The sequence below is a fragment of the Arachis hypogaea genome, chromosome 14, assembly GCF_003086295.3.
Source record: "Arachis hypogaea cultivar Tifrunner chromosome 14, arahy.Tifrunner.gnm2.J5K5, whole genome shotgun sequence".
In the NCBI taxonomy this organism is placed as follows: Eukaryota; Viridiplantae; Streptophyta; class Magnoliopsida; order Fabales; family Fabaceae; genus Arachis; species Arachis hypogaea.
Window position 1 is genome coordinate 120497942 of NC_092049.1, and position 72089 is coordinate 120570030.

Here is a 72089-nt window from a genome sequence, read left to right on the forward strand (position 1 = left end):
CCTCTCCACTCCTATATAAACCCATCTTCACTCCTTCATTTTCACACAATATACACACTAATTCTCCCCCTTGGCCGAAATACTAAGCCCCCTCCATCTCCTCTATTTCTTCTTCTTATACTCTCTTCTTTCTTCTTTTGCTCGAGGACGAGCAAACCTTCTAAGTTTGGTATGGTAAAAGCGTTGCTTTTTGTTTTTCCATAACCATTTATGGCACCTAAGGCCGGAGAAACCTCTAAAAAGAGAAAAGGGAAGGCAAAAGCTTCCACCTCCGAGTCATGGAAGATGGAAAGATTCATCTCAAGGGTGCACCAAGACCACTTCTATGAAGTTGTGGCCAAGAAGAAGGTGATCCCCGAGGTCCCTTTCAAACTCAAAAAGGGTGAATATCCAGAGATCTGACATGAGATTCGAAGAAGAGGTTAGGAAGTTCTCACCAACCCCATTCAACAAGTCGGAATCTTAATGGTTCAAGAGTTCTATGCCAATGCATGGATCACCAAGAACCATGATCAAAGTGTGAACCCAGACCCAAAGAATTGGCTTACAATGGTTCAGGGAAAATGCTTAGATTTTAGTCCAGAGAATGTAAGGTTGGCATTCAACTTGCCCATGATGCAAGGAGATGCACACCCCTATACTAGAAGGGTCAACTTTGATCAAAGGTTGGACCAAGTCCTCATAGACATCTGTGAAAAGGGCGCTCAATGGAAGAGAGATTCAAGAGGGAAGCCGGTTCAACTAAGAAGGCATGATCTCAAGCCTGTGGCTAGGGGATGGTTGGAGTTCATCCAACGCTCAATCATTCCCACTAGCAACCGGTCTGAAGTTACTATAGACCGGGCTATCATGATCCATAGCATCATGATTAGGGAGGAAGTAGAAGTTCATGAAGTTATATCCCAAGAACTCTACAAGATGGCGAACGAGTCCTCTACTTTGGCAAGGTTAGCCTTCCCTCATCTCCTTTGTCACCTCTGCAATTCAGCTGGAATTGACATAGAGGAAGACATCCTTATTGATGAGGATAAGTCCATCACTAAGAAAAGGATGGAGCAAACAAGAGATCCCACTCATGGACATGAGGAAATTCCTCACCATGAAACCCCTGAGATGCCTCAAGGGATGCATTTTCCTCCACAAAACTATTGGGAGCAAATCAACACCTCCCTAGGAGAATTAAGTTCCAACGTGGGACAACTAAGGGTGGAGCACCAAGAACATTCTATCCTCCTTCATGAAATTAGAGAAGACCAAAGAGTCATGAGAGAGGAGCACAAAGGCAAGGAAGAGACATTGAGGAGCTCAAGCACTCCATTAGATCTTCAAGAGGAAGAACAAGCCGCCATCACTAAGGTGGACCCGTTCTTTAATCTCCTTGTTCTTTATTTATTGTTTTTCGAATTTTTATGCTTTATGTTTATTTATGTGTGTGTCTTTATTACATGATCACTAGTGTCTAAGTGTCTATGCCTTAAAGCAATGAAAATGAATCCATCACCTTTCTTAAATGAAAAATGTTTTTAATTGAAAAAGAAAAAGAAGTGCATGAATTTCGAATTTTATAACAAGATTAATTATTTTGATGTGGTGGCAATACTTTTGTATTTCTGAATGAATGCTTGAACAGTGCATATTTTTGAATTTGTTGTTCATGAATGTTAAAATTGTTGGCTCTTGAAAGAATGATGGAAAAGGAAAAATGTTATTTGATAATCTGAAAAATCATAAAATTGATTCTTGAAGCAAGAAAAAGCAGTGAAAAGCTTGCAAAAAAAAAGAGAGAAAAAGAAAGAAAAGCAAGCAGAAAAAGCCAGTAACCCTTTAAACCAAAAGGCAAGGGTAAAATAAAAAGGATCCAAGGCTTTGAGCATCAGTGGATAGGAGGGCCCACAGGAATAAAATCCTGGCCTAAGCGGCTAAACCAAGCTGTCCCTAACCATGTGCTTGTGGCGTGAAGGTGTCAAGTGAAAACTTGAGACTGAGCGGTTAAAGTCGTGGTCCAAAGCAAAAAGAGTGTGCTTAAGAGCTCTGGACACCTCTAATTGGGGACTCTAGCAAAGCTGAGTCACAATCTAAAAAGGTTCACCCAGTTATGTGTCTGTAGCATTTATGTATCCGGTGGTAATACTGGAAAACAAAATGCTTTGGGTCACGGCCAAGACTCATAAAGTAGCTGTGTTCAAGAATCAACATACTTAACTAGGAGAATCAATAATACTATCTGGATTCTGAGTTCCTATAGAAGCCAATCATTCTGAACTTCAAAGGATAAAGTGAGATGCCAAAACTGTTCAGAAGCAAAAAGCTAAAAGCCCCGCTCATCTAATTAATACTGATCTTCATAGATGTTTTTGGAATTCATTTTATATTCTCTTCTTTTTATCCTATTTGATTTTCAGTTGCTTGGGGACAAGCAACAATTTAAGTTTGGTGTTGTGATGAGCGGATAATTTATACGCTTTTTGGCATTGTTTTTAATATATTTTTAGTATATTTTAGTTAGTTTTTATTATGTTTTTATTAGTTTTTAAATAAAAATCATATTTCTAGACTTTACTATAAGTTTGTGTGTTTTTCTATGATTTCAGGTATTTTTTTGCTGAAATTGAGGGACCTGAGCAAAATCTGATTCAGAGGCTGAAAAAGGACTGCAGATGCTGTTGGATTCTGACATCCCTACACTCGAAGTGGATTTTCTGGATCTACAGAAGCCCAATTGGCGCGCTCTCAACTGCGTTGGAAAGTAGACATCCTGGGCTTTCCAACAATATATAATAGTCTATACTTTGCTCAATATTTGATGGCCCAAACCGGCGTTCCAAGTCAGCTTAAGAATTTTGACGTCAAAACTCCAGAACTGGCACAAAAGTTGGAGTTAAACGCCCAAACTAGCACAAAAGCTGGCGTTTAACTCCAAGAAAAGTCTCTACACATGGAAGCTTTAATGCTCAGTCCAAGCACACACCAAGTGGGCCCGGAAGAAGATTTCTGTATTAATTACTTATTTCTATAAACCCTAGGCTACTAGTTCTCTATAAATAGGACCTTTTACTATTGTATTTTCATCTTTGATAAGTCTTATGCTATCTTAGACGCTTTTGGAGGCTGGCCTCATGGCCATGCCTAGACCTTGTTTTTATGTATTTTTAACGGTGGAGTTTCTACACACCATAGATTAAGGTGTGGAGCTCTGCTGTTCTTCATGAATTAATGCAAAGTACTATTATTTTTCTATTCAACTCAAGTCTATTTCTTCTCCAAGATATTCATTCGCACCCAAGAACATGATGAATGTGATGATTATGTGACACTCATCACCATTCTCACCTATGAACGCGTGCCTGACAACCACTTCCGTTCTACATGCAAACAAGCTTGAATGTGTATCTCTTGGGTTTCTAATCTAAGATTAGAACCTTCGTGGTATAGGCTAGAATTATTGGCGGCCATTCCTGAGATCCGAAACATCTAAACCTTGTCTGTGGTATTCTGAGTAGGATCTGGGAAGGGATGACTGTGACGAGCTTCAAACTCGGGAGTGTTGGACGTGTGACAGACGCAAAAGGATCAATGGATCCTATTCCAACATGATCGAGAACCGACAGATGATTAGCCGTGTGGTGACAGCGTGCGTAGAACATTTTCACTGAGAGGATGGGAAGTAGCCATTGACAACGGTGATGCCCAACATAAAGCTTGCCATGGAAAGGAGTATGAATGATTGGAAGAAGGCAATAGGAAAGCAGAGGTTCAGGAGGAACAAAGCATCTTCATACGCTTATCTGAAATTCCTACCAATGAATTACATAAGTATCTCTATCTCTATCTTTATTTTATGTTTTATTTATCTTTAATTATCAATCCTCCATAACCATTTAAATCTGCCTGACTGAGATTTACAAGATGACCATAGCTTGCTTCAAGCCGACAGTCTCCGTGGGATCGACCCTTACTCACGTAAGGTATTACTTGGACGACCCAGTGCACTTGCTGGTTAGTTGTGCAGAATTGTGACAAAGTGTGATTCACGTTTGAGAGCTCCAAGTCTTTGGCGCCATTGTTGATGATCACAATTTTGTGCACCAGAGACCATTAAAGAGTGGACTGAGAGCACTTTCACATGACAAGGAATTGTTAGAGATATGCTATCTTGCAAGAATGAACCAAGAAAGAGTCCACTTATATTTTGAGCATGGAGTTTCCCAACCTCATGATGATGAAGTACCTGAGTTAATAGAGTTTACTCCCATTGCTCCTGAAGAAGACAAGGATGCACCTATCACCACACCAAATCCAACAAGAAGCTCAAATGATGTCTTAACTACAAAGCCCAATGAAGAACTAGCAGTCCAAACCCAACTCGAAGCACTAGTCCATGTAACACCCTAATATTCAAATCCTTATGCTCGAGTCATAAGTCAATGATATTACGGTGGTACGACTCTCAGGTGGATTTTTAATAAATAAATATAGGTAATTTCGAAAGGAGTATTAATTGAGAAGCCTGAAAAGAGTAGAAATAAAATCGCGAAGACGTATCTCTCACGTTTCGACAACAAAAGATAAACCGTGAAGCCGAAAACGATATACGGACAAGGCGTAGAGGAGATTAAGAGATAGATAACAGATAGATATATATAACATAAGTAAATAGCTACTAGTCGCGACCCGCGAAGTTTAGGTCGGCTAGAGTACATTATGAAATTAGTTGACAACAGTATATCCTAATCTCTCCCGAAGGAAACATGAGAGCCTCTATAGGCAAATTCAAAGAGTTCAATACATAATATAAACTTTCCAAAACAAAGGTGGAGAGATTCTAATCAAAACACAAAGTAGAGGAAATAAAGATATTCGTCGTCTCTCAGACGACCCACAACTCACTTCTGAGCACCTGGACCTGTATCTGAAAAACAAGAGATATATACGGAATGAGAACCCCGGGCCCATGGGTTCCCAGTACGGTAAAAGTGCCAAATAAATTCAATGTACTGTAACAAAAACTCACTAAGCATCCTAAACTTCTTCACCAATTATTCATCCTAGGTTCTCGCTAATCAATGAATAGGCAACTGTCATAAGGGAGTGCTAAATTCAATTCATGTTTCACATGTTTCCCAACTCGCTGACTCTTCCACGAATCAGACTCAGAATCATAAGCAAAACCATCACCAGTTGTTCTGCCTCAGCAGTTCTATATCAATACATCATCATGCAATCGCATCATCAATTCATCCCATCAAGAACAGCCCTCACACCCACCGACACCAGCATGAGGGACCTCTCAGTTGTACAAACACAAGCAATACAGGCAAGTAATACACAAACATGATACAAGTAGAACAAGTAGCATATAGTCAGGTAACATGGCATATATGATGTAGAAATCCAAGTCAAATGGCAAACCCAAACAATTCAAACATATGCAAATGATGAATGCCTACCCTATGGCTGATGATATCATCTGTCGGTTATATAGCCAACCCGACATGTCCTGGTAGCTAACCATTGGACAGAAACACCCCTTGCTACTGCCCGCTCAACCCAGAGCCAGTGAAATAATCACTACTGCGGCTACTACCCAGGCGGGTGTCTAAAAGCTCAACCTAGAGCGAGTGGATTCACCACTACTGTCGCTACTACCCAGGCGTCGCAATCTCTAACCTGGAGCAAGTGGGACGAACCACAACCCTTGCTACTACCCAGGTATCTCAAGCATTAGCCCGGAGCAAGTGGGACGAACCACAACCCTTGCTACTGCCCAGGCATCTCAAACATATATTCATTCAATCTCAATTCATATTATCAACATTCATTGTTACCAAATCTCAAACATTAACTTGGAGCAAGTGGGACGAACCACAACTCTTGCTACTACCCAAGTATCACAAATAAACATTTATTCATAATCACCCTTCATTATTATCAATCCTCAGACAATGACCCGGAGCAAGCGGGACGAACCACGACCCTTGCTACTACCCAGGTATCACAAATACACATTTATTCAAAACCCCACGATTAAACTCGTTTATCATAATCCTCCTTTCCCGTCTCATACCCGGAGCAAGTGGACAACGCCACTGCCTACTACCCGGGGTCGCACATCACATTTCAATATTTTTTCATTATTATCCATTTAACATATTCATTCATTAATCATATATGCATTTATACTCAGCCATAAACAATAATGGCTTTGCCGTAACCCGGCGATAACTCAGCCATCCGGCTCATGGTCCAATCAAGAACGGGCCATTTATCAATAAATATAGCCCTCCGGCTCATGGCATACACGGTACTTCCACCGTCATCCTCCATATCTCATATAATCATCTTTGATCATCATTGATCATAAATTTTTTCCTTGCTTCACTCGCAAGTTACCACATCCCCTAGCTCATTGCTAGGCATATCAGAATGATTTAATACATAAGAGGTGAGATCGGAGGCTTAGAAGTATGAGATTTGGCTTTTAAAACTCAAAAATCAACTTTGGCATGAAAAGAGGACCACGCGTACGCGCACTCCACGCGTACGCGTGGATGGCCACAAAACTCATCGACGCGCAAGCGTCATACGCGCGGGTTGAAAAATAGCCAAACGACGCGCAAGCGTCAGCCACGCGTACGCGTGGGTGCTCTTGCGCCCCAGGCACAAAACTGGCACAACTCTAGCACAACTCTCGGAAAAATAGCTGGGCATTTGGTGCAGCGCATCGACGCGCCCGCGCACACCACGCGCACGCGTGGATAGTGCCTTCTTGAAGAACGACGCGTACGCGCCAAGTGCACCTACGCGTGAAGGGTCATTCTGCTAAAAATTTTCTAAGTTAAAAGCTGCAGAATTTACAGATTCAACCCCTAATCTTCCGACGGACATAACTTTCTCATTTTAAATCATTTTTCACCCGTTCTTCAAACGGCATGGACATCCCGGATCCAATTTCATTTCTAAATAGATTTGGCACAAAACAGAGATCCGTAGTCCAAGTTATGTCCCGTCAAAGTATGCCCAAAAACCATGTTTTCATACAAAACCACTAGGTGCCATTTTCAAAACAAGCCATTTTCAACTCTTTTCAAAATCAACCAAAACATGCCAATTTCAACCCTTTTTGAAATCAATCAAAATGTACCAAAATCCACATCAAGCCATCCTCAACTCACACATTGACACTTTACCAAAAATTCCCAAAACCACATCTAACCATTTTAACACTTCTCAATCAAATGGCTAAAGGACAAACACAATATCATGTCATACATCCTTCCTCATCCCAATTTCCAATAATACCATTTCCAATCAACCATCATTATACGTAATCAATATCATACTCACTATCACGTGATTTCACCCACAAATCAACCTTAATCATTCTCCAAGCATATATCACAACATACATATCTCTAATGCATCATCATACCATCAAGGCATCAATAATCATAATCACATATATGATCACATAATATATCTCAACCGAACCAAACATACCTCGTCTACATAATTTCACCTAAAATTAACAAATTCCACACTTCAACTTCTCAAACCTTATTATTCAATAACCAACCTAATCATTCATATATTCATTATCTGAAATTCATCCAATCACTTGTTCCATCATACAATGCACACATCGACTTACCTTTCTTACCTCTTTCCGGCCTCCGGCCCAAAATTCACGGCCTCCGGCCCAATTTTCACAATTTAAATGCATAAACCACAAATCAATACTCATTACCCAGTACATCAAATTCTCAATACGCCAAGCATACAAGGTCACACAATTCTCAACCCAATCATTAATTCACATTACATATCAACTATGCATATTAACACCAACCATTTACACAATCCAAACTTAATCCTAGGGGCATCTAGCCTAGGAATTCTCATCACAACACACGGTACTTAAATAAAACTTAAACCGTACCTCTTGTAGCCAAACCAATTGAGCCTCTTCTTTGGAATTCTTCACCAACCTTAGCTTCAAGCCTTACCAAAGCTCCTCAAGCAATACCAATCTCCCAATTGTGCACCAACATCACCAAATACACTAACATAACCAATGTCACATACATACATCAACCTAGGGCTCATAAAAATGACAAATCACAAGGGTTTGAGCACTTCTTACCTCAGCCCATATGAAGTAGGGATAGAACCCACTTAGAATCCATGTTGGAGTATCCCTAAACACCCAAAATCACAAGATTTCAACACTAACTACCCAAAAACGTGTAACAGTGGGGAATTTCGAAAACTGGGCAGAGATGAATGAAATACTCACCACCAAACTTAGATAAAATTGTAGAGGATGAGAAGAGCAACGCGTGGCCGCAAACGGCTCGTCAATCGGAGCTCCGTAGCTCAAGTTATGGTGGTTTGAAGATCAAAGAGAGTTAGGTTTTCTCTCTTCTCTTCTCTCTTCTCAAATCAGCGCCCCAACCCTTCTTTTTAGGGTAAAATGAGCTGAAATGCTCACAACTAATGTTTATATATGTTGGGTCTTGGGCCCACTTAGGCCCGGTTCACTTATTTTTGCCCATTGGCCCAATTTTGGGCCAAAACCTTTAAGATTAGCGCTCTAAATCGCACTTTAAATATTTCTACCTTCCCTAATTATAATTCCTCATTTCTTAATCTTATTTACCCATAATCAATTTCCTCAGTTGTAATACCAGACAGATCTCAGCCGGTACTGCCGGTCAAAATTCCACTGCGCACTTTTACGCAGAAAACTATATTTTCCGACTCGGAAAAATTCACTGAATCCAAATATCGTATTTAAATTATCAAATTCCAATTGCCAAATCTTCCAACCATATTCGCTCCTATTTAACTTATTATTTACTAAATTTCGGTTAGACCGGGTATTACAGTCCAGGCCCAAGGAGATCTACCAATCCAGGCCCAACCTAAATCACCAACCCAGGCCCAACCTGAATCACCAACCCAGGCCCAACCTGAATCACCAACCTAGGCCTAACCTAATCTACTAGCCAAGCACAACTTATCTAAACCCAATCCCACCTCAACCAAATCCACCACCACTAACATCAAACCCAAACCCAAGGCCGAACCTAAACCCAAACTAAAGCTCACTACATCTAACACTGCTAAGACCAACCATACATCATCTAAATCTGCAAACAAACCCAAACCCAAGAACAAATCCTCATCATCTAAAGTCACAATCAGTAAGCCTACCAATAAGCTTCAACCCAAATCCACTTCAGTGAATTCTGCCAAGACCAAACCTATTACCAAATCATCTGCTAGATCAGTAAGTAAAATAGTGGAAAGTCGGGATGGTGGAGACCAGACCAGCAGTAGTAGTGACTCATATGATTCTGTAGAGGACAGCCTATATAGGCCTAACCCATTTGAAAGCTCAAGTGACTCTGATATTGATGGTGGAATTTCTGAAGCAAGAAAGAGGGATTTAAAGTTCAAGCATGCACTAGGGTCTGCCTGGGAAAAGGGGAAAGAGAAAGTGTTAGTGGAAGATGATGGAATTGTAGTGGAGAACTCTAATGAGGAGGTGGACTGGTTACAAGTGTTAGGGAAGAACCATGGTTTACATTATGATGCTTATGATCCAATGCATGACGACTCCGATGGAAAAGACTCTTGGCAATCAGAAGAGTTAAACCACCCCCCCAGATACTGAAGATGAACTTAGTGACAAAGAAAGTGATGACATGTTTCCAATATTCTCACAAGGTACTCGGTTTGGACAGCTGATGCTCCAAGTTGGAATGAAATTTAACACTAAACAAGAATTTATGGAAGCTGTGAGAGACTTTACGATTCAAGAGGGAAGGCAAATAAAATTCAGAAGAAATGAAAGCTACAGGGTGGGGGCAGTTTGCAAGTGGAAGAATGAAGAAGTTAAATGTCCATGGGTTGCATATGCATATAAGGACCATGAGGAGACATACTGGCAGTTAAAGACGTTCAATAATGAGCATGTCCTAGAATGAACAAAAACAGGACAGCAAATAAGAAGTGGCTTGCTCAGAACTTAGTCAAGAAGTTGAGGAAATACCATAACTTGAAGTATTGTAAGGCAGTAGCTTATTTCAAGAGGAGATGTGACCTGGATTTGAACAAGTCCTCCTTGACTAGAGCTTTAACAGATGCAAGGAATGCGGTGTATGGTGATGCAGCTACACAGTATGGTAGACTTAGGCAGTGTTTGGATAGTGTCTTTGAGACACAAATACATAGACACAAATACACAGTAAGACATAGACACAGAATACACAATTTTTTTTTGCTATGTTTGGTAATGATGTACAAGACACATTGATCTCAACCAAACATCATATTTACCCCTATTACTGCAACACCACTACCAACATTGCTTTCAACCATTACTGCCATTAATTTTTCAGCCGCAGTCTAAATAACTATGAAATATCAAATCTTTAAGCCAATAATCAAATCAATAATTTTTTTATATATAAAAAATTAAAATAGAGATCCAAGAAAAAAAAAAGAAACTTGAACAAAATATATCCAATAAAAAAGAATAATGAAAAAAAATACAAGAAACAAGCACAATTTGAAAAATAGATATGAAGGCGGTGAAGACAGATCTATACACAGGGAGAGGCAACGGAGGCGTCAGCGTCGGCACGAACCAACAAAGGCAACGGAGGTGGGTGAAGGTAGATCTAGAGGCAAGGCGAGGCAATAGAGGCATCGACACAAGCGACGAAGAAGAGAGGTGAACCAAGTTAGATCTGGAGGTGGCACGACGATGGGATGACGGAAGGCGACAAGGAGGCGGCACAACGATGGTGACAACAACAACGCTGAGAGGGAGATGAGGGCAGTGGCGGAGGAAGAGAGAAAAGGCAGAAGAGAGGAAGAGAGGCAGACAAAGGAAGGAGGCGGTGGCGACGCCGGAAGTAGTGGCGGTGACAATGGTGGAAGGAGAAGGCAGGGGTAGAACAGAGGTTGGAAGGTGGAATGAATTGGAGAAGAAGAGGGAGAGTTATGATGTTAAGGTAAAGGATAAAATTGGAATTTTAAAAAATAACTAGGGATAAAATTAAAAAAATTTGTGTCTCATGGATTATGTCTCAGTGTCACAGCTTGAAGGAGATACACAAAATACATGTATTTTATGTACATTTGTGTGTAACCATGTCCATCAAAATTTTGTGTCTCAACAAACAAATAGTGTACACGTTTCACCGTGTCCATGTCTCTAGTGGACATGGACATGAACCAAACGAGGCCTTAGAGACTATGGTGAGACATTGCTTAAGAGCAATCCAGGGTCAACAGTCAAAATTGGAGTGACTCCACTGGTTGAAGGCGACCTAATATTTCAAAGAATGTATATTTGTCTGGATGGTTGCAAAAAGGGGTTTAAGGCTGGATGTCGGCCATTGATTGGTTTAGATGGAGCTTTCTTAAAGACACATTTCGAGGGACAAATACTTTCAGCTGTGGGACAGGATGCCAACAATCATATATACCCTATTGCTTGGGCGATTGTAGATGTCGAGAATAAAGAAAACTGGAGGTGGTTTCTAGAATTGCTTCTTGAAGACCTTGGTGACTATGAACAAGATAAACAGAGCTTTATATCGGATATGTAAAAGGTACTCTAAACTCGAACTTTATACAACTTGTTTACAAATTCAATTTATTTTAATTATACATTGTAGAGTACTTAAGAGTTTTAATTATATTATTATTTTTAACTTGTTTTAATTAAGAGTTTGATTTTAATATATCATATTATATTCAAAATTAAACGTGACTTATTAACATATCATAAGGACCTTCTCTCCCTCCAGGGAATACTTATACATACTTGTTTGAAAGCATATATGTCATTTAAACTATGAGTACTTGAATTAATTAGATAATTTGTTTCCTGTATATTTAAATAAGGTTTAATTACTCTGCAGGTCCCTATAGTTTCACCAAATTTTTAATTAGGTCCCTATACTTTTTTTCTTTTCAATTGGGTCCTTATACGTGAATTATTTTTTTCAATTAAGTCCCTACCATGAGAATAACGTTTAAGATAACAGAATATTCTATTTAAAAAACAAATATTCTTATGATTGGGTTAGAGTAACTGGTTAAACATACATGTATTTTTTCAAAATACCAAAAAAGCCCTTGACATTTTGTCCCAAAAAAAACCTACCCAGCCCTAAGTTGCTCTCTGGAGAGCGTCCACTGCCTTCTCCTGCGTCGGTCCGTGGTCTTCATCTATCTCCGGCGTCGTCTGCAGCGGACGATTGGTGGTCGGCCGCCCGTCGCCTCCTTCTCTCTGCACTAGTCTGTTCTGCGTTTCTCTGTTCTGCGATCTTCTGCGTTGTTTGCCCGTCCAAGCCCTCGTCGTGCTTCGCCTCGCCTAACATCGCTGCGCCGCGCCTCGCCACGCCTGGCCTCCCATCCCCGCGCCGCGCCTCTCCTTGATCTGCCTGTACTCGATCTGTCTCAAAACAGGTGACATTAAAATTGATTTTTTTCAGTTTTTAAAACTTGACGTAACATGTTTATGCATATGTTAATTTTTTTTAAATATGGCATTGGTTGAATACCTATTTTCTGAATTGATTTCTGAATTGTTTTGATATAATAGTTTAGAGTTTACAATATGGATATTTATATACAGGGGTTTTGTTAATTGGTGAATTGACATATAAATTAGTTTTGCTGATTATGAATTTTTTTTATTGTTGATTGTTGTTGCTGTGATGATGCTGCTTTATTAGGTTTCTGTTACTCTTTTGTTTAATGTAGTGATGGGATTCAGATTTTGGAGAATTCATAGAGAGAAAAATAGCACTGAATCTTGGTGCTTGCGCTATAATTCTTTATGTCTCTGATTCTCGTATGACAGTTGAAACTGTTGCAAATAAATCTAATTAGCTGATCTGAGTCATTATACTATACCTACGAAATTAGGAAAATTATAGCAGTGTGTGTTTTATAACATGAGGTAGTAACCTAATGCTAAATTTGTTGCTTTTGAAAATTGTCTTTTAATTAAACTTTGGTGTTATTCATATGATATTATTTATTGTTGTTGATTTCTGTTTTCATTGTATTTCCTGCAATATTATAACAATGTTTAATGGCTAATTAATTGCTGCAATATTTATTATTTGAGCACACTGACTGATATAGAAGATTCTTGGAAATATTATTGTTAGTTAAAATATTCTTCTTCTCCCTGAGTCCAAAGAACAAATTGTCTAGTTTCATATATTTATGTATGTTTAGCACATGCTTATGGTAAGCTATATGGACTAAATCCTATTAAAAACAAATCTAGAGGTAAGAAAATTAGGACCGAATAAAATCTCCTAACATGATTAGGTATTACATCTACCTTTCATGTTGCACATATTTTGTAAATAATGTTTTCAATGTTGTTTGCATTTGTTTATTCAGATGTGTTAGTCTTTGTTGTGTTTTATCTTTACTATTTTATTTCAACCAATTTTTAGGTGCTGCACAATGCTTGGGGAAAATTGTATAAGTATTTTGGCAGAAGAATCACTGCAGGTTTACTTGAAACAACGACCATAGCAACAAAGCTTTTAAAATTTAGTGAGGTATTTTCTTATATAGTTAATGAGTTCTTTTTTGTGTTTTTATTAAAAATCTTAGTGTGTTTTCTGATGTTAAAATTTATCATATCTTCTAAAAAAATATTTTGTTGTGGCAAAAACGGTGTGAGGATGCATTGTATTTCCTACCTACTTTTAGTTCTCAACGGCCTGAGCGTCACTTGGCATCAGTTGCAATGGCAAAGATGGAATATCAGTTTATGTTAGAGCAAGCAGCCTTTAGGGATCTCGTTCTGATGGGAAGAGGAGTGAACCTCAGAAAATTATTGGTGGGTGATTGTTGATACTGTTTGACATGGTTTAATCCAAGAATGTGCAGAAAAATTCTGGACTATTGCCTTATATGTCTTGTTTTTTGTTGATACTTGAAAAAATATGTATTACTTATTCTTGAACATAGGGAAAATCCATGCCTTCAATATACTTGCTTTTGGATTTTTGTCAGTCAAATTAGTTCTCTTGTTTGAGGAACTATATAGAAATCAGTTTTTGTAAACAATTTTAATTATTACTCTATTAATGGTTCTTGTTACCATATGTGATATGCAAGTTCTTTCATTTTATCCATTACTTTTTTTTTGTATATTCTTAAGATAAGGTATTTTGAAAGTAAAAAAAAATAACGAGAAAGTATTTTTGGTACAATTTATATATAAATAAAAAAAAGAATGGTAGTGACAAAATAAAAGGGATTATAGGAATATCATTCATGTCGTAGAATCATTAAATAGGGATTATAGAAATATCTTTCATTGAATACATATATTTCACTGAATTTTCAATTAGGTCCCTATACTTTTTTTTTTCTTTTTAATTGGGTCCCTAGGGGTATACAAGTAATTTCACAATCCACTAATATTTTTTTGACGTTTAACGTTAAAAAGGACTAAATTGAAAAAAAAAATAATGCATAGGGACCCAATTGAAAAGAAAAAAAAATATAGGGACCTAATTAAAAATTCGGTGAAACTATAGGGACCCGCAAAGTAATTAAACCTTTAAATAAACATGCTAGCAATTAGTAGAAAGTTATTAGTACTGGCACTTAGTATTAGAATTATGTACGGTAGAGTATTTATAGAGTACAAATTCAACTTGTTTCAATTTGGAATGTTTAGTTTTACTGTTAGCATTTTATTAATTACACACATTGTCATAGACTTGAAATACACAGAACATGCAATCTTTTTTTTTTCGGGGATCAATAATAGTTCATTAAAATTATTTCAAGGGTCAATTTGAGTTCATTAAAATTATTTCAAAGGTCAGTTTGAGTTCATTAAAATTATTTTAGGGGCCAATATAAGGCACGAAAGTGAAATTGTTCTTACTGTTTGGTTTAGGGGTTGATACCAACTGTCAAGGAATTATTGCCTATGGTTCCCCATAGGTTTTGCATATGGCATTTATGGAAGAATTTCAATAAACAATGGAAGGAGTTGAAGTTGAGAGGAATGTTGTGGGACTGTGCTAGGAAAACTACTCGCCACAGGTTTAAACAGAAGATGCTTAGGCTAAAAAGGAGAAATGAAGAAGCATGGACATACTTGGACAAGTGGCCTAAAGAGTCATGGACAAGAGCATTTTTCAGTCATGGACCAAAGATAGACAACATTTGTAACAATGGTTGTGAGGTATTTAACTCAAGAATCAAGGAGTTCAGAGTGAAGCCAATTATAACACTACTAGAGGAGGTTCGGATGTTTGCAATGAAGTCAATTGTCAAAATCAAAGTAAAATTGTCTCACCATATTGGCAAGCTACCCCCAATCCAACATAGTCGCCTGCAGAAGATCAGGAAAGACTCGCAAAAATGGACACCTATATGGTGTGGAGATGATGGCTACCAAAGATTTGAAATTCACAGCTGGCCTACTAACATGGCAGTTGATTTAAGCAAAAGCATCTGCACTTGTAGATTCTGACAGATAACAGGTCCAACATGATATCTTAATTAAGATTTTTATCGTATGGCATTTAAGAGTTTTAGACTATGACTAATTAAAATTTGTATCTGTAGGCATGCCGTGTGTCCATGCATGTGCAGCAATTTCAAGAATAAATAAAAATTCTGAAGACTTTTGTCATCATTGGTTTACTATGGAGGCATATAGGAGTACATATATACATTCCTTAAATCCAATATCGGGTGAGGAACTGTGGGAAAAATTTGAATACAACAAACTCCAAGTATCTAAAACTAGGAGAAGGCCAGGAAACCTTAAGAAAAAAAAGGAGAAAGGACGCTGATGAGGAACTTTCGAGCAGTAAGAAGTCTAAAACTGCAACAAAATTAAAGAAAGTCTACAAAGAATTTACTTGTACTAATTGTGGTGTTAAATGACACACTAAAAGAAGCTGTGCTCATAGAAAAGCTGATGATATTGCCTGTGCTCTTGCTGCAGCAGCAGTAGCTGTTGTAGCTAAATTCAAATCCCAAGATGGAGCTAATGCAAATGCACCCAATGATGCTGTGGCAACTATTGGTATACAAACTGTGGATACTCCACAGGCTTCAGAGATTGACATCACCCAACCTGCTGTTTCACAGCCAGAAATTATAGAGCATGTACTATTATATAACACATTAATTAATTACATTTATGAAAATATCATGTGTTTATTCATCATCTATTAAATATTTTCAATTACATGTAGGTGCCTCCACCTCCACCTCCACTCACAAGGCTAGATAAGCTGCCGCATAAGAGAAGAGCAACTTCCGGTGTAGATCCAATGCAAGGAGCTAGTTCTGGGACAGCGTCAAAGTTTACAGAATTTATGAAATTTGTCTCCATTCCGGGTTTCAAAGCACCAAGGAAGAAATAGAGATTAAATTATATTGTCTTTTGTGGATGACTTGATAAATGTAATTCGAAGTTGTGTTTTGAGGTTATTTTGTGGCTGAAATTTGTGTCAGTGGTTGTTTATGTCTTTTGTCATATCTTGTATAGGACTTTATTTTGGAACCTTTTAAATAGCCCTTTTGTTTTGTGTCTGTAATGATAATACTCTAGACATTACTCTTGATTTATCATGTGTTACAATGGTCATTGTCATGACTATGGTTGACCTATGAAATCAGCTTCAAGGTTTATTACTATAACTTATTTTGCAATTTAGAGATTTGGTATATATATGACAAGTTAGTTCATTACTGTTATTTGCAGATTTGTAATCAATCTCTTGTTTATTCTTACCATTTTACTTTTACAGCATTAGTCACAACTTTTAATTTATAGAATCATACATATTTGTAATACCCTCACTGAATTTGTAGGTTTAGTCACAACTTACAATTTACAAAACAGAATTGTATCAGATTTGTATTGTAAAAAACATAATTGTAGTGACATTAATTCAATTTTATTCATCACTTTTCTACACCCAAGACATAGCTAATGACTACAACTACAAACAAAATAAGAGAAAAACTCAAAATACTATTACATACTTTTAAAATTCTAATTTCAGCTTCTATTGCACTAATCCACCAACCCACATTCATATTCCAATGCTCAATGCTATTTTTATTTTCATGTCTGTCAGTCATGTCTTCTTCTTCTTTGCCATTTGTCCACACAAAAAGTCCACACCATCTATTCCTAGAGGTCTGTCACAAGAACCACAAAATAAATTATGCATGTATTACAAAAAGAAGATGTAAATTCAAGAAGAAAGCAATTCATGAACTTACATTATAGTTTGGACATCCAAAAAATGGTCTCTCTGGATTTGTTTCTATTCCAGACCAACGAAGAACGGGACGCATCCCACAACCACACCAGTGTACCTTTCCAGATCTAGCTCGATTTAGATTCTTTCCCAAACTTCCATGTGAATGAGACCTGTTGCAGCTTTCGAAATTTTGGCAGGTGCTCCTCATCGTCTTCTCCAACATCCAAACAACGATATTAATTTGGGAACTTGGCACTTGTTAGGGTTTTATATTCATTAAAAAGGGGTTAAATTGAGTCTAAAAAAATTTTTTTCACGTTAGCAAAGTTTTATTAAGCCACATGTCAAGCTCACGTGTTACTTAACGTTCCAAGTAAGCGCACCGTTAAATGAGATTAATAGAAAAGTTAATGTGAGTCACTTATTAAAAATTGAAGATTCAAATTGAATCAATTAAAATTTCAAAAGTTAAATTGAGTCTGTCTCCAAATTTTAAACGCTATTTTAAATATTAATTCACAAAAATCTTATCATAACCAAAAATACCCTAGCAGAGCAGGGCACTTTTTTAGTAACACAGATACTTGCAGGATAGAGATTAGAGACTAACAAACCATATCTATAATCTAACATCCTCTAGAATACGAAAAGAAAAAAATAATAATACTTAAACCATGCTCCTCCTAATTCTTGTATGTGTCCATGGTTATTTTTATATTCATTAAGGTCGTTAATTAAGTGTAAATTAAGCCTCTATATATGAGACGCTGTTTGATAGTTGAAAGTTGATCACTAAGACTATAATACCAACACAAATAATTATATCATCATAACACATAAATCAATAATAGAGTTGTATATATGTGACGTCCACATCAATATGTGCGAGCTTTGTTTTAATTTCTTGATGAACGGAGATTTTAGTGGCATTTAGTGTGTATGTGTATATATGTACGTACAAAAGTGATATTTTAATATTAAAATTAATTATTAATATATTCATGTGTAAATATATATTATTTAATTTATTTTTAATATATATTTTATATTAATAATTAATTTTAGTGGCTGATTTATTTTAGTATATATGTAGGCTTAATTTGGTAAAGCTTTTACTTTTCAAAAGTAGCTTATAAAAGCTAACTTTTAAAAGATAACTTTTTAAAAGTTGTAATATTTATGTTTGGTAAATTAAATTAAAAATTTCTTTTAATAATCACAAGCAATAATAATTGTATTTGGTAAAATAACTTTTAAAATTTAAAAATACTATAATAGACATAAATACAAGCATTAAATTTGAAAATTAGTTAACATATGGGGTTATATTAGATTTTTAAATTTTGAAAAGCACCAGTCAACTTTAAAAAGTTCTATCTTAGGTGCTTTCAAAAGTACATCGCTCTTTTAAAAGCTGCAAGCACAAGCACATGATCTTTTTTATTTACCAAACACAAAATGAAGAGCTTGAGCTTTTAAAAAGCACAAATACCTCTTCAAAAAGCTTTACCAAATCAAGCCGTAGTATGATTGATGTACATATACATGGTTCCTACAAATACGTTTCCCATACCGATTTGGCATCAAAGAAAGAAAAAAAGCATCGCTGCCTTTTTGTTCATCATCACTTTTGGATTAAATAAAAAAAACAAAAGCAAAATTAACTAATTAAGTATAACTACTACTTATATGTTTTTCTAAAAAATAAAATATCAAGTAAATTTTTGAAAAATTTTGTGATAAACTTATAATTTTTTCAAAGAATACCAAATAAATCCTTAAAAAAAAAAATTAAACAACTAGATTTTTGCAAAATTGCAATACTGGAGTTATCTATCATCAATCTTTCATACCATTCCGTAAGCTAAGACACATATAGGTCCACCATTGCAGTTTTTAGTAATTTGCTATATTTTTCTTCAAGGACCTATAAATCTATCGCAAAGTATTCTCGTGAATTTATTTAACATTTTTTTAAAACCTATATAAATTTATTACAAGGTACTACAGACTCTATATAGTGACCAGAGAGACATTCTTATACATTTCATGGAGTAAAAAAGTTCCTACTATATAGAATAATCTTGTCTATTAAATTTGAAAAACTAAGAGAGAATAAAAAAATAAGAGAGATAAAAATAAAATATGCACGAATAATATGGAAGAAGAAAAATATTTATTCCATTGCCTAAATAAAAATTTTTGAAGAAGAAAAGGATTTATTCCATTGTCTTAATAAAAATTTGTCGACGTCTAAACACTTTGGCCAATTTCAATCATTTTTTATAGAAGAAAGAACTTTCATTTATTAAAAAAGTGAAACGACAGATTATAAGAAGCATTAGTGACATAGATAATAAATTTGAGAAAATAAATTTTGATATACAATATCATCCGTAGAGAACTTTCATTCATAAAAAGTCAAACAGTACTTAAAGTTTGTTTTGGTGAATTTTTATAAAAAAAAATTTATAGATTTTTTTAAAAAATAAAAATAAATTTATATTTAAATATGTCATATAAAAATATTTTTTTAATTAATAATTATATTTAGATATAATAATATAAAATATTTTTTATTTATTATATTAAAAACATATTTTTTAAAATAACAAAAATCTTTAAAAAAAGATATAAATTATAATTTTTTAAAAATAATTTTTTTATTTTTTAAAATTCTTATTTTTACTACTAATATTTTTTTATATACACTAAAAATAAAAAAAAATATTTTTCTAAGAACTTGATGACAACTAATAAATTCCCACATATCGTAAGAAGCATTAGGGATATTATATTGAGGACAAATCTAGATATAAATATCTTCTATAGAGATATTCCATTTTTCATGTTATTATAGATCATACGTTCTCTCTCAATTTTTCATATTGTTATTAGAAATAGAGACATCTAAATTTTTACACATAAGATGCAACACATCAGAATATAATCTTTTTACAAAAAGAAAAAATATGATACACATCTCCTACACTAAAATCTAAAATCCAAATTCTCTCTTTTTTCTGAAGTTTTTCAGTCCAAATTCTTAAGCACAGGCCCAGAGGCCCCAATCCACTTCAGTCCTCCCCATTGAGAATTGATGTTATAATTTTTTTTTATTTCTTACCGTATTTCTTAATCTAATAGATCAAAAATTAATCCATCACAGTATTGAATTTTATTTAAAGGCATAAAACTGGATTTAAACTTTCCACACTTGTTTAAGCGGGTTAACTAACTAACAACTAGATCAAATCGAGATGTTATAATTTTTTTTTATATTGATTGAGAATTCGAGATGTTATAACTTTTTTTTTAGGTATTTAAATGGGGCAACGAGATGTTATAATTATTAATGATGATTAGTGTGTTGGGCTTTTTTGTATAATATTGGATGTGGTGGGTTATGAATTATTGGTATTCTTTTCTTTTCCTTTCTGGGCAGTGAATACTTGAGTTTGAATTTGGATTTGTATATGGAAAAAATATAAACCAAATTTATATATAACAATAATCATAAAATTTAATTTAATTATTCTTTTAGGATGTAGGTCTAAAGTTCAAATCATGATTTGAGATTTAAAAAAAGTATGTTGGAATTATAATTTAATTTTAATTTTAATTGATAAATATATAAGTTCTTTTTTATATCACCAGTTACGTCTTTTTCTTCATGAATATAATTAGTTGTATTATAGTGATAATTGTGTATGATAATATGGTAAAACTGTATTTTTGTTTTAAAAAATTATAGTTTAGAGATCATATAGGATATGTTTGGATTAGATTTGAAGTATCAAAAGTTTGTTTAGTTTTTTTGAAAGTTTTATTTTTTGGTACTCTAAACATAAATTTGATTCTACCCTTCAATCCACATTTACCAAAAGTTATAATTTATAGTTTTTACGTTCAACTTTTCAGGACTGAACTTTATTTCTATGTACCAATTGTATCCTTTGTTATTTATACGATAAATTTTGTTACTTTTTTTATAATATTATTTTTCTAATACTCTTTCATGCATATTTTTATTTTTTTTATAAATTTTTTATTATTTTTTATTTATATAAATTTTTTTATCGTTATTTTATTTTTTTTTGTATGGAATATTTTTTTGTTTTTAATTATGATTTTATTAATCCTATTAGAATATTAAAGAGTATTGAGAATACTAAAAAAATATTAAAATTTATTTAAATATCTAAAATAAAATGATAAAATAATTATTTAAATTCATATTTTTTTTTGTAATTTTTCATCTAAAAGTGATTTAAAATAATGTATTCCAAATAATATTTAGCTTATTATAATCCATTTTGAATAAAATTACCAAACATAAATCACGTTATAAAATAATATAGAACATTTTCTTTTTGTTTGACATTATAAAATGTATAGTACTCCCTTTAGTATTTTTATGTATTAAAATATATTTTATCAATATTTTATATGTTACTTTAATTTAGTAAGTAAATATTAATTTTATTATAAAATAAATTAATAAGATTTATTCAGATATTTAAAGTAAAATGATAGGATAATATAAAAAATTATTTAAATTGATGTCTCTTTTAGTAATTTTAATCTAAAAGTGATTTTGAATAGTATATTCCAAACAATATTTATTATACTATAATCCATTTTGATAGAAAGATTGCCAAACATAAATCACATTAACGCAAACTTACTTTTTATCCAAATTAAGTTTACAAAATCACTTTTATACAAATTACAAACTCCGGTTTACAAATTATAATCCAAACACACACATAGTAATTACGAGAACATCCGGCGAAAGAAAATGCATGGTTCTAAAAACCGAATCGGACCGGTCAGTTCAATCGGATTAATCGGAAACCGTTTATCTAACTGGTCCAGATAAGATCAGAAACCGTCTAGCAAAAAATCGGTGAAAAATCGGTCGAACCGGCGGTTAATTGGTGAACCATGAGAACCGTCCGGTTTTTTAAAGGGTTTTCGGTTCGGAAATAACCCCCTCTAAACGGCGTCGTTTTGTATATATAAAAAAAAAAAAAAACTAAACGAACGAAGCCTTAAATCTTCCCCGTTAACCCATCTTCACTCTTCACTCTTCACTCTTCACAAACTCATCTCTCCTCTCTTTCGCTGGAACCATAGAAGCCACAACAAGCAACCAATCGAGCAGCCAGCCAGCCACCGCGTTCTGCAGCGACGGGTTTGAAGGCCGCGTCCTTGTCATCGCCGAGCTTGCCTTCTCTGTGTTCGCCGGTGTCGCCTCCTCTGTCGTCGCCGTTGCTCACCTTCCTCCTCGCCGCCGGTGAGTACTGACTAGTGACTACTGAGTTCTTCTGTTCTTCAATCTTTTTTAGTTTTTGTTTTTGTTCTTCTGTTCTTCTGTGCTCTGCCCTTTTGTTTCTGTTCTTTTGTTCGTCTGTTCTTCAATTAAATTTTTTATTTTTTATTCATTGAAGAATTTAGGGCAGATTTGAAGTAGGTTGATGTTCTTCAGATGCAGAGTTCTTCTCTTGACATCTTGTTCTGTTTTTTAGTTGTTTTTATGTTGTTAATTATATGATTAATCATTCTGTTATTTTAAAAGCATTTGATGTAGGTTCAATTTTTCAATTCTGCTCTGTTGTTGTAGGTTCAAATTTTTCAATTCTGCTCTGTTGATGTAGGTTCAATTTTCTCAATCTGCGACTTTCTATCTCTGAGTCGAAGCTGAGCCTCTGTTCCATCCTCTTTTCGTAGAGTTTCTTGGTCTGCGGCGACCTCTCATTGCCGTCTCTGGTCGTGGCAGCATCATAGTACGACAGCAACTCTTTCCTCCCTTCTTCATTTCCATCTTTGACTAGTACTTCAGGTTTTTGTTCTGTTTTCTCTTGCTGTTTTGTTTAGCTTTAATTCTATAGTTTGTTCTACATTAGTTTAGTTGTATTTTTTATTTCCGTTAGTGGATTCTAGGTTGTTGGAATAAGGTAGTTCAGTTTGTAGATTCTAGGTTTGTTGCAAGTTTTGAGAATTGGAAATTTGTCGGTTGGCTGATGCTTTGCTTGCTTATATAAGCTTGATTACTTCTATTTATTATTGTGTTTGGCTGTATTAAGTGTGGAAGTTGTTGAATGGGTAAGCATTACAGCTGAAGTTTGTTTGTTTATGCTGAATTTGTACATTGCATGCTAGGTGTTCGATTAAATGCCTCTGATGCTTTGAGTTTGAATTATATGTTGTAGTTACCATATAGTTTGAACCACTCTTTGTTTAGGCAAATTGTTCAAGAATAATGCACTTTGGGTTGTCTCTTGATGCTTGTTTAAGTTATGAAACTCATGTTTATCCATTGCTCATGGTAGCTCTTCATGCTTGTGCTTGATGTTATTTCTGTCATGAAAACACCTAAATGAGTGGAATGCTCAAACTTCTTGCAATTTAGGTGATTTCATAGACAAAATGCTTTAATTTTGTGAACTGGTGGTGACTTTTAATGATAAATTATGAATAATTTATTTTGTGAAATTGTTAAATTTTGAATTTTATTAGTTTAGAAATGATTGAATTTAAATTTTTAAAATTATGTATTGAATTTTTTATAATTTTACTCTATATTTAATTAAACCGGTTCAACCACGGTTCAACTCCGATTGAACCATTGAACCAGTCACTCGACCGGTTCGATGACCGGTCCGGTTCTCGCATCCTTGAGAAAATGCGACGGCTGTGACTTGTGAGTTATTATTATTATTATTATTGTTATTATTATTATTATTAGAGTTCCTTTTCTCTACTTGGCAGTTGGCAATGGCTTCCGAGTTTGCAAGCATGTTGTGTGGTGTTTCCTCCTCGGAATGACGGCGGCAGATGCTATCAAAATACTCAAGCCCTTTGTTCCCATGCCCATGAGCTTCAATAACCTTTCTTCTCTCTCTTCCTCTATACAAAGAAGAGCCTTCAATTCATATTCCCAGGTCAAATATACCAGCATTCACAATTTCTTCTTCTTGTTTTTCCAATTGTTTTGAATATGGTAGAAATATTTTTGAATATAATGAATGGGTTGTTAGATAGGATACCGTGTTTGAATCTGTAGCTACACGGTTAGTGATGCGAGCCACATGTTTGATCAAAGTTCTTAGTGAGTACTAGAAAATATGCTGCTTTTCTATTTTATTTATTTTATTTGTTCGTATGTATATATAAAATTAGTAATTAAATAGATTTGAATTACTGTGAGCTTATTGGTTATATATATATAAGAAAATGTAGGTCTTTGATCTCTGGACTCTCTTTCATTTCATGCTCTGGCTCTGTCACCTACATGTGTTCTTTTGTATGAGGAAAAAAAAAGAGATAGAAATGGAAACGAACAAAAGAAATATGTTTTCAAGAAATGAAAAAATAAAACGATTGTTTAGAATTGAGTAGAGAGAATGGAAACAGAACATGTTTCCACAAAAAATCATACCCTTAGATTGTCCCTTTTCTTCATTTTCATTTTCTTTAACACCAAACATAGTTTATTTTGGAGAAGATCAATTTTTTCCACTTATAATATTGATATCCTAGAGATGCATCAAACATCACATGAACATTAACTTGCATATTGGACAGTGTTTTAGTAACTGAAACGTAATGTTTTTCCATCATTTGGTTATTTAGGCCCAACTTACATTCTTATGTTTGAATGCTATCTTATTTTGAAGCAAATGACTCCATGTGGTACTCTAATTTAGTTGATGAAGAAATTATTAAAATGTCATGTTAAAATTTTTGAATTCTTATAGTGGTAATTAGTTTAGTTTTGTGCATTCTTTTATTATTGAAGAATTTGAAAAATGTTCTTGAAGCTCTATTATTTTTGTATTCAGGATTTTGTAAGTTCAATGATTTCTGAATGAAGGCTCACCCCTACATGAAGAGTGATATCAAAGTGTTGGATAAGCTTTGTTTACTTAATATCCATTCAAGATGTGGGTCTAAAAATTTAATATAACCCTGAACTTTTGTTGCTCATCCTCCAACCGAATGCTTACAAGTCTTTGAAACGAGTAGCAACAAAGAGACTATCTTCCCTCTAACTTGTTTGATTTTGATAAAAAGAATGGCATCAACTTTGATTTCTCGTGCTTCACATAGGTTTCTCAAATATTCTTTCCTCTCAATACAATATCCTTCCCCTTCCATCTTCAATCCTTTAATCTCCACTAAACCATCTATAAGCATAAACCGCAACTTCTATCTTTCACTCGGTCCATTTGGGCAATACCACCATCAGGATTCTAAATTTGAAGCTTTTAAAACTGTTCGAGCTCTCTCAAATTTTCAGTTTGTTCAGCACATCTCTACATCACCTTCGAGTTTAAAAGAGGGATCAGAGGGAAATAAGAATCAAAGTGGTAATGTGAGTAAAGCAAATATCTCTTGGATTGATTTGTACTTGCCTAGGCAGGTTCAGCCCTATGCACAGCTTGCTCGCCTAGATAAGCCCATTGGGACATGGTTGCTTCTATGGCCTTGTATGTGGTAAGTGTTCTATTTACTTGGCTTATGGGCATATGCCTTGTTGTCGACAAACAAGGACAGTTCAGTAATTTTATAATATGAATTTGATTGCTAATTGGAAATATATATGTTACACTCCTTGAAATAGTAATGAATGAAGGAATTTTAAAAGAAATGATCATTCTATTGATTTGTAATTTTATTCGTACAACTTAATTTATGGTAACCTGGTTGTTGAGTCTAAATTAGTATTCTTTATCTTCTTATTTAAGTTCACAAGATTAGATAAGTTAAAGTTGTTATTTGTTTATCGTTAGTACTATAAGTAGTTAAGCACCATCCATACCATACATATCCACAAGAAAAACCTTGCCTTTGTTGTGCTTTATTTCTCTCCTAAAACCAGTTCAAGCTGCACCCTTCGAATCTTTCCTACTGCATCTGCATATATATGTATGGATGTACCCAAGAACTACGAATCTTTATGGCATGGATTGTAGAACTTTATGTATATCTTCTAACATAATACATGTTATTTTGTTTTACCTTTCCTTAGTATTTTCTGCAAAGTGCTTCCCTTACAACTTTAACAAAGCCAACTATTCATGTTGACAGAAAATAATATGAATTGAAAATATAGGTTTTTTGTGGTCCAGCGAGAGGTGTTGCCTTTTCTATATTACATCATGCCTTGAAGTTGTTTCTCTCTCTTTTGTGCACTCCACTTTCTAAATTCATTCTTCTTCTATTTATTTATTTATTTACTAACTTATTTATTTATGTTTCTAATATTCAATGCCTTAGGTCAATTACGTTGGCTGCAACTCCAGGACAGCTGCCTGATTTTAAAATGTTGGCATTGTTTGGATGTGGGGCTTTGCTTTTGAGGGGTGCTGGGTGTACTATTAATGACCTCCTTGATCGCGACATTGATACAAAGGTAAATAGAAAGCTTTTATCTTTTGTATTTTTATGTAGTGAGAGATACTAAAATCGTTATTTCATGTTGTTAAGTTTTCACAAGTGCATGTTATTAGCGTAGTGTGAATGTTTAACTTGTATATTTGAATCAAGTTAAAAAAAATAATCTGAAAGCTAAGTCATGCCAAGTCTAGTGCCTTGGTATTTCACATGGCCTGTAAGTTCATGTAATTTGCATTTGAAGGTTTTTCTTTTTACTTTTTCTGGTTCGTTTTCACTGTCCCTACCCTGTTTCAAATATGATTCAAAATATAAATCTATCAATTTACTTGCATGCAACATCCCTTCGATTTTATTGCTATGGCATCACATTTCTGATTTTGTTTTAATATGAGTATTGAACATGTGATCTTATTTGATGTCATACCTACCTTGGCCATTTTACAGAACTCATTAAGCATTTTTTATTTTTTTGGGTTCAACAAAGCTGATATTAGATTCGATATTATGAATGATACTGTACATAATTGTATGATGCAGGTAGAACGTACAAAGTCAAGACCTGTGGCAAGTGGTCTTTTAACACCATTTCAGGGACTTTGTTTTCTTGGTTTTCAGTTAACTTTGGGTCTTGGGATTCTTCTGCAATTGAATAATTATAGGTTAGTGTTAACTTTGAATAGCCAAGCCTGTGATCATTATTACATCTACATGACTACATCAAGTATGAAAATTTGAGTATTGCCAAAATATTGAATGTTTGTGGTTTGTGATCTTTTTGCAGCCGTGTTCTGGGTGCCTCATCCTTGTTGCTTGTCTTCTCTTATCCCCTTATGAAGAGGTTTACATTTTGGGTATTGAATTTCCTCAATTTTAGTTTCTTCTGACAGATTTTATTGTTATCTTTGACATACAATCTCATTATGCTTTATATGGCACTCGTAAATTTTTTGTTAGCCTCAAGCCTATCTCGGGTTGACCTTTAATTGGGGCGCTTTGTTAGGATGGGCAGCAATTAGAGGAAGTCTAGATCCAACAATAGTGCTGCCACTTTATGCCTCTGGAGTTTTTTGGACACTTGTTTATGATACAATCTATGCTCACCAGGTGAAAACAACATTACTTCCCAAAGATTTTTTTCCTCTGTCTTGCTGTTTAGTTGCTGCATGATATATCCCGGTGTGGGGTGATTATCTTGACTCCAATAGTTCAATGTGTTATGAAACAAACCATAAAATGATAGACTACTTGCTACCCTCCAATACAAAATATATGATTAAAGCATTGTAATCAAAGTTCTTGGTCTCTGCGTATATTTATAACCTTGCATTCAGGATAAAGAAGATGACCTAAAAGTGGGAGTTAAGTCAACGGCTTTGCGCTTTGGTGATTTTACAAAGGAGTGGATTACTGGGTTTGGGATTGCATGCCTTGGTGGTCTTGCTCTCAGTGGCTATAATGCTGAAATAGGTATGTCTTATGAGTTATGACCCACTTTATGTTCTCTCTGTTTCGAGTTTTTAGGACTATATTTGGATTCCAATGGTTTTCCTGTTCAACCTTCTGATTCATATTTGTGGACCAGGATGGCCATATTATGCATTTCTGGCAGCTGCCTCTGGACAACTAGGCTGGCAAATATGGATAGTTGACCTCTCATCACGTGCTGATTGCAATAGCAAGTATGTTTTGGAAGTTTTTATTTAAAGTTCACCCAGAAAAGGGATTGTTGCATAAATCCATGCATTAAATTTCATTTTCACTTTCCAAAGACTAATAATTCATATGGCTTTACTGCAAGCACTTGATGATATATTTATATGCCCTCAGACCTCAGCAGATAGAAATCCCCCAAAATTCAGTGATTATTTAATTTCTCTATTGGTTACTCTTTCAATGTTATATTGATGGTTTCAGAAACTTATGATGCATCCACCTGTTCATTAGTTTACCGTAAAACGTTTAGTTCTACACTTCTAACCTCTCAATGTTGAACTTAATGAACTGACTTTTGTACCTTTTGTTCGCATCCAGATTTAATTCAAACAAGTGGTTTGGAGCTATCATATTTGGTGGAATCCTAGCTGGAAAACTTGTATCATAGGGGTAATTTGTCTGCTTGAATAGTTATTCTTTTGTCTTGTAATAATTTATCAAATTTGCATGTATTATACCAATTGTCATGAGTCATCAGTCATCGCCTTAGGATATTGTATGATTTTACTTCCTTACCACATATAACAATTTTTGCCTACAAGAAAAAGTTAAATGTTCGTGTTATTATTTCTTTTGAACCAAGTGTTGTGATTCTGAAAAACTATCTGCAAGTGTGCCCAAGGAATGGAGCAGCTTTCCTCCAATACACTATCATCATTACTTTTCAACAAATCCAATTTTATCGAAGTAATGTTGGGATTTTTTTTTTTTTTTTTTTTGACTGAATGTTGGGAAATGGTTTAATTGGAATAGCTAACACTTATATTGGACTCGAAGGGAAATGCTTAATGACAGTTGATCAATGGTTAACTAGTTGAGCTACTTGATTGCCTTATCATTACAAGGTAGATAACTTCTACTTATGATTATTACGTTAGCAGGGCATTTTTCATGAAGGAAAAATTACTCATCGAAAAACCAAAAATTCAACTGACGAGAGACAAGGTTGAATGTCATTAGAAGGTACATGGTTTCTTGGTATTCATGTTGCAATTTTAGTAGTCTGAAATCTTAAACCAATGGTGTGTCAATCTAAGAAAGTAAGTCTATGATCCTAAGATCAGATCATTCTAAGCATCTTGCATTTTTAATTTGGTGGATTATGAAGCTTCCTCTTGGTGATTTATCTGTGTAGGACACTAGTTTAGCAGCTGAAATCATACTTAGGATATATTTGTAAAACTGGAGTAAAAATTTTCATGGATGAATTTGATATGTGAAATTGCACATGGAGTTCATCCTTGAAAATTCCACTCCATTTTTACTTACAACTAAACATACTCTTCAGGTGTGTTTGTCTGTTGAGAGAAAGGAAGGGAAGAGAACGGTTTGAAGGATAGAATGGAGTTATATCAAGTTCCTCTATCCTCTCTTTCTCTTCAAAATCTCAACTCACAAACACACTATTAGTGAGAAGAAGGAGGAGGAAGAGAAAATGTTAGGACATTCAAGTTCAACTGCCAAGACTAATTATCAAAGGCAGAGAAAAATTTGGGACCAACTTATTTACACTTTGTGATCACCTGAACTGAAAGGTTAGAGCACATGATGCTGTAAAAGGCTCAACTATGCAGAAGAAGAATATCTATGAGACAGAATATTTCCTACTCCTACCAGTTTTTCCCTCTGAAGCCCTAGACTTCCTACTTGATTTTTGGCACTTTCTGCCACCTTGACTGCTGAAAATCCCAATTCTCCCTATCCCTTTGGAGAGGGAGGTCAAGAATGTTCTTCCATTTCCTGCTTTATCAATCATGCCTTGTTTCATGAACATCTGCTCCTTCTCTAACTCACTTAGCCTCACCCTCATCCTTGAAATCTCAAGCTTCAGCTCCCGGTTCTCTCTTCGCAGAGAAGCATAATTATCTCTTGGGGACATAGCAGCACTTGGAATGCCACTGCTTATTCTCTGTGACAATAGACCATCTCCTGAACTCCCTGACACTGCATTCTTCAACCGTAGTTGCTCGCAGTACAGGACTTGCACCACCATCTGCAGTGGAAGTCTATCATTCTGTGCAGCATGGTTGCATGCTTCTTGAGACAGTTTCTGACAATCTATAAACTTGCAAATCTTCTTGCATTCTTGTTCTGTTAGAGCTGGATGAGCCTGAACAAGGAGGAAAAAGTAATATTATCCAAATGCAAAAGAAAAAAAAATAACAAATATAACCAATGCTGCATGGTTGATTGGTTGAGAATGAAATTTAAACTATGTTGCATAAAATTTTGCAAAGGTATAATAGGGTAGGGATACATATACTATATCTGCTATATATAATGGGAATATATAAAAGTTTCGGTTTAAAATTCCCTTCTTTATATATATATACATAAAAGTAGATTTTATAATTTTTAGGATTTGAACCTAAGACTTCTTAGATATAATGTAAGGTATTTTTCATCTTGTAATTACAAATTCATTATTTGGATACATATTTAATAGACAAAAGAGTGAACCAATAGACACGGTTAATTCCTATTAATATACTAGTGGTATATTCTTTAAGATTATAAATAAAAGAAAATTGTAATGTAAAATAGGCATAATTTGGATAATATGTGAGTGCAAATATCTAGAGAGAGAGAAGATATGAAAGAAGACCATTTATGAGTCCAAAGCAAATGTACCTTGAGATAAATATCCACAGCTCTATAAAGGCCATCATCAATTACACGAGCATACTCAGGTAGTATCTCAATCAAACCAACAAATTTCTGCATGCTTAAGTAAGGATCGGTTGCAATTTCTGCAAGATAAGCATCAATAAGCTGCCCTACTTTTAGCAGAGAACCATGGCTACTAGTTGAGCCGAAACCATCGGAATCATATCCGTAATCATCAGCTTCTTCCTCCTCAATCCGCTGCAAGAAATTCTCCAGCAACCTGTGAACTGTATCAACATCAAACAAGGAGTCTCCACTCTGCAGAGACGGTATGAGAAGGTCGTCGAGCGAAACGGTTTCCAACCTCAATGAGATTCTCCTTTCAAGTTCAAGCCTACATGGAATTGCTGCACCCAAAATGATAGCCATCTTCAACATTCCAAACATAAATGTCAGTGGAATTGAAGAGTTTTTATCTGCTGGCATGAGACTCACAAGAGTTTCCACAATAGTCCTCTGGTCCAATTCCATTGTTGTTGGACTTGAATTCGCCCTGGAAGGATTCAAGAACTGGCTTTTACCAATACCCTTGAGTGATGATTGAGCATAATGCATAAGTGAAGCCATGATGCTCTCTGATCTAACTCCCATTCTCCCCATGGCGCATATAACTCGCTGGAAGAAATCGATACACAAGACCGATAGATCCTCGACCCACCATGCAATGACACAATCCTCCTTTAGCTCTCTGGACTCGCCGTCGCACTCTAGCCGAGATAAACCGGAAGCTAGCTGCTCCTTGCATGCATTCATTGCTATGGATTCCACACACCTTCTTGGAATTTCAATCTGCTCCACTAGTGGTGGTAACATCTCACAGGTGGATAAAACTTCCACTGATTTCTGAAGATCTTGAAAAACAATGTCTTTCAGATAAGATTCTGTTCTTGAGATGAGGTTTTGGTCTTTGTATTCCTCTGTCATTTCAAGGTACTCAGCAGCGCAACGTAGCCTCGTAACATTGAATGTAGTGATCTCAAAATTCATGCCATAGCAAAACTTCATGGCTAGTTCAAATGTTTGGTGCCCCCCTGGGAAATTGAGGAGTTCCAAGCTTGAAACGGTTGAAACCTTGGCATCAGCAACCATTTTTCGGATCTTGCCACTTAGAGTCACCAAGGGAAACTTCATGAATCAAGACAAAGTAACAGGTTAATTTTATTTTCAATTGTGAATTTAACGAGAACATGCCTATGAATTTTCTTAGAGGAAAAAAAAATCTGATTTTACCTTATGCAGCAAAAATGATTCTCCATCAACTACAATTGTAATGTCACCGGCAACGTCGGCAAAAATTCTGCAATTAAAAAGAACAATATGACAATTACTTTCAATCTGTCACAAAATCTTATTAAGGGAACATGATCTCAAAAATCTTGTACATCTTTTGATTCCTTCTATCCTAACAAACTATCAAGCACAGTTCTTTGAAATCATCAAGCATGCAATTTTACTAGAATTATTTTCATGAGAATGTAGATCCTTCTTAAACTCATGTTGCATATTTAGTTCTCACTTCAAGATTAATATAAATAATATGCATAGTCTAGAAACCATTTTTGTTTAGAAGAAGTACCTTGTAGTGAATGAGTTACAGAACTTAGGAGTAGTGGCTGGAGAGCGTTTAGAAGAGAGTGATGAATTCTCAGAAACCATTTTTGTTTTTTAAGTTCTCTTTTCCTTTTTCTAATTTTCTTCCTCCTCCTTCTACTACCTCAGCTGTGAAAATGTTTCAGAAATAGCAACACAAAAAGAAAAAGCTTTGTTGAGAGTGAAATTAAACTAAGGAATAATGTGTACGGCTAAGATTGTTTTGTTGAGGAATATTTTGGAACTATAACACTCTCCTCTTCTCTCACACTCACACAGTCACACCAAATATAGCATTCAATTATTATTCACAACACATTTCACAAATTGCCATGACATGACAGGAAGGAACGCATAATGATGCTTTTCTTTCTTTCTTTCTCTCTTTTCGTTTTCATCAAAACATGAGATGTTTGGTGTAGTCAGCCTATGGTCTTATTCTCAGACCCATCTTTTGCTTTTTGGCTGCTTTTGTTTCCCACTTTTGCATTATATTACTATCATCGTTCAACATTATTTTATTTCATACCAGCTAATATTAATGGGTTTCGAAAAAAAAAATTGTTATTAAAAATAAAAAAAATATATTATAAATTTTAAATCTTAAATTCTAATCTAACTTTAAATTTTATTAGTATAACACTCTTTAAGGATGAGTCTTATAAAATACCATAATATATACTATATACGTAGTATATACACATTCATATTTACATGTTATATCATCTAAGAAAAATATATACCATGACTAAATAAAATATAAATTATATAATTATATAAACACATAAAAAACTCATAATGTAATCAAGTATTAGTGTTGGTATTGGACATAAGACTTTACACTTAAAAAGAGACCGAGTGATATGCCAAGATTTTGGCAACAGGGGAGTGCCTCTCCCTGTGTGTGTGTGTGTGTGAATATGCTTTCTTGGTATTCGGCTTTTTGAAATGGGCAAAGACAAATAAACGGTGGATTTATGGCATTTAACTATGCCAATTACTCAATCACAGTTACACGCATTATTATAGCATAAAACGTGTCCCTTCAAAAATCAAATTTACAGCCTTGCTTCTTTCCCTGTTATTTGCAGCTTTGAATGTTCTCTTTTGGGAATATGCATATAAGACTGTTAATTATTGGAGACATTTGTACAAAGCGGTTACGATGGAATTCAAAGTTCATACATATGACAATTATTGTGGTGATACCATTCTTTGTGTCAACTTTATGCTTGAGACCATTTTAAACGCATTAGTCTAGTTTAAAAACTAAAAATGTTTAGGGCCCTTTGGGAAACTCTAGAAGTAGCTTTTTTTTACTTTTGACTTATGAAAAGTAGTAGTATTAATGTCTGGTGCAATTTTCAAAACCAAATTGCAATTTTCTAAGAAGCTATTTTGTAGCTTATAGAGAAGTTAAAAAAATGACTTCTCTCATAATACTTCTACTTTTCATTACATTTCTATAAAATAAGTAATTTTAGAGTTAAAAATTCAAACACAGAATAACTTATTTATAAGTTATTTTTAACAGAGTTATTTATTGTTTAAGTTATTTTATCAAAAGGAACTTAATTATTGTTTAAATCTCTACAAAACACTTGTTATAATTTTAAGAAAAGTACATTTTCAAGTTTTTAATATTGAATTTAATTTTGAAGTATTATTAGTGTAAATAAATTTTGAATTTGCATCCAAATTATATATAATTATGCCAATAAAATTAAGTCTTTTTTATATTGATATTGCGTGAATTATATATATGATTAGATGATTTTTCTGTAGTATGATTAGATTTTTATTTAAAGCATTGCAAATATTTTTTATTATTTTAACTTAATAATTAATAATGTCTTTTTTTTATGGTATTTTCTAACTTAGCATGTTAAAGATTAATTTCCGCAACTTCGAATTCTATATAATTACTTTTTTAAAGAGTAAATAATCATTTCTAATCATGAGATGCCGACAAAAATGACCATGAAAAGTTAAAACTAAGAAGGTCTTCAATGATGTGGAGGAGGTGGTTAGAGGGACGGGTGGGGAAAGAAATAAAGCGGTGGTGGTGTTAGAGTTGGTGATAATGGAAGGGAAAGAAAGGTGAGGGGGATGGTGGTGGTGGAATGGGGTTGTGATGACGGAGAAGGATGGAGGGTAGAAGCAGAGGCAGAGGGAGCGGCAATTAAATTATTAAGGTAAGGGATTGAATTTAGAGATAAAGGAAGATGAAATGTTAGGGGTATTTACGGAATTATGAACAAAAATTTAATAATTGATCATTTTTGTCGAACAAAACTTATTTTATATGGGTATAATTTTAGTTTTAATTTTCATAGTTAATTTTGTCAGCATCTAAATCTTTTAAGATAAAAAATGACTATTTACTCTTTTCTAAAAATAAAAGATGGAAGTACTAGTAAAAGATAAATTTGTCATTTTTAATTATAAAAGACTAGACAATAACTTTAATCATAATTGATTTATATATTTTATGATTACAATTGTGTGCCTTCAAATCTTTTATAATAATACAAAATGAGACTTTATAAGTTTAAGTCTTTGAAAACAGAATAAAAAATGGATAGAATTCATAGTTTGCCAAAAAAAATATTTTTATTTTAAAGAGATCATTATTATTTGAAAATCTATTTGGATGACATTAAATATATGATTAGCTTATCCGATATTATTATAATCATTGATAAGTAAAAGGAGTATATTGTTCTTAGAAAATGTATCACTTTAACAATTCTAACAATTTATTTAATCAATAAAAATTGTGATCCTCTTTTTTTTTTTTTTATTTCTATCCATATTAGCCAAATCAATGTTTTGATTTTCTGTTGAATATAATTTTAATAAGTCTTAAATGAACTTCCAAAAATTTAATGTAAATAAACGAATTTTTATCCTATATTTTTGAATTATATATTCTCTCGTTTAATTATGTTCATTGAGTAAATAGAATTTATTCTTTTGAAAATTATATATAAAAAACTTTATAGAGAATAAAATATTAGCATATTGCACTAATCATGGAATCCAAAATGTTGATATGATAATAAGTTGCCGTGATATCAAGTTACCATGCAGTAACGTGATTATATTGCGGTTGAAAAAAAGCAAAAGGTGTTTGAGTTGTTGATAGGGAGGGCATTCCAGAATCCATAAATAATAACATTGAGCTTTGCATTTGAGGAACAAAAACAATGGAAGGAAGAAGGGTCAAATGGTCAATGTAAGTTGATGAAGAAAAGAAAAAGGAAGAGAGGATGTGATTGGAAAAAGATAATTAAAGTGTTGTTAGGGACACACATACATCTGACATGAACATGGATCGATGCTATCTCTAATAAGGTGTCACGGAACTCAATAAAGATGCAATTATTACAGACAGCACCAACTTCTCTCTCTCTCTCTCTTGTTTACAAGAATAACAGACACAAAATCTTGTTTTTGAGAAATAGTGTTTTAAAACACTAATTTATATATTTTGTTTGTTATATAAAAGACATAAAGATATTAATAAGAAATATATTTTGTTTTTTTATTATTTTTATTAAGTTTTTAATAATTATATTTTTATTATTTTTTAAATTGTGTAAAGAAAAGATAAATTAAATTTTCTATTATTTATCTTATTTTATATTTAATTTATTATCTAACAAAATATTAAATATTAATTTTTGTATTTTTATTTTTTATATTTTATTTTCATTGATTTATCTTATTCTATTCTAAAAAATAAGTATAACTATTGTGTATGAGCTTTATATTTGTATGAAAAGTAATTAAGACTAGTTCCTTTATATAAAAATATAATAAATTGTATTTATATTTAATCAATTATTATTTTAATCAATTTTATTTTAAATTTCTTTTTTCATAATACTAGTATATGTATTTGTATTTTGTACGAAGTAATATATAAAAATATATGAATTAAAAAATGAAAATACATAAAATAATTGTCACTATAAAATGTTTACAAAATAAAATTAAATTTAAAGTTTAACTGTTTTTAATATTATATCTATTTTTAAAATAGAATAATTGAAATATTTATATTAATTCTTTTATTAAAAATTTTGTGTAAATTATATTGATGATTAAACTTGAAAATATCCTTAGCTTCCTTAATTCATCTAAACCAAATCCTTCTTTAATTGATGTGCAAGAGCAAAACTTTCAAGTAATTTTTATTCTTAACTTCTGAAAATACCACATGTAGTTAGCCATGTATAAAAATCGGTCGGAAAAAGTATTTTTTAACATATGCTAAAATTTACTCTTGAAGCTTATTTATTATAAGTTTATAACATTTTCACTATTAGTTTTAAGTTTAATTATATTTTGGATCTTACAGAATAATATATTAATATTTACTAGATATAATATTTAAAAATAAAAATAAAATTTTTTCATTCTAATATTTCGTCTCAATTTAATTAAAATTTTATATTATTTTAATTATTCTATCAAAATAATTATACAAATGATAAAAATTTGTTGATTTTTTATTAAGATGATACTATTTTTTTAAAGTGCAGTTGATTTTATTTTATCTATTAATTTTAATATAAATTTTAATTTCAAATTAATTTATTTCTTAAAATTATCAAAAATAATATTTTAAAAATATTATATTAGAATTGTTCTTATTAAGGCAAAAAATGCTATTATAGATAATTATTTTTATTAAAATTTATTTAGAATGACTTTATTTATTGATAAGATATCCATTCCTAGAAAAGCAACATGACATTATTTCCAAGCCTCTTTGTCTGTAGCCTTGTATATAACGTTCATTGAATTGATCAATATTCATATTAGTTTGTGTGAGACAAACCAAAACAATCTATACTATTTAATAATTTCGAGCTAAAGAGATTTAATTATTCTGTATATTCTCTTTATCTATAAAAATTGAATCTGAATTAAGATATTTTTTTGCTCTCCAATAATGACAGTAACATAGTTAATGACCTAAATTTGTAGATAGGATGGTATAATCTAACAATTTGTAAATAAAGCATTCTACAATCATGTATTGTACTATCATCTTTTGTTACCTATGAGTTAAATTCATGTGAAAACAAAATAAAAATAAAAACCAATCAAAATTACTAAGTGATAGTTTTATATCAAGAACAAATAGTATCTAATTAATATAATAAACAATTAGTAAAACATAATCACAAACATAAAATTAAGAGTGTGTTTCATTAAATTAAGGTGAAAACTCAAGTGCAGTCGACTTCAAGTGAAGTTGATATCTGAGAGTCGTTAGATGATTTGACTGATCTGACTAAATTTTCATCTAACGACTTTCAGATATCAACTTCACGTGACTTCACTTGAGTTTTCACCTTAAATTAATTTTTTTTATATTTTTTAGTATATTTAACAAAATTTTAATAATAAAAATAAAAATACTAAAAAAAAATAAAAACATCTTATTTTAAAAGTTACAATTTATATAATTTTAAATTTTTTATTAAAAAATATTTTTAATATAAATAAATATTTTTATATTATTATATCTAAATATAATTATTAAATAAAAAATATTTTTATATAAGATATCCAAATATAAGATTTTTTTTTAAAAGAGTTTTTTTAAAAAATAACTTAATTTTTTTTAAAAAAAATTCATCCAAACAAATTCTAAAATATTTGTGTATTTTATTTTAGTTTACAGAAAAAAATAATTTTTTTAAATTTATTTATGTATAAAGTCCTTTAAATAAAAGTGAAAAAAAAAAGAGAGAATAAAAAAAAAGATAAAAATAAAAAGCCAAGCGAGCAGATAAATAGATGTATCATATGAAATATGGCTATGAATAATGATATTATGGTTTCCATATCGTGTGAGTAATAATCCTTAATCAGTTTATGGGTTGTGTTGGGTTGGGTGGCTCAAAACAATGCTAATCCTCAACCTCACTCCTCTTCCTTCCTCGTAAGTTTTCTTCTTTTTTTTGTTCTCCTCTCAACCTTAATTGTTGTCCAATTTTTTTTCTTTTTTCTTTCCGTTTAGTTAGTTAGTTAGTTGTTCTTCTTGTTGTAGGTTCTCTGTTGCAAATTGCCCACTGTTTATTCAGAAAACACAGTTATTGATTCCTTCCAATCTTAGTTACTCCTTTTCTGCTACAGGTTCTCTCTTATTCTCACTCTCTTGCTTCATGTGGGTATTATGATTATTATTATGCCATCATTTTTTGTTTGTCAAGTTTTGATTTTTAATTTGTGGGTTATGTTGTGTGTTTTGTGTTTTTGATGCAGAAACCAGAAAGTTGAAGACTTTTCAGCTCAAGGCTGGATTTTGGGAGTCAATTAAATCTGGGTATGTTGCAATTTGATTGAAAAAATGGAATAGAAAATGGCATTATGTTTGGACATTGTATTTATTAGTCTTGGATTGCACAAAATCTATTGGATATTCAATGGAAACATGACTACTTTGTGGCTTATATTGCGGTTTGCATTGTGATTGTGGGAAAACATGGATCATATGATTGTAAGCGGATCACAATTTAAATCTGGAAGCCTTAGTTTGGTAAAATTGTTATCATGAAGGAAGGATAATTAACATGTTGGAGTAGTTACTTTTTCCTTCAATTTGCAGGGGTGGTTCTTATATAGTTATATTTGCCGGTTGTCATTTGATTTTGTAGCTCTGGTAGGTACACTTTCGACGAGTTTTGTTGTATAGAAATTTTTGCTTTGATTAATGTAATCTTTTTGTGTTCCCTAGTAATGCTTTATAAGACTGAATGCCAAGACAGCCTTCTGTATAAGGAATGTTTTGTATAGAACAAAGAAGTTATAGCAGTTCTGAATGTATTAGTGGAATCTGAGGTTCTGGGGTGGAATTCAACCTCAGAAACCGGAAATTGGTGTGCGTTACAATATGAAATAGCAGAAAATAGAAGAAACAATATGTAAATTGTCCTGGGTAGTATAGAGACCCTTCGTCCTCACATTCCTTTCTGAACAAAATGACCTAACTAACTCTCCTCACTCCCTCGCATATATAAAGCCTTGTTCTTCATCCCCAAATCTTCACATGATCTCAGTCTCCTTCCTCATCATGACTAAATTAATAGAGAGGTTTTGTACAGTATAGGGCCTTCATCACAAAATATATAAATTAGAGAGACTTGGCTGAAAAACGTGTCTATAGGGTCTTTTGTCATGCATTTCATGCTCGTCATCATCTATCCAAACAAGATACCAGTACATAACTTGTGTTTTTGTCTCTGTCTGTTGTTAATTCCAAACAGAATACTAATACTATTCTTTTAAGTCTTTGTCTCTTATTTTCCTTTCTCTTTCTCTGTTTCGGTGTATCTGTCTCCGGATAGAATCCAAACGGAGCCTAGGACCTTATTGAAATTTGTACACAATATATAGGATCTAATTGAAGATTGAATGAAACTATATGAACTTCTTGAATAATTTAACCTCCTATCAATTACATATGATATATTGACCAATAGTGTATCTCTTATCTTGAAAGTTCCTTTGCTTGTTCTCCTTCTCAGGTTGATTAAGAACAACACTACACAAGTTGTTGATCCACCCAACATAGATGAAGAAGATGAAGAACCTTTGCCTCAAGAGTTTGTCCTTGTTGAAAAGACTGAACCTGATGGAACAATTGAGCAAATAATATTCTCTTCAGGTGGAGATATTGATGTTTATGACCTTCAAGCTCTCTGTGACAAGGTGTGTATCTAATGCATCTTTACTCATGCATTAATGTTTCTATTATCGTGTTTGTTTGGTGTAATCGTGCATATGCTAGCCTTGGAATTCATCTAAATCTTATCTGAAGAATTGATGAAAATCATCAAGAACTTCCTTTATTACATCTTTGGACTGATAACAATAATTAATTTCTTGTTCAATATTCTAGTTTCCTTTACAATTAACAACATAAAGAACTTGTTTACCTGTTTACATCATTCATGGAAATAGTTTACTTAAATCCAAAATTTCAGTACTGAATTGGCCCTTTTATTTTATTTTTTTCTTTTTCTCAATAAACAAACCCGCACTCATATGACGAGTGGTTAATCTCTTTAACAGGTAGGGTGGCCACGGAGGCCATTGTCGAAATTAGCTGCTGCTTTAAAAAATAGCTATATTGTAGCCTCATTGCATTCTGTAAGAAAGTCTCCGGGGTCAGGTAAAAATAATATGATTCCTTTCTGTGTCCTGCGTTTACATTGACTATTCAGTTGTTATGCTATTTCTTTGTGCCTGTGGTTATCCAAACCTATTTGATGAACATTTTGGTGTACTTGGCGAAGTTATTTCACAGAGGGGAATGAACAAAAGAGATTAATCGGCATGGCTCGTGCTACTTCAGACCATGCCTTCAATGCCACAATTTGGGATGTCCTAGTTGATCCTGGTTACCAGGTATTTTCTGTCAACCAAACATTAACTTCAATTTTGGTGCTGCTTACCGAAAGAGTTTACATTTGGTGTCTATAACTCTATTTGAACTTATAACATAAAAATTAAGCTATAATTTTTAAGGCAAAGAAAGAACAATTCCAATAAGCAATAACCTTTATCATGCTTTATGCGCAACTTATATTCTGTTGTTTGCTTGAAAGTATGTTGGGTAAAATAAATGCACTTGAATTCAGAGGAAGCTAAGCTTGTATGCATATAAAGTGGTGTCGAATTCAGGCATTTCTGCTAAATCATTTTTGTGCTTGAGTACCTCGTGTTAGCTGAAGTACTGGTTATTGATGTCATTGTAACTTGTATAGGGCCAAGGTCTTGGTAAAGCTCTTGTAGAGAAACTGATTCGAGCTCTTTTGCAAAAGGACATCGGCAATATAACTCTGTTTGCAGATAGTAAAGGTATAACAACATTCGCAAAGTTTACACTTATTATCATCGACAATGTCCGATATAATAGAACTTGACTGCTATGTCATTAGTGGTTAGATATTTTGTGTGCTTGCACTATCATTTCGATAGTTTGGCCTTAGGGTAAATTACACTGACCTTCTTGAAGTTAGTTAATATTACACGGCGACAGGCCTTAATTTTTCATGCCTACATTGAGTCATTGACTTTTCCTATGGGAAGGTGAGCCTTATGTTTATAAGAGAAATCAACATCATGTTTATAAAATATAAGGTAAGAAGGTGGAAACTCACATACATTTGTCTTTATGTGAAGTTGTTAGTTGAGACCGTTAGATAACAATTTAGTCAAACATGTCAAATTATCTAATGGTTCTTAATTAATAACTTCACATGAAGATAACTGCATGTGAGAATATTGAGTGTCGTATAACTTAACCTTAGGAGAATTTGTAGTAAATTTAGGAATTTACCCTAAAATATTTAAGGGGCATGTTAGGAATATCCTCGGTTAGGAGTATCATCGTGCATGTTACTTCGTTAAACGTGTTCTTCGATCCGTCTATCATTGCCTCTTGTTGATGGCCTGCACACTATGAACATTCTGCTATTCCTTTAGTTCAACATTTGATTGGAAAGTTAGGGTTTCATTTCATGCTTGGAGTTTCACATTTTCTTTTGTATGTTGAATGCAGTTGTGGATTTCTACCGGAATTTAGGTTTTGAAGCTGACCCTGAAGGCATAAAAGGCATGTTTTGGTACCCAAATTACTAATTGCAACCATTGATTAACTTTGCAACCAATGTGTATGCAAGTTTATCTTTTGATTTTATAATATGAAATTACACAGAATTGACATCAATTTGTAATTATTATTATTGCGTTAGGCGCTAGTATTTTTCCTTTTTATATCCAAATTATTTGATTAAAGAATTAGATTCACATATAAAAACTTGAGTATTTACTTTATACCTGAAAAAAAAATGTGACAATGTTGGTTATCTCTTGGTACCTGCTTGGTTTGGGAGTAAAAGGGGGTGAAAATTTCATTAATCAAATGTTATGTATGATATTTTTTTTGTGTGGACGGATAAATACTTATATAGGATTTTTTTCTTTTAACTCAACAAAAGAATTGTGTGATCTTTTTAATGATTAAGAATTTATATATTTAATTTTGATTATTGAGTTATGCAGTTTCTATAAAATAAAAAATCTGTTTGTCATTTCATTATATAGAAATATTATCTATGAAAATTCACCCTCTACTCTATTTTACATTCATTCCAATACCAGACTGACCGTTCCACTCCTTTTTTTTTTATGCATAATGTATAATCAAATAATATTTTTTATTGTTGGACGAAATTTTTTTGAATCGAAAGCTCAACACAATAAAATGGAGTAACAAAGCAAAGAATATAAGACAAGAAAACTAAAAGTAATCCTTAGTCATTTTTGATAATGTTATCAACAACAAGAAATAATTAAATATCATTTTACTCTTTATAACTCTTAATTGACCTATTAATTATTTTTGCAACACTTGCTTCTTGATTTCTGAAGATTCTGTCATTCTTTTTTAGCCGAGTACTCTAAACGATAGTAAAAAATCAATCAACCATTTGTTACGTTTTTTCTTTCTAACAAGACCTATTCAATTTTCAAAATGTTGGTTAATAGTTCTTGAAATAGACCATGGTTTATCATAGGTTAACAACCAAGCGCACCACACCTGCTAAGTAAACTCACAACCAATAAACAAGTGGTAATCATTCTTAGTCTCCTTTTTAGTTTTTACATAGAACACACATATTATCATTTTGATCAATCACGTTAAGTCTACTTAATTTCTTCTTGGTATTAACTTTGTCCACTAGTACAAACCAAGTGAATAATTCAACTCGTGGTGGTACCAAACCCCTCCAAATAGAGCTAGTAAAACTGTAACTTGAAAAGTTGAAATATCCTCTGGTACCATCTCAATCTGCAAAATCTACACAAATGAGTTAGTAGAATAAACGTCTGATTTATCAAATTTTCATACTAGTTGGCCCTCTCTCATACGTTAGTATGGACGAAATTTTGGATTCAAAATATGACTGTTTTTTTTTTCCCATGAATTGCAAGTGGCCAATTTTGCTTTTCTCAACTTGTGGTCCAAAAGCCACACTATATTTTTTTAGTTTTCTATGGTATCCCTCAATCCGGCAAGCCAAAAATTAATTCGTCGTGGATCAGAGTTCTATTTAAAGGTTTGTCGTTGGCCAATGAGTTGCTACATGCACAATGCGAGATTCGAATCTTTAACACTTGCTTAAGTAGACTAGTAAACTAATCACTAAATCAACCCAATTTGGTTAAAGTCGCAATATATTCATAGGAAAAATGAAATTCCTTCTCTATCCGGTTTTGGCAGGGAAAAAAATTAAGTGTACTTGTCCAAGTTATTATTCAAAATATACGTTTCAGAATGATATAATACTTGATTAGCATTATGTCCGAAGTGTTCTTAACTTTAATAGGGAGAACAAATTGCAAACGATTTTTTTTTTTGTTTCTACCATATCTCTTGGTCGGTAAATTTCGCCTATGTTACACTTGCAGTACATAGTCGGTCCCAAACCCGAATAAAGAAGGAAAGTTATGTTAGGTTTTCAACAACTAACATAAAAATATAGTCGAATCCCCATGGCATGAATCAAATACATTATTGCGCTCAAGTTAGGTCGTTGCCCAGAAGCAACGCGCTGTATGGCTGGAGTACGGTGTCAAATGAGCAAGAGCCGCTGCATCGGTGCCCGGATATAGTGTTAAATGAGCAAGGGTTCTCACGTTTTCGTGAACGGACGAGGGTAAATAAGCTAGTTCACAAAGTAAAAGTTAAAGGTCGGAGCGACAGAAGGTTGAAATTTGGGACATGAAACATAGGCACTCTAACAGGAAAGTCCATGGAGATGGTGGACACCATGACAAGGAGGAAGATTAACATTATGTGCCTACAAGAAACAAAATGGATTGGTGCGAAGGCTAGGGAGTTAGATACTTCTGGTTTCAAACTTTGGTATACAGGAAAGGTGAATAATAGGAATGGGGTTGGAATTATTGTGGATAAGCAGTGGAAGAAGGATGTAGTGGATGTCAAGGGGGTGGGAGATCGGATCATCTTTATCAAACTTGTGGTGGAGAGAGGTGCTTTCCATGTGATTAGCGCCTATGCACCGCAAGTGGGTTCGGACGAACAACACAAGATAATGTTTTGGGAGGATCTAGAGAGTTTAGTTCAAGACATACCTTCAGGAGATAAGATTTTCTTAGGAGATTTAAATGGCCATGTTGGGAGAGAAGTGACTGGGTATGAGAGTATTCACGGAGGCCATGGTTTCGGGGTGATCAACGTCGAGGGTAAAACTATTTTGGACTTTTCTTCAACCTTTGATCTTCTCATCGCAAATACATGTTTTAAAAAGAGAGACGAACATCTTATAATCTATAAGAGTGGCATGACAAGCTCTCAAATCGACTTCTTCTTGTTGAGGAGAGTCGACCAGAAATTTTGTATTAATTGTAAAATTATCCCGAGAGAGAGTTTGACAACACAACATAGGGTGCTCGTCATGGATTTTCGCGTTGAGCAAAAGTTAAGGAAAAGACATCATACGAAAAATCCAATGATAAGGTGGTGGCAGATGAAAGGTGAGGAACAAAGAAGTTTCTTAAGATGGGTAGGAGAAGAGGCAAAGTGGGATGGGAATGGAAGTGCGAAAGAGATGTGGAGGGAGATGACAGAAGTTATTAGAAGAACAGCAAAAGAAAGCTTTGGTGAATCTAAAAGAATAGGACCAAGAGATAAGGAGTCCTGGTGGTGGAATGCGAGTGTACAAGAAAAGATAAAGATAAAAAGGGAGTGCTTTAAAGAGTGGTCTTTATGCCGTAATGCAGATAATTGAGAAAAATATAAGGCGGCTAAGAAAGAGACAAAAGTGGCTGTAAGTGAAGCAAGAATAAGAGTATATGAGAGTCTCTACCAGTCTTTGGGCACGAAAGAAGGAGAAAAAGGTATATATAGAATCGCAAAGAGCCATGAAAGTAGAACGATAGATTTGGATCAGGTTAAGTGCATAAAGGATAAGGATGGAGAGGTGTTGGCTCAATAGGAGAAGATTAATGAAAGGTGGCAGAGCTACTTCTACGAGTTATTTAATGAGGGATAGAAGACTCTTCTGAGCATTGGTCGGTTATGCACAAGGGAAGAAGATCAAAACTTTGACTATTATCAAAGGATTCGAGACTTCGAGGTAAAAGAGGCTTTAAAGCAGATAAAAAATGGCAGGGCAATAGGATCTGATAATATCCCGATTGAGGTTTGGAAGTGCCTTGGAGAAAAAGGCATCAACTGGTTAACCAAGCTTTTTAATGAGATTTTAAGGTCAAAGAAGATGTCTGATGAGTGGAGAAAGAGCACCTGGTACCTATCTACAAGAATAAGGGGGATATACAAAGTTGCAAAAACTATAGAGGGATCAAACTCATGAGTCATACCATGAAGTTATGGGAAAGGGTGATAGAACGGAGGTTGAGAAAAGAGACACAAGTAACAGAGAACCAATTTAGATTTATGCCAGGCAGATCTACCACTGAAGCGATATACCTATTAAGGAAGATGATGGAGAGGTATCGTAGTAATAAAATAGATCTACATATGGTGTTTATTGATTTGGAAAAAGCATATGATATGGTGTCAAGGGAGGTCTTATGGAAGGTTTTAGAAAAGAGGAGAGTAATGATCGCATATATTCGTTCAATTAAAGACATATATGATGGGGCCACAACTAGTGTGAAGACTTAAGGTGGTGGGACAGAGGAATTTCCTATTGGTATAGGATTACACCAGGGATCATCTTTAAGTCCATACCTTTTCACATTAGTATTGGAAGTACTCACAGAGCACATCCAAGAGCCTGTGTCGTAGTGCATGCTTTTTGTCGTTGATATCGTCCTTATAGAAGAGTCAAGGGAAGACCTAAATAAGAAGTTGGACTTATGGAGAGAAGCTCTAGAAGTGTATGGTCTGTGCATAAGCCGTAGCAAGACGGAATATATGGAATGTAAGTCCAGTCTGAGAAGGAAAAACCCTAATATAGAGGTGAAGATTGGAGAAAATATCCTACGAAAAGTTAAAAGTTTTAAGTATCTTGGGTGCATCATACAGGATAATGGAGAGATTGAACAGGATGTAAATCATAGGATCCAAGCAGGTTAATCAAAATAGCGGAGTGCATCTGGTTTTATATGTGACAAAAAAGTGCCTTTAAAACTTAAAGGTAAATTATATCGCACCGCTATAAGATCGGCTATGCTTTATGGTACAGAGTGTTGGACGGCCAAAGGGGAGCACGAACATAAGTTGAGTGTGGCAGAGATGAAGATGTTGAGATGGATGAGTGGTCATACGTGATTGGATAAAATAAGGAACGAAGATATAAGAGAGAGAGTTGGAGTAGCACCAATTGTGGAAAAGATGGTTGAATCGCGTCTCAAGTGGTTTGGACATGTGAGAAGAAGACCGATAAAACACCCAGTCAGGAGGGTGGATGAGATGGAAGATGGACAAGGGACGAAAGGTAGAGGAAGACCTAAGAAGACCATCCATGAGGTGGTCAAACGAGATCTACATATAAACAGTCTCTCTGTAGACATGATACATGACAGAGTACAATAGCATCGTTTGATTCATGTAGCCAACTCTATTTAGTGGGACAAGATTTTGTTGTTGTTGTTGTTGTTATCTCTTGGTCGATAAGTGATGACTAATATATTACAGATCTAAATTCCATTTAAACATTTATCATTAGTCAATAAATTATTACATACACTTACAAAAAGATACAAATATATCTTTTCTTTCTGATATTTGATTGTGTATGCAAACTAAAAAATTTAAAATTATTCAATTGAATTGATTTAAGTTACTTATTTTACATTTTGAATTTTGATTATTCTACATTTTTTCCCAAAAATTTTACAATTCTCGGTCTAAACATACTCCAAGGCTTTTCTACTAATGCAATTAAAAATCTTGAAACAAGCATCTCTTTAAAATTTTGAAAACAATAGTTAATTAATATAGAGGCATAGATGGAATGATGGAAACATCTAATGACTCTATAAGAGGCTGCTTGTGGAGTAATGCTTTTCTTAGTCAATAAAAATAAATGATGATGTCTACCAAAATTAATTAACATCCCAGTTTGCAATAGGCCAATAGTGACTGCTTATAAGACTTTAATTTCTCCACAGCACGTTTTGTGTTAATCCTAATCTCGTTGCTTCTACTCTTCGCTAGAAATAGAATGCCACAGAATTCCATTAAAAATTATATGCTAAATTATATGGTTAGTCTCTGTATTTTAATTGAAATTACAATTTGGTTTCGATATTTTAAAAATTTATAATTAAATCCCTAAAAGAACTATGATTTTGTAATTGGGTCTTAATGACGTTAAACGTCTAAAAAAAGGTTGAAAAATGTGTTTGATCATAGTATCCTTACTAAGAAATGTAATTAGGGCTCGTTTATAATGAAAAAATAAAGAAGAGCTTATTTTGGTAAGTTTTTACGAAAAGATTTTTTTTAAATATTTTTTTAAAAGATCTTTTAAAAAAGTAAAAGTAATTTTATATTTGAATATTTTATATAAAAATATCTTTTTATTTAATAATTATATTTGTATACAATAATATAAAAATATTTTTTATTTATTTATTATATTAAAAATATTTTTTTAAGTAAAAAGTTTTTTTTAAATATAAATTGTAGCTTATATTTTTTTAAAAATTTTTCTAATAATTTTACTTTTATTATTAAAATTCTGTCAAACACACTAAAAAATAAAAAAAAAGATATTTTTAAAAAATATATATATTTTTCTAATAATTTAATGACGCCCAAACAAACTCAAAGATCTTTCCCATTTCTCTGCTATTCTTGTTAGGGTTCAAGGATTTTTTCAAGTTTGGATGGATCCAAGTCACTTGTTTGAAAGAAGCTCAAACATCTAAGAGCATAAACAAGAGAAGACATCGATGCTTTTTGTGGGGAAACAGTTGTTGTGCTTGCATCCTCGTGTATGAACAATCCAGATAGGAAATTTGTGGCTTGTTGTAAGGTACCAAAGCATAATTTCTTTGAGTGAATTGACAAAGATGATGTGAAGGGTGGATTCAAGCAAAAAGAGAAAAAGGCTTATTGTTTTTGTGAAGATATCCAGATACTTTAAACCTCCAGTACTGTGATGAATCGAAATAGAAAATTTATGTCCTATCTTAGTAGAAGATGTAGATTTTTTGAATTGATTAATAAAAAAGACAAGGCTAGGTCTGGGTCTGCGTCGACCTAACAAAGAAATAAGACTACGGAAAACCCAAAACATGCTGGAGATTTTAGAAAGTTGGATGAAATTAGTAATTATGTACTAATAGAAACACAAAAAAGAAAGATTGATAGATTAAATATGGAGATAAGACGTATGGAAGCAAGTGTTTAAAGATTGTGTGTTGTTTTTGCATTGCTCCAACAACAAATTAAAAGATTGAAGAGTGATATCCAAAAATAAAAAAATTGCTGACTATGATGTTGACTTGTGTAATAGTACTAATATTTGCAGTGTATTTATTTAGTTAAGTTTTATGAATTGAGGCAGAAGTGTATTGCAGTATGTTCGTATACTTTTAAAAGGTCCATTTGGTGTAAAGATTTATCTTCGTACAGAGTTACAGATTTTTGTCTTTATTGAATCTGCTGTGGACACATGTTGTTTCTGTATGGCTGAAAGCAGGTACTCTCAGGAAGCTGGGGAGGCTCATTGGAGGGTTGGGTGAGCCAGCTGGATAGCGCGATTCAAAATGGGTAACCAAGGTAGTTGTTGCTGTGGGTCAGTCTTCTCCTGTCATCCAAAAAGACCCTAGCAGTGTTCACCAAGACATCCGCCGCGGGTCTCGTGACTCTCACTGTCTCCGGCGCTTGGCTTCTGCGTCTGTTCCGGCTGCTCCCTCCGGGTCAAGGACCTCTCCACGGACGCCATTCTCCAAAGCATGGGTCGTAGCCAGGGAGTGGTAGTGCTCACAAACGCCATGCTGGTCAGGTGCGCTTGTCCTGTAGTCAGTGTTGCTGCTCGTCCTCCGCCGTGCTTGTCAGTCGAAGGTAGGAGCTACTTTGCCCAGTGAATGATCATCTTTGAGTGCCGGTCTCGAAACGTGTTCAGGTTAGGTGGAGTATGAGTATTGCGTTTGAAACTTGTATTGTGAATTTCTAGATTCTGGTATTGGCTTCGAGGTGAAAATCTGAAATGCCGCTGATGTTGTGGATAAAGGATTAGGAATCCATGGTTTGAGTCCAGTTGGAGGTTGGGTAGTTGGTAAAAGACTAAGTTAAATTAGATCATTCTTCGCATTCGACGAACTCCTGTATGAACAAATTGGTAGATTCTTTAGACATATGTTTTAGTTAAAAATTAGTAAGTTCAATATATTGTGGGTTTGGGAAATTGTTAATGCAATGGGTACTACTAGCAATCTAGGCAAGATAATGTATACATGGCTGTTGAGAGGTCACTTCCTATTACTGCCCCATAGGTAATTGTCAAGTTTTAGTAAGAACTTTGATGGCTCAGATTTTCTCCATGGTGATTTTGTTAAACAGCTATTTGGATGTACCCTTAATGTAAAGTAGTTTGTTTTTTAAAATGGAATGTCGTTTCCCTGTTTGTGGCTAAATATGGGTGCTGTTGTGAAATTAAGGACTTGTAGCACTCTACTAAGCAAGGGCACCTTCATAGACACTAGAGACATAGACATGGTAATTTCAATGTTTCGTTTCATAGCGGGAAAGCAACGAGTATATCATGAAAAGAAGGTTGTAACTGATTTCTAATTAGATCTTGATATGTTTTTGATATTATAAGACCTGTTGTTTTTTGTTTTTTTAATTCCTGGTGATAAAATTTGGAAAGGGTTTTTATCCTTTTGGCTACGGTGCTGGGTAGATTCTTAATTTTTTTTCAACTTATTTAAGATGCGCTAAAGTTGGTGAGCTATGTTTAGACAGTTACAATGCAGTGGTTTTGCCTTATTTGTGGAGTAAGATATAGTCCCTTTTTGATAGCTGTGGTTGATGTTTTGACTGTATCAACGGCGTGGTTATGAGCATCATTTGTCTGTTTTGTATGTGATCAGGCTAGAAGGTTGCCCACTTGTTGCCAATGGATTTTAGGTGTTCGTTTAACAGTGAGGATGAAGACTCGGTTGGGAGTGCCTCTGATGATAGTTGCGGACATTATTGTGCGAGTGATGATGAATACGACGACGAAAAAAACCTCGAGTGGAATGAGGGCTGAAAAAGCGGGGAAAAAAGTGTAGGGGGTGCCGATGATGGTAATGGGTCAGGTGATCCAGATGATGCAGCAGAGAATGGTCTCCGCCGACCAGTCAGTGCGAAGGACTTCTTGGGAAAGGAGTTTGCAACGGAGGAGGATGCTTATGCTGCCTACAAGGAATTCGCTAAATTAAGGGGTTTTGGAGTTCGGAAGGGAGATGTAGCTCGTGTGAATGGGGTGTTGATTAGGAGAGACTTTTTCTATCATCGACAAGGTACAAGACATCCTAAGTACTACGACCGTCCTGAGCGACTAAGGGAGGAGAGGTTGGAGAGTCGCACGGACTGTAAGGTAAAGTTGAAGATTTACTATGATATGCAGCATAGTGTGTGGAGGGTCAGGACCATCGTGGACGAACACAACCACGAGCTTGCTCCAGCAGTGTTCGCACGTCTCCTTCCTAGTCATCGGAAGATGAGTGACGGTGACAAGGCACAGGTGGATAGTTTCAAGCAGTTTGGGATCGCCACATCGAAAATAATGGCTTACATAGCGGGGCAATCTGGTGGGTATGGCATTCTCCGATTCACAAAATGGGATCTGTATAATTATGTTCACGGGCAAAGGGTTGCGCGAATATCCGATGGCGACTATCAGTTACTTGGAGGGAAAGGCAAATGCTGACATGAGGACGGTGGCCCGATACACACGGACCCTGGACAATCGTTTGGGTAGCCTAATTTGGGCTGACGGTGAGATGATGACAGATTATCAGCTATTTGGTGATGTCTTGGCTTTTGATTCGACGTACCAATCTAACAAGTACAGGAAACCATTGGTGGTTTTCTCCGGGTCAAATCACCACAAACAGACATCAATATTAGGGTTCGCGTTGCTAGAGGATGAAGAGGTCCACACTTATAGGTGTGTGTTGATGAACCTGCTCGATGTTATAGGGAAAAAGAAGCCGTGTGTAGTAGTGACCGATGGGGACAAGGCAATGCGCACTGCAATTGCAGAGGTGATGCCGACAACGACACATAGAATCTGTGGTTGGCACTTGGAGAAGAATTGCGTCCAACGGGTGAAAGAAGCAGAATTTCACAAGGTGTTTAGGAAAGCGATTTATGAAAACTTTGAAATCATTGAGTTTGAGGAGTACTGGAAAGCATCCGTCGAGTCACTTGCCTACATGATAACAATTGGGTTAAGTCCACGTATGAATCTAGAGAAAGTTGGGCAATGGCGTACCTTAGGGGAACCTTTTGTGCGGGATACAGGACGACCTCAAGATGTGAAGGGATTAATGCTTTCATTAAGGGCTTCCTTAAATCAACTGATAGCATTTTGGAACTTGTGCATAGTTTAGATCGAGTTGTAAAGGACTATCGGAATAATGAAGTAACAGCCCAACTCTACTCCACGTACTATAGTCCGGTGCTGACCACTGGTCATGTTTCGATCAAGCGGTTTGCATCGAAGGTGTATACAAGAGCAGTGTTTAAAGAAGTGAAGAAACAAATTAAGGTTGTGGCTACGCTATTATTTCGGGGCAAGGACAGTATCAGCACAACAACTGTGTACACATTCTCGCGAATGGGAAAACCTAACAGAACACACAAGGTATTGTTTGACCCGAACAAGGAAAAAATAGAGTGTGAGTGTTCGATGTGGAACAATAAAGGGATTCCTATAGTCATATCTTCTGTGCGATGAAGTACGAGGGTTTGGAAGAAATACTGCCTGGTCTTATTTTGAGAAGATGGTGCAAGGATGCAAGGGATTGTAGATCAACCCCCGTTGATAGTAAAGATGGCCCTGAAGGCCGTTTGCTTCGATATGGTACCCTATGTGGGGCAATGAGTTTAGTTGCAGAACTTGGGGCTGAAGATGCTGTAGAGTTTGTTGTGGCTGGGGATGGGATTGCCAATCTCACCGAAGTGCTTTAGCGGAGATTTCTTGACAGGGTTGGGAGCAAACTTGGTCTATCGCCATTGTCCAGGATCAAGGACACCGTCGTATTAAAGACAAAGGGGGCACCGAGGAAGGGAAAGGAGTCCAAACCGGTTAGTCAGGGTGAGAGGGCGCCAAAGAGATCTAGATGACGTTGTACCAACTGTGGGGTTGCTGGTCACACGAAGAGGACTTGCACATGGCACCGGAGAGAGGGTGTTACGGGGACTGATGGTGCAGGCGATCCAATTTACGTTGAGCATGGTTCGCATGATGCAGTTCCCCCTTCCGCAACGCCACAGACCCGTCATTGTCACACAAACGAGGTAAGTAAGCGGTCTCATGTAGATTCGAAAAAAGTGGGTAACGTTGTTTGGTTAATTGCCGGAATGTGATGCCTGAAAACAAAGGATTCATTGCAAGGTAAAAATAATATTTGATACAATATGGCTATGTCAATTGGAGGAGTATAAATGTCGGATATAAAGAAGCGTGACTTTTCAACTACCTTGAAATGTTATGTGATTTTGGTAGAAAAGAATTTAACATAGTTGGTATAGTTTTTGCATAGTGTTGCTGCTTTTCGTTCTATGAGTCCCGTGTTACCTCTTGTTGACCTTAGCATACCTTTTGTAACTCATACACCAGCTATTTTTGCATTACAATGTTTGAGTCGTGTTGATTTGCAGATTCTGCAATGTTGCAGTCAGGTAGATAAAACAATTGTCACTGTACAAAAAACCGTCTCTGTATATGTATGCATAAGCCTCTCGAGATTAACCTACCTTGAGTGTGCACTTTATAGTCGGCAGTAGCCAAAATAACAGGTTACATAGGATATTTCTTGATGCTTACATAACATGACATGAATCGTTGAAAATATTAAATGCAGTGTTATAACAATTACTTGGGCGTACATTAGATGACCCGAAATCCTTGACAATTGATCATGTATGTGAAAATGTTATGCTTGATTAGGAGGGAATGCAATCGGAGAGCGGCAACCCTAGTGACGCTCTCCCGGCGCATGCAGATGGGACGACTCCGTCTATCGCTCACAAGTGTGGCAGTCCATTTTGCCGCAACCCCGTCGGTGTTAGGGGTGGCGGCGCTAACTTCTTCCTCAGCGGGCAACACATCGAGTAATTTTATGCCATTCAAAATTGCTTAGGGCACATAGGTCAGCCGTCTGAATAGGCTGCCAGCCCCAGCTTAGGAAACCCCAATGCGTGGACAAATGAGGATGTGTTTGAGAGGTGGTTGACACAGGTACAGTTCGGAGAACCCGATTTCGATACTACTTATTATGTGCTTTTATTCTCCTGTCTTGCGGTATTAATTGTTTTATAGAGTACTTTTTGTGGCCTTACACAGAATGTTGTTGGTAGAATGGCCGGCAACGGAAAACCTGGAAGTGTTCCCAAGCAATGGGGCGGGCGATTGCTGCCAGTGAAGCACCCGTTTGAGTGTTGCTGTCTGTTGGGAGCCAACCACCCCCAGGAACAAGTTGTATTCTGTTGCTTTCCATATTATTTTACAGGAGCAATATCAGTTCTGTGCATGTGTGTGGTGATCATGTCAAGTTTGTGTCTTGTATTATGTATACTCTGGTCAAATTTCTTCTTCCTTCGTGAGTTGGGTCAGTGTTTATGCAAACTAAAGAAATATAACAGGTGTGTATTTGATTGGTGACATGTAAACAGGTATCACAGACAAAACATGTGTTAGTAGTTTGATTGAAAGAATTTTGCGTTCTCTTACTTTCATCTTTCCAGGTGATTTAGTGGTTTTTGTTTCGTATGCATAGGAACCAAAGGACCATGTGTGTCGGCCCAACATTTAGTAAGGTTAGCCCACAAAAAATTGAAAGAAAGTGAAAAATGAATGTCGATCATGACCAAAGAAGAAAGAAGAAATAATTCATTTGAACTAGAAGGAAAATGTGGAATTGGGGATAGTTGTGAATGAAATTGGGTTTTAGTGTGTCGCGCTCCTAGCACAATTAATGTTTCTTGGAAGGTGGTTGTTGGTGTTTCTTTCTTCTGTGTGGGTGTATCCGGTCCAAGGCCAAAATATGTTACACTGACAAGTGATAACTCATGATGCTGCTAATATGTGCCGCGTTCAGAATCGGAAAAAAAAATTAATATTGATTGCCTTTTAATGTGCAGTGTTCATGAAAATGAAGTTTTCAGGCGCGGATCATTTTCATGCAAACTCCTATTTGTCATTTGCAATTAAAACACACACTTCGGTATACAATACACTAGTGCATACAATCCCAAAAAAGTTGAATTATGTGCAGCACGGTTTCAGTCATCGCGCTTCATGCAGACGCCGAATGGGCAACAAGTTTAGGATATATACAGAATAACAGGACGGCGGTAGTTATGTTTCACACTGTACAATAAAAAAATAATGTCGAAAATTCATCTCCGGTTTATCGTGAAACATTCAGGGCTCGAGCAAAAAATTAAGGTCCCTGATTGGCGCCAGAGCAAAAGTATTAACCATTGGTCGAGTCCAACGACAATGTTTACATGGCTAGGTTGACTTTCTCTCTCAGTGTGCAAATGCCTTTGCGACTACCTCATGTGCAACGTTGTGTGACTTCAGCACTAAATCCACAGCTAACTGCATCTGCGTCACACTATTCACATGCTGAAACAAATGGCGAAACAGGCAGACCAAAATTATTACCAACAAGAAACACTACTACAAGCATACACGTAAGGAACTATAAAAACGTTTCAGTTAATCACACGGCTTAGCATACCTGTACTACATAATATTTCTATAAGTGCTCTCGAATCATCCATTGGGCGACCCATACGCCGCAGTACATGCTATTTAGGCACACAGTTAAGGTTCGGAATTTTGGCATTAATGGAATCAACTTTGTAATAAATGACAGGAATCAATATAAGATATATCATTGTTGATGCAACAAAATAAGAGACCACTTTCACGTTGAATTTCACATTCATTCAGAGTAATCTGCATTCTCAAGAATGCTCTTCAGTCTTCATCGTTGAGAGGAATGATTTTTTCACGGTAATCTATATTCTTTAGAATCCCCATCTTGTGGTCATGAAATTCCCACGTTAACTTGAAATCACCTTGTAAATTCTAAAATCATCATGGTCATGAGATGGCAATTCATTATGCTCGATAACATATAACTACTTAGCAAGTTAGTTATGCACTGTATCAAATAAAATATGAATGCAGCAGTGGTAATCCAAACAGAATCGATTGTTTTAATACACACGTAGAACATATGATTAAAAATGAAAATTTTAAACTTATATCTGTTAAGTTAATTATTATACGGTGTAGACACACTTATGAATGGCATGCAAAGGCATCTAAGTAAAATCTGCTAATGGGTAAACATTCAGACGAGGGGAGAAAAAACTTAGGTGGGTGATTCATGATCATGAATTTGAAACTTTAGGACTGAGAATGAAAATTCTCCTTTACTAACTTTATTCGAGATTTCAAAACAAGAGAACAGTTTGTAAAGTTTAGAAATTTACATCATTTTCATGTTTGATTATTATCATGTTATTTCTGATCAATCTGAAATTGCATAGCTATGGAAAATAAGATGTTACTTTTCTCACGTGCGAATAATCACCAGGGGAAACCAAAGTGATGCAAACTTTGTCACATTTTGTTATAATCTTTAGTCTTTTCCATTATAGGATGGGAACACGTACATGAGATGCTACTAGGAACGCATGAGATATGAAATGCCATGTACTTACGAGTTCCCCTTTTGTTGAGGTACATCCGGCTCTTCGAATTCAAATGCGAAAAACCTAAGACGCAGCGCCCCCCGCCCGACAACCACGACTTTCCTAACGTCAGTCCCTCGAGATACAATGCCTATAAAACACGAGTATATTGCACAATCATATTCATATGCGTGAAATATCACGTTGTCCAGATGTCACAGTTTCACAACGAAATCGTTGCTTACCACTCGCATCATCCCTGGTTTCCTTGCATCGGCTTGATGCGTGTCCCGAAGTGAGTTGAGATAGATCAACTTCATCCGTGGCACATCAATAATAATTAGGTACCAGTGCCGATTACACCACATCGACTGATAAATCTAAACAAACCCCGCAACCCACAACAGCCAGTCGTGAAACTTATCCATCCAAGTGATCAACAAAAAAAATGGGAGTTGTGTACATACCCTCATCACACAATCCACCTTGCTCCGTATGTACTTTTTACGTATGGATGTCATGTTCCCAGACGTCATGGACCGATTGTCGATTGCAGCTTGCTAACAGTTGCATACACTCACATCGTTAGAGAATTCGGTCTTCCAAGGACAGGATCAAATCCCTAAAAAAATTATCGACACAAAACCTCTACTATTCGTTTACTTGACCGAAAACTAATGAACAGAGCAGTGAAATCATGAAAGTTAGCCTTCAGAATGCACAAGTGGAATCACTATTCTTCGTAACTCCTAAGCTAACGTACAAAGAGCATATATCAAATGCATTTATCGGGAAAGGAGAGTCACTTCTTAATACTCATGCTGCATACAGTTGGATAATATGCTTTAACACTAACTTGCTGATTTATATGGTAGTGTTAATAATTTCGAGTAGGAAAAATTTTCTGTCACGGGTTTGCAAAAAAATCTCAGCATTCTATAAGTGAATTCAAGGTAATTAAACAACTCAAAATTAGGGTAACTAATAGAGCAACTGCTGAACATCACGTCATTCATTTTTTGTACAGAGTGAAGTGGCCGGTCTTACCATAATACTTGTGGGTAGGAACCAATGTTGTCGCTCGGAGGTAGTTATGAGCATGTGAACCACAACATTAAGGACCTGCATTATTCTGCGCACAGAAAACCTCGTCAGCAGGATTTACAGAGCTAACAAAGTCAGGTTGGCATTCGTTGGAATGATTTGTGCAGTTAATAATGTTTACTCGCATCATCAACAACTTCACATTTTGGAACCAAGGTAAGATGCGCTCCCAATAAGTATGTTAACAAAATTTTAATAATTTAATTAATACATCAAAAAGTATATTAATTAAGAAGTATTTTTTTGTTATCTCAGTATGTTGACAATGTTACGTTTAATGTTTAGTACTAGTGCCTTGTCAAAGATTTCGTAACTATCACATTATATATTATTGATGAATAAAAAACTACATCTCAGTATATAATTGTGTGATAGATAAAGTAATTATTATGCGTAACACTAAAACTAAATTAATTAAAATAATAAAAATAAAAAACGATACACATCTATATATATATATACACATCAATTTTATGAAAACTATTAAATACTAATAATATCTTCTATATTTGGAAAATCAAACTTAGTTTTAGTTAATTAACTGATTGGCTAGAGGGGCGACACTTGTTATTATTAGTTTATCTGTTTCTTTTATTTTTATTATGAGTAAATCTAACTTGTCAAAGTCTAATAGATTAAATTCATATAGCATAATAATTTTATTTTGATATGTTATTATTTAATAATATAAACCTTTTCAACGCATGAATAATTTTGTTTTCAAATAGGACCGTGCCTATGCACACGCCACGTGGCTAATCGTACACCAGTGGATAGTGTTAAGTACCTTTCTGGAAGATCTTGGCTAAAGATGTAGGTTGTTACGGCCAACTCCAGCCCAGACAAATTCATCCCGTCCTTCGAACGGAAGACAAGGTTCATTATCTACAAGATATAGTTTAGGTTACCGATAACTCACATAATAGATCACGTTATTCAATAATAAGATTTGGCATGCTATATTTAAAGATCGAATGTAAATCCTAACCTGTGGGATTCGCTCAACCTTCATACTCAGCAGACCGCCTAAGTTGACCACGTCGTCGGGAGCAGGGGGCCGGTCGTTGCACCTACGCCCTTCGGCTCCTCCAGAACCCACACGTTTGACGTTGGCATCTGTGTGCAATACATACGTGTCTCCGACGGTGTCAGAGGTTAAATCCACTTGAAATGTGCCACCTGATTGTGTAATGGAAACCACGCAAATTAGTAGTGAGTAAGGAGTTTTCATGATTAAACAAAGAACAAATGGAATACTACACACCACTTCAGGTGACGGCTTTGCAGGTGATGCTTTTGGACTTGAGAGGGGCTACGATATTGGCATCTTCTTTCTCTTCGTGCTACACAGAATGTGGGCGACACTAAAGGTGGTGTTGATAACTGGTTGATTTGTTGTGGCGCACGCCTTCTGGATTTTACCGGGTCGAGGTCGCTTTGCCAGTTTCTGACTTCTCACTAACCTTTCGGGGGCTTGTGACCAGTTTCTCATCTAGCAGCTTTTGCAACTGCTGCAACACCCCTTCGAAGGTGCAGTTACTGGCATAAAGGACTTTTCGGCCACCAGTTATGTGATCACATCTCTGATCTCCGACACCACCTCATCATGTTGGGAAATAGCATCTGACAATCTTTTGATGTCGTACTTCATACCAGAAATAGTGCTAACAACGGTCTCTGCAACGGGACTGCAATCCTACGCGACACAAACAAGAGTGGATTTTACATTATCTCCAACGGTTGTCTTAGGTACAGAATCAATTGGAGTAACAAGTTGAGGATCCTTACATGGTGGTATGCTCCACAGAAGGAGCCACAACTTGCAGCTGAGAAGAGAGAACCATCGTCGCCCGCAGGCGGACCCCTGCAAGAACAATTTCGAACACTTAAAATGCCTGTCCCAAAATAGGCCACTTGGAACACGCCGACTTAATAGAAAAATGTGACGACATCAGGCAGATAGGCACGGGCTTACCTGACAAGGGTTTGTTTCGTGCTTTTCCGGGCACACGACACAGAGCATGTTGAACTGGGATGGAGCTGACATGGAATGGGACCATTACACGACTGGAAAGGGCTGTCGCCTGGGTGCTGCCCAATGGAGACACGAGGGGAACTCTTGCAACAAACACATTGGAAGATGTCAACATGCGATTGCAAAATACAAATACAAGGTAGAATCATATAAACAGGAACTACTGTTGATCATGAGCTTACATTCATTGTGCTCATAAATGATGCTAAGAGTCAACAAGCAATGCAGCCGTATATCCATGATAAGAACCGAAAAATAATGAAATAGTTAAACATTGCAGCATAGACTCAAGTATAGAACAGCTACCCACCATTCGTTTCATTATTTACGAAGTATGGCTAAACAGTCGGGGATTACCGCTCCCAAGATGAAATTACCTTGAAAAAGCAGAAAAAATTAATACAAAACACACACGAGTTTACGTTCGTGCAATTAAAGGGTATTTCAAAGCATTCCCTCTCTACGACTACCCTGAACCATAAAATGCGAATTAGGGAAACAAACGCACCTTAGCCCAATCAGTGGTGCCAACAACCGTCATCAAGAACCCGGTCTTTAATTTTAAACTGGTCACGAACCATGTACACCCGAGGAATACTGTTCCCTTAATAAGAAAATCGTCCAGTTTGCCATAACACAGAGAAAACGGGGAACAAAAACACAGACGATTATTAACAAGGACAGTAACCTGTATGAAATTGAGTGAACCAAGTATGGAGGATTACGGCAAAGAAGTTTTGCAAAGAGCAGACCTTGGGGCAGAGGAGTAATGAATCCAACAAGCCATGTCGTTGACCGAGACGATCACAGGCGAACCTGACGCCAAAAGCCCCGCTTTTACATAGACCGACATCTGGATTAACCCGTATAGGATTCCAAGCGACCCATCCCGAGGACTCCATCGGCGTGACTCGCACACAAAATACAACGGTGGGATGTGACCGAAATATACACCTCTGAAGGAGCAAACCAGCTCCCCTTCCGTGGAATGAACGGAAGATTCAACGAGGTTGCCAATGTCACCGGTCGAGCAGGGTCCACAAACAAAGTGCGATCTCAGAAAAGGACGCTAGGGCATGCACGGCGTAGGCTATGAAGAAATTGTGCCATCTTTTTTGTAAGAAAGAAGCCAAATCCAACGTGTAGTCCAATTTTTTTTCCCCCAATGGACCGATTTGACCACCGAAAGAGGACCTCTTCTGAATAAAATGTTGTCTACCATGTTTGCAAAGTGTAGCAAGAGCTGTGCCCATTCAGAAGTTCCTCGGCTGAATGGGTGTTGGGGACGACACATTCATGTACGAATGCAAGAACAAGGAACCAAAAACAATCTTCTAACTTGTTGGCCCATAAACTCTATGGGCTGGGGTATTGCTTTTTTCGAGCTCAACATATGCATAATGAGCTTCGTTTCTCTTTGGATCTGGGCCTGCTCGGCGGCTCGGGTGTTGACCAAAAAAAAAAACTTACGCATAATGACTTAATGGATAACGCTCCTGCTATAAACTAATTAGGTGGACCTCCAGTGTGCAAACTCTAGCATTATCGGGCACCTATTTAACAAAACGAGACAAGAACAAGCCCATTGCAAACCAAAAAATTCACAACTAAATCCTTTACAAACTATGTATCTGGACCGCCAGTTATCGCACTCCAACAATACTAGGAACTAACGTAACGGGGAAAAAAATAACCTGGCCCACACTAAGTAGAAACAGTCCCAACTGGGCTCTCAAAGTCTACAAGTGACTGGGTATTAATTTGGGCCTCGAGGCCCAGCACGAAAGATCCAAAAAAAGGGGACAGGCAAGTGTGTTGTTCAGTTTATGCTGTACCAGATGGCGCCGACCACATGACCAAGGGCATCTTGTGCCGGAGTATAGCCACGAAGCAGGAATTAACCAACCCAACTACCTGCATTAGCAATACGGGAGCTCAACATGACTTCAGGCACGAATGAAACTCTCTAGAATTACCGGACTTTTGCCCTTCCAAAAAGAGCCCCTTGGTAACCGTGAGGTAAAACTAGTGTTCTTGGTGGTGTAAGGATTGGACACCCCTAAAGCCAGTACGGCAATTTCTGTAGGCCTAATATGCCATCATGGAGCAAACCATCTCGATACCGCCACCTAATAAAAAAGATAGCTACTACCTGACACGGGATAAGACATATCATTCGGGTCTTACCATGGAATATGGAACGCGACAAATTTCACCCCTGCGAAGGAAGTGACCGAAGCAGGAATAAAGTTGTAACATGAATGCGGACAACATCTTAGAGGCTCCTACTTACATGGGTATCGAACCACGCATGGCTTTGGTGAGAAGACGTATTGCCCAAGCATGGACAACGTGTCTCGCATAACGAAGCCCTCACCAGAAACGACACACCTCCACCCAACGCATTTTGTCGTTTTCCTTTGTTAGATTCCCCCGTGACGATAAATAGTTCTTTGCATTGGTATAAGGTTTCAGGGTTTCCCCCTACTTATCCGCACAGTGGGAGTGGTTGCGAGAATAACATTATGTGTTCTAGTTAGGGAAGAATACCGAGGCACAATGTATTCTTTCTAAATCACCTGCTAAGATTCCCGCTGAGGCACCACTATAACACCATTTACGCCTTATGACTGAATTGCGCTTGTTAGTTTGTGTAAGGATCCACACGATGACCTCTCTCAGCAATTCCCGTGGCACGTGTTGATGCAAAGACAAGGTTTCAATGTCCAACATCGTCATTTTGGTCTAGCCTGTTTCCCGAGGAACACAATATGAACAACCTTGCCCTGTCAATCACCTTGTCCCATCATGCTTGCTCACGTCGTGGACGATTGGGATTTGGCGGAAAAGTGAAGAGCCCCCGAGCAAAGTCTAAACGATGTCGCAAGGGGTAATCTATTTTTCAGGGATACATTGCTAGAATCCCCAAGGCCAAGTCACCCTTTCTTCTATAAATACCAAGCTCCTCCTTGAAACTAATGTGAAATCTCACCAAGGGTTAGATCCAGATCACGTCACAACTCATACACCAATTCAAGACGGCAAGCCTCTATAGAGCAATGAAAATGGCAAGAACCAACCCTCCCCCACGATGTAGAGAAAAATTTCCCGCCATCTTTGGTCATAAGCGAATCCAATTATGGGATTGGGTGAAATCGACAAACATTTCATCAAGCTTCTAAAACTCCAACTACGAGCACTCTCTCCCCTGTTGCACTCCACGACCAATTTCACATTTAGGAAGGCCGTGGCGACTTACACGATTGCCGCTCTACCAATGTGTCTAGCAACAGTCTATGCAAGCTACGCAACTGGTATTCGACGACCGTCAGTGTCTTTGGTCGACTCCGTTCACAAGCAACAAGTCTTCCTTGGTGGTGAACGAAACAGTTACTCCTTGAGATTTTTTATCATGCTTTGTACTAGTATACTTTTTCTTCTACTACTATTTCTTGTAAAAGGTAAAAAACTGTTTCTCAATGCAATGTAACACATTTTTAATTCCCCTGTATATCAACACGGTTTGAGGCTAACATATGTCTTGTAGTTTCACTCCCAGCTCGAATTGCTTTGGCGTTCAATCGTATGCCTAATAAGGTTTATGCATGTGTGAAGTGTTTTCCAGCACCATGCCATCAGTTTACGTGTTTCGGTTACCCGTGTTGCATGCACATTAACGTGACTCATGCTTGGCATGCATAACGAGGAATTTATTGATTGGTGCATCCAGATGAGTTACCTTAATACCTCAGTTAATCTCTTCCAAGATACCCTTCAACGATTGTTTAACCATGAAACTGCAATTTTACAAAAAAATTCGTTTCCGATCGTATTTAGATTTTACTCGTATTTATCCGATATGGACATACATCATTTTCCCATGAAATAAGGAAATGAACATTAGCTTTATTCCCCATGTGAACGTCTATGAATGGTTATATCAACGTAGTCCAAAAAATAATGAAGGGTATTCTACGTAAAATTAATTTAGTTGTCACAATCTTTTAAAAAAAAGGTCTTAAAAATACAATTTGGGCATAAAAAAAAAAATAAATTGAGCAACATTTACTGATACATCAATAAACTTATTGCTAGAGGGTCTGGTTGTAAAGAAACAATTAGTTACTACTAATACAATAATATTTTCATTTGACACAATAAGAATACCAATCTATAATATTAATAAATTTCAATATTAGTATCAAAACAGATAAGTTTAATCACAATACTAACATTAAAATAGAAAAACATTAATAAATTTTTAGTAAAGTTTATATTTCTATTAATAATGGTACATAACTAAAAATATCATTAATTCGAAAAATAGAGAACACAAAATTAACAATAATTTAGATGTTTATATAGATATTTAATTCAAAAACTTACTATGTAATTCATGTTTATCACCTATAACAATAAGAAGTACGTTGATACACTGCCATTGAAGGTTGACTGCACCGACGAGGTCACTAGTTCAAAGCCTACCTCTACCATTTTGGAATTTTCCAAATTTACAACTGCTAACAGATGGACAACTGGCACGCTGAGGACCGTAGGATGGGGCTAGATCACAGGTGGGGATGTGGTGCCATGGAACACCATAGAGACCACTGTGGCCGAACCGGTTTTTGCCTGTTTTACCTAATTTAACCGGTCTTTGCCGGTTCTCCCCGGTTCATGGCTGTTACCATCCTTAAACGGTCCAAGACACAAGCTTAGCCGGTTCATGGTCTGATTCATCGATTTTTTGGTCGGACCGGCCAGTCCGGTTTGGTTTTCACAATTACGGGTAACCCTTCTCCTTTACCGCAAACGATAATTAACGATAATAACATGACTTATAATTTTATATACCTGCTCTTCTGCTCGGTATTCATTAAACTAATCTATATGTACTTAAAAAATATCGTAAAACACACACTAATCTTTAATTTCATTTTCGTTATCTTCATGTCGCCTGTTACGGGTGTAAGTAACCAAACCATTCCGAAATGTACTGTAAAATCGTACCGACGGTTACACCAGATGATTGATAAACAAGAAAATTTTGCTTTCTTTGGTATTTTTCGGCTTAACCCGATTGGCTCGATTCGGTTATCACTTGGCTCTGTCAAGACCAAACTGAGCCGAACCGAATCGGAAGTGTGTTTCAAAGTGTGTTAGTTGTTTTTGTTTGTTAGTCATTTTTAACTGTCTTTGTTCTTATGTTTAATCGTTGGGTCAAGTTGAACTTGTATTGAATTCGGATGTGATATACTCAACTTATTTTAAATCATTTAGGGTTTTAAACTTCATTTTATGGTGATTTAAATTACGATTATGAAGCTTTAAAAAACTGAAAAAACCGACCAAACCGATCCGCTATTAGTTCTGTTCGGTTCGGTTGTCCATAAAGCAGCAACCCTAACGGTTGCCATTACTTTAGGACCATACAGGCCTGTTCAGTTATTCTTCAGTCCAAAATCGAAGCAAACCGAACCGATTACACTCCTAGAACTAATATCCTTCTTATACAACGAGCAATCCTCAGATCCCATAGTTATCAGAACCGACCCGACAATCGACCCGGCTAGGTTACTGGTTCAACCGGTGGATCACAGGTTCAACCGGTTGACCCGGTCATAATTAAATAATTATATAAAATTTAATTTTTTATATAAACTTAACTTATTCTCTAATTCATTAATTAATTAGTATCTATTACATTATTCAAATATATATTACAAAATATTAATATTAATAGATGTTATATAATTGTCAATAACAAAAATATGTCATTGATTAATAAAAATTTTTTGCTTATCTTTTTTAATTTAAAGATATTTAACAAAGTTTAATTCTTATTTTAATAACTAAACATAATTAAAAAAATTATTTTAAAAAAAAAAGTAAGCATAAAATAAAAAATAAATTAAATTAATATGAACACTATTCATTAGAATAAAAAGATAAAAAAATCTTAAATTTACATGACTAAAAGAATTAATACACAAGTTATTAATTAGGATATGTCTAATAATTAGTAATACCTTTATTAAAAGATACTATATAATACAAAGAGAAAACTTGTCCCAGTGGTTGGTGGCTCTTTTGCAACTTGAATGACTCAAGTTCAAACTCCAGCAGCACCTAGTATATATTCTCAAATTTTGAAATTGAGTGATGCTGACATCAGCGGGTCAACCGGTCCAGTTCGAGTCTCGATTTAGACCAGGTTTGAGTTTGACTGGGTTTTTCGAGTTTGATCGGTTCGTTTACTTGTCTGGTTAAAATAGTAATCCGGACCGATTTAGGGTCCGGTTCACCGATTTTTTGTCAAACTGGCCGGTCTGGTCCGGATTTCATAACTATGTCAGATCCAGTTATAATAACCAATAACCCCCAAATTCATCCTCTATTACAAGATACCAAAATTGCGTAACCTTAATTACCCAGAACAGTCATCGACACTCACATGAGTTACTTGTGACCGCCATTCGATTCACCTGAAAGTTTTGCCCCCTCTAGAAACCCTGATTGCAGATTTCGCATAAGAGTCAGAAGAAGGAAGAAAACACACATGAAGTTTTTCCACATTTAGTTCTTATCCAACATTCCTGTAATGTTACTCAGCTGCTTCGTGGATGGTTTAGAAGCTACACTCTGAGGAAAAGCCACTGCTGGAGGACGGGAGGAACACGACCGCCCCCCCCCCCCCACCACCTCCCCGACAACGACAACGAATCAAACCACAACGGGCGAGGTGCGTCGTGACAACAAGCCCACAACTCACAGCACGGCTTAGGCACAATTCGTGGCGAGTGCAATGTGTTGCGGGGCGCGACTGATGGCTCCGAAGATACTGATATCGAAGGGAGGGCAAAATCGCCCCCTAGACAATCATAGCACTGCGTTTAGCGTTAAGTTCGATGTGGTATGCAAGAAAAAGCTCGCGAGGGAAAACATTTTCCCCTATAACCATGGGTTCACAATCGTACTTAACCCTTGCTCTAACTACTATCATGTTTTTCGCCACAAATATAAGATAGAGGTATCAATGCTTGGCTATTCAATTGTAATCATAAACATTATGATATGTCTATAAATTATTATAGCTTTAAAATTCTTAAATCTTCATTTCTTTCTTAACCAACCAACCATCTTTGGTAGCAATAAAATTAACACTTACACGTTTGTGTACATTAATTTCCTTTGCACTATAAATACAATGTATTAAATTTCAAGAAACTATAACTACTTAAATTCAAGATGTTTATAACACGATAATTATTCATTAATTTATATATTATAAAATATCCGTATAATACAATATTTAGCATTATTTCCAACATGACTAAACAATTCAGTAAAAAATACTTCCTTGAATCATTTGAAGCTAGTTTATTTTTAACTTCGACAATATCTTTTTTCATATTGTTGTATTTTTTCACGGATTTAACTTAAAAGGTAGATAAAGAAAGCATGACGACATAATATATGTTCATTTCTCTTCCTCTTTTTTTTCATTTTACTTTTTCCCTCTTTAATTTTTGGTTTCACCTCAACAATTAAGTGCGCTTCACAGCATTCATGCACACTTTTAATTTTTCTATTTTATCTCCATTGGATTTTATTTTATTGTATTCTATTTTTCTTTTAATTTACATTGAATATTTCTCATTATTAAGACCCAAAAATCACCTCAATACTCTAGTCAAAACCAACAAATGTAGCTGCATGTAGTAACCTTATCATAACTCCATCGGGGTAGCAGTTTCACTCTAGGGACAGTTTTCCTTTTGGTCCGTTTTCCTCTTGCGTTTTTTCACTCCTTTTTTTTTTCCTGACTACCTTTCTTTTGACTAGAATAATTCATTTTTCAGTCCACTCCTTACAAGGAGCAAACAATGACAAGAAAGCGTATCAATGGGCCCATTTTTGGGAATACGAGGTCCAGCCTAACCGATCATTACGTTTGCACGGGTGTCATGTGTGGCACCGTTACAGCTGCTGCAAGCCAGCCATCAGGCATGAAGAGCCAATATGCGACAAACCTGTCAGGCCGCCTCCCCATGCCTCGACACCATAACCACGTATCGCTCAGGAACTCACGCAGAAGGAATAAAGGAATCTCTGTATGCTCACTGATCTGTATACTATAATTTTTCACTTTTAAATATAATCATCTTTGTATTATATATGTTTGAGTGGTAATGAAAGACATTATTGAGCATCAATACAAGTGACTATTTTGCCAATAAAATAAATAACATTGATATCATTTCTTTGTACAAAAGTCTATTAGACAACATACGAAATAAAATAGTTAATATTCATAGTTGTGTAATTAAAATAGTCCTTCTAAAATAGTAAGCCACATGCCAAACAAAACAAAACTAATAAAAAGGGTTCAACTATATGACAACAACAAAGCCAAAGTGATCCTCATGATTACTATCATCAGCACTATCATTAAACTTATCCTCCTCACTAGAAGATTCTTATTAACTGATCACTTTTTCTTCAACTAAATCATTGTCACCACTATTGTACTTGCCATCATAAGATACATAGTCTTCATAATTTGAGATTATTTCAAATCCATTCCCTTGTCTACATTCATTAACCATATACACATGGTAATATTTAGTTCTTTGTCCCCCTACAAACTTATCCATTCTCATAGTATCTCTATTAGATTTTAATTCACTAAGAACATCCTTCGATGTAACTCTAAGTTCAATCCACCAAATTCTAGCATTGTCCGTATACCTGTTCCTTCAACTTAGTAACAATTTCTTGTAATGACCACTTATCTAAGTCAATTACAATGCCACCACTACCATTTTACCAATGTATTCTTTTTCATTTCTTGTATTAGCCAACTGACCACCATGGTGAAGATTAATAGTAAACAACGAATCTTTCATCATTACAAAAAAAAAGACCTATCGAAAAAATCCTAAATACACTAGATAGTTTTACCCCATAGCAAAAAAAAAAAAAAGTAAAAGTATAAGTCCATAATGTTCACATCACAACTAGAAGCTAGATTGAGGGTTACGAATTCTTGTCTCTTCAAGTGACGTCCTTGCAAAATCTACTCTTTTGCTTTCAACAATATCAAGCCTTCACCATCTCCACCCGTTGCGAACCACACTCAACAACCGAATCCAACAATGAAAGCAAAGTAAGAGAAAGATTTTGAGAGAAAGAAAGCTCAAAGACAATGAAGACTATGAAAAGTGTGTGAGATTTTTTGCCATTTTCAAATTTGAGAATATAAAATGGAGAGATATTTACTCTTTTATTGTCTTACATGTACAACTTATATGTTCAAATTAGGAAATATGCTGAAGAATATTTAGTTAACTCAAACCTTGTTTGAACAGTAAGAACTAAATTACAAAAGTTTAGTTTGTTTAGGGATCTAACTATAATTTTTTGAAATGTAAGGACTAATTTATAATTTCAGTAAAAGTGTAAAGACTAATTATATAATTTAACTAAAATTATATATCCAAGAACCCTGTATTATTTGCCAGTGTTGAATATTGGAAAAAGAAAAGTAGGTAAAAAATTATCTGTAACTGTTTGTGAGTTCGGATGGTTGGTTGACGACGAGGTGCGTGAGATATTGAGGGAAACCTGAACGTGAGTTTCTGACAGGAGAGGCTACGTGTGAGATTCGTCGGTTGGACGGCGGGTGGGGCTACCTGCATGGACACTCCGATGTCAAAGTAAGCGTCCATACGATAAGACAGCTAGATTAGGGTTATGGTGACGTACCTGGGAAGAGAGGTAGGTCCTTATCCTTTATCCCTATTCGTTCAGATGGGCCATCCTTCTATTAGGGCCCAACCCCTCAGAAGCTTCTACCAGCTGTCCAGATCTTCTCTTGTGAATATTGGGTTATGTTGAGGGCGTCTTGTCGTACGGACGGGCTGCGGGTTCGCTTGATGGATCCCCAGTTCTTATTGGGTTGGGCCAGAACAGTAATGAATATGAATAATCCAAGGCATGCTGAGGTTAACCATGTTGCCCAAACAAAAAATAATAATAGCAATCATGCCTTAAAGCCACATATGTTGGAGGAAGAATTAGTTATAAATTAAGGACAGATGGCAAACATAAGGATAAATTAAGGCCCAAGAAGAAGTGCAAGTGCGAGAGCTATTAATAGGTGGTTAGAGAACTATGCTCGGTAGCGTGATGTGATATTTCTCACTCCCTTATGTTATTCTCATCTTGCCCCTTTCTTTTCTATTCTCTATCCTTCTCTTCCTTTCTTTTCTTCTATCATGGAATTCTTCATTGATTCCCCTTTTCTAAAATTCTGCATAGGTTATTGAATGAGGAGTCGAGAAATTATACTTTTGTGACGTCTTTTTATATTATCCTTTCTTTTCTTTACTATACTGATTTTTTTTTTACACTGTTACATTGAAGCTTTTGTGTTTTATAATGTATTATACTTACTTCTGTTATTCCATTCAATAAAATTCATATTTCACCCTTCCATTATCATTTCCCTTGAATCTTGACATATTATTAATCAATTCAATTAACTAGTTATTTTAGCTAGGTTTATTAGGTCATATCATTTTTTTTCAATCTAAAAGTCATATAACGTCCTATTTGTTATAAAACTACTTCTATAAAATATTTAAGTTGACAAAAAGAAATATATAAATAATTGTATTTTTAATGTGTACTATCATACAAAAAAATTTTTTAGGATTTTGTGAATTTTTTTATAATTTATGTTTATTTTTTTTTTTTGGGTCACCAATGACCAAATTATAAATGTTTAGGTCATAAAAGTCTTGATACCATATCTAAAATTATTTTTTTGAAAAATTTAAACTGATAGAACAATAGGCATATTAGCTATTTGAATATTAAAGATATTTATTCAAATATAAATATAAAATTGCTAATTTAATTGACTATATATATTATGGTAACTAGCTAGGTCATATCTTTGACAAGTGATGACAAAAGTGTCCCTTTAATTATTTGGTAAGGTGATAATGAAACATAGTATGAACACAAGAGATGCTAACCCCTCAATGATATCAAATCCGAACAAGCTAATAAGCAAGTCTTAATCTTCTACACGTAGCTGGTATTAAAGATGTTCTTTGAAATAAATCAATGGATAAGTTAATAAAAGTTTGTTGATCATTCATACATCAAGACATGCCGGATTTGATTATAGATATTATTCTATATTGTTTAAATACTTTATTTGTTCCTAATTTCGGTTTTCTCCCCATAATTTTTCTCCCACAAGAAATCCTTTACCTTTTATTTTATATTTTAATTTTAGGGACTTTGCAATATTAATAATATGAGGTTATTTTAATATATTAGTAATCATCAAAGTGAGATATTTAAAATCATCATCACACCATCGAAATAAGATTTAGATGGTTGTAACAAGTAACTGCCGGGCAACGTATGTATGATTGGATTAAAAAGTCAAATCTTGATAGTATTATATTTAACCTTTCACGCACATTATTATACATCATTATTAATTAATTAATTAATATTTTAGTCAATACCCATACATGCCTTGAGAAAGACATCCAAAAAATTTTTAAAAAAAATAATGAAAGATAGATGTCTTGAGAACCTTAATGCCCAAGTTGGTAACTAAACATTTTAATTAACTAACTAAAAGTGAGTCCAATAATAGTAAGTGACTAACACATTCTACATGTTTTTACGTGTGCTACCATTATATTATTATTAATACAATAAATATTGCGAATGTTTTAGCTAAACACTATCAAATTGTATTGTTAACTTTTAATATTTTTTTACAATTATGGGATAAAATAAAACTAGAAGGCCAAATGATTTTTAAACTAAGTTTAAGCATGTTTTGTTTATTGTACGTATTTATTTTTTTGTTTTTTTTTTTTGTCTTCTTTTGTTATCATCATCAATTCATCATTATTGTTTTCTTTTTTTTTTTTATATATATGTTTAAAAAAAATTATTAAATACAAAAATTTTAGTACATATATAGCATAAAAATTTTAGTGTATAATATAAAAATTTTTGAAAAATTACATACCTAAAATATTAATACATAAACAATAAAATATGCATATAGCACAACAAATTTAATGTAAAATAAGAAATTTTTAAAAGACTACAATTTTAAATATATTAACTCATCTAATTAATAAAATATATTTATAACAAAAAATTATATATATATAAAAAAGGAAAAACATAATACACACACGTTAGTTTTTTATTGAACTTGTGCGAATTTGATTAGATTTTTTTACGACACAATAAATTATCTCCTCTGCCACAAAGCTGC

At 35.0% G+C, this 72089-nt stretch overlaps 3 protein-coding genes across 15 annotated transcripts; 2 read left to right on the forward strand and 1 right to left on the reverse strand.

Moving 5' to 3' along the window:
- Positions 1-22342: 22342 nt before the first annotated feature.
- On the forward strand, positions 22343-33886 carry LOC112743880 (4-hydroxybenzoate polyprenyltransferase, mitochondrial). Of its 13 annotated transcripts, none has more exons than XR_011871192.1 (13): positions 22343-22593; positions 22955-23139; positions 24069-24241; positions 25142-25796; positions 26580-26715; positions 27237-27358; positions 27481-27550; positions 27654-27803; positions 28031-28166; positions 28282-28378; positions 28731-28802; positions 29294-29375; positions 33761-33886. XR_011871192.1 is itself a non-coding variant. In XM_025793287.3 (12 exons), the coding sequence occupies exons 4-11, from the start codon at positions 25375-25377 to the stop codon at positions 28798-28800; spliced, it is 1203 nt and encodes a 400-aa protein (XP_025649072.1). In that variant the 5' UTR covers positions 22343-22593; positions 22955-23139; positions 24069-24241; positions 25142-25374; the 3' UTR covers positions 28801-28802; positions 29294-32462. The 13 variants fall into 13 exon arrangements, 11 of the variants coding, with proteins under 11 accessions (XP_025649072.1, XP_072070875.1, XP_025649068.1 ...); XR_011871193.1 differs by having other exon boundaries at positions 22955-23083; XM_025793287.3 differs by lacking the exon at positions 33761-33886 and having other exon boundaries at positions 29294-32462.
- LOC112743879 (BTB/POZ domain-containing protein At3g08570) lies at positions 29492-33003 on the reverse strand. Its single transcript, XM_025793282.3, has 4 exons — positions 32656-33003; positions 32310-32376; positions 31044-32204; positions 29492-30522 (listed from the first exon to the last, which is right to left on the reverse strand). The coding sequence occupies exons 1-4, from the start codon at positions 32733-32735 to the stop codon at positions 29998-30000; spliced, it is 1833 nt and encodes a 610-aa protein (XP_025649067.1). The 5' UTR covers positions 32736-33003; the 3' UTR covers positions 29492-29997.
- Positions 33887-38449: 4563 nt separating the features above from the next.
- Positions 38450-42513, forward strand: LOC112743881 (probable acetyltransferase TAP2). Its single transcript, XM_025793288.2, has 8 exons — positions 38450-38631; positions 38740-38825; positions 38955-39015; positions 40217-40400; positions 40764-40863; positions 40999-41099; positions 41459-41552; positions 42256-42513. The coding sequence occupies exons 1-8, from the start codon at positions 38597-38599 to the stop codon at positions 42333-42335; spliced, it is 741 nt and encodes a 246-aa protein (XP_025649073.1). The 5' UTR covers positions 38450-38596; the 3' UTR covers positions 42336-42513.
- The last annotated feature ends 29576 nt before the right edge of the window (positions 42514-72089 follow it).

Excerpts from the sequence above, each read along its gene's own strand:
- LOC112743881 (XM_025793288.2), top strand. The coding sequence starts at position 38,597 with ATGCTAATCCTCAACCTCACTCCTCTTCCTTCCTC. Across the intron at positions 38,632-38,739 it reads CTCACTCCTCTTCCTTCCTC|GTTCTCTGTTGCAAATTGCC; the intron begins GTAAGTTTTCTT and ends TTCTTGTTGTAG. Across the intron at positions 39,016-40,216 it reads TGGGAGTCAATTAAATCTGG|GTTGATTAAGAACAACACTA; the intron begins GTATGTTGCAAT and ends TCTCCTTCTCAG.
- LOC112743880 (XM_025793287.3), top strand. The coding sequence starts at position 25,375 with ATGGCATCAACTTTGATTTCTCGTGCTTCACATAGGTTTCTCAAATAT. Across the intron at positions 28,167-28,281 it reads TGGCTATAATGCTGAAATAG|GATGGCCATATTATGCATTT; the intron begins GTATGTCTTATG and ends TTTGTGGACCAG. Across the intron at positions 28,379-28,730 it reads CGTGCTGATTGCAATAGCAA|ATTTAATTCAAACAAGTGGT; the intron begins GTATGTTTTGGA and ends GTTCGCATCCAG.
- LOC112743879 (XM_025793282.3), bottom strand. The coding sequence starts at position 32,735 with ATGGTTTCTGAGAATTCATCACTCTCTTCTAAACGCTCTCCAGCCACT. Across the intron at positions 32,377-32,655 it reads TGTAACTCATTCACTACAAG|AATTTTTGCCGACGTTGCCG; the intron begins GTACTTCTTCTA and ends TTTTAATTGCAG. Across the intron at positions 32,205-32,309 it reads AATCATTTTTGCTGCATAAG|TTTCCCTTGGTGACTCTAAG; the intron begins GTAAAATCAGAT and ends TGATTCATGAAG.